The 72,089-nt window shown below is 40.2% G+C and overlaps 1 protein-coding gene across 1 annotated transcript; it reads right to left on the bottom strand.

Annotated features, from left to right (window-relative positions):
* Positions 1 to 48,005: 48,005 nt before the first annotated feature.
* LOC308381837 (E3 SUMO-protein ligase ZBED1-like) lies at positions 48,006 to 52,392 on the bottom strand (the record flags this gene model as incomplete). The annotated part of the gene is made up of 4 exons (XM_080859454.1): positions 48,006 to 48,067; positions 50,154 to 50,496; positions 50,690 to 50,849; positions 51,284 to 52,392. 4 exons carry the CDS (start codon positions 52,390 to 52,392, stop codon positions 48,006 to 48,008), a joined length of 1,674 nt encoding a protein of 557 aa, XP_080715580.1.
* Between the last annotated feature and the right edge of the window lie 19,697 nt (positions 52,393 to 72,089).

Below are 72,089 nucleotides of genomic sequence, written 5' to 3'. Positions count from 1 at the left end.
CAAGTGACTAAGCTCCTAAACGCAATATCTCTACACCACCATCTTTAAATTTTCATCAGAATAACATTCTTACAATCTTGCTGCAACTATTCAACTATCAGCATAAGCCAATTCCACCAACGATTATACCCAATAAAATATATCACGCTATATTCCACAAGCGAACAGTTCCCCAGCCTCAGAATGAAAACAATCCCACGTGTGCTACTCACAGATTACCACCAGCTATGCGCTTTCGCCTAGATGTATTAAATGCTACCCAATATTTATATAAGTGTGCTTCATTCAAACTTCCAAATATCTTATTTATATAATAACTACTTTACCTTTCTAGCAAAGAGCATGCATCTTACCTTATTCGTGCTTGGAGCGTCTTTTCCATACTCACCTCCGTTAATCACGTGGTTTGCCCCTCAGGTAAGCCAGGTCACAAAGGAACCTCACTCGTCTCATGAATGAACTCACCTCTGTTTTAACAAAAACATGCACTACAAACCACTTGTTAATACTTTAAAAACTTTCCCTGTGAAGCAAAACGTATTAAAAATCTTTTGCATGTCCCATCATTTAGTGAATCGTCTCGTCCTCTTTTCTCGCCATCCAGCAAGCCATCACGATATCTGCTCAACAAAACCTGTAACACATTTACTAAACAAAGATACCCAACAACACAAACAACAAATACAAATCCAAACATACACAATACACGGTGAAAGTAATGATTCACTTCCACGCAACACAACACAAACACAAAGACAACAGCAAGCGCGCGGCCATCTTCCTAGTTCGTGACCAATAAATCAACCACCCGGTTGTCCTTAACTCCCCGCAAATTAAATTATAACCCCTAAACAGTTTTTTCCACTGGTCTGCAAACAGGAATTAGCCCACCGTCTTATTTAAACTAAACAGTTTTTTTCCAACAGTCTCTGCAAAACTGGAACCAACCCGATACACCAAAAACAGTTTTGTCCATAGTTTCTGCAAACTAGTATTTACCCGTTAAACCAAAAACAGTTTTGTCCATAGTTTCTGCAAACTAGTATTTCCACAGCTCAGCACGCTGGAACCCTTACCATGCTTTTCATACCTTTAACCTTAAACATGAACTGGTTGCAATCCAATTCAATTAAACTATTCCATTTGAACAACGCGTCTGAAGCTGTATCTGCGGTTTGTTAAAGGAGGATACTTACCGGACCGTTCCACGCGGACGCAAACCAACTCGCATCCATCCATAAGCATGAACCCACACCTTCAACAGGACACGAGTCGATCAAGGCCACGTTTAAACAATCCGTCCATAATCCTATATCCCATCACGTCGGGGTCACCAAAATATGTTGGAGCCAAATATTAAGTATTATAAACTAATTCACAATCAGAAGTCAGACAAAGGACGCATTGTTCAAAATGGATTTACTGTAAGTAAGTTAGGCCTACAGTAGAGATGCACATCGGAAATACATCTGCCCTTAAACGTCCCGCCAAGGCATTTAAACCAAGGCATTGAACACCACCCATCTTTGCTTCATTGGCTGACCTAGCCAGCCAATTAAAACATGACCTCATCTGACTCCAACCAAATCTAAAGGTGTCCCTGGCACCTTATACCACACCCATTTCCTAGGTATAACCCCCTCAACATCATATTGTGTGTGTGTGTGACTAACCCCTGAATTAATTATCTTACATTACTTCTTAATCATTAAATAATTCCTACACGTTCTACAAGATGGGGAACTATCTAGGCCATTACATACTGTCAAAGAAAACTATCAAGAGACGTGTGAAATTTGAACTTTCTACATTGCTATGTAATACAATAATGCATGATTCAAGACATGTTACCAAAAACTTCATAGGGTCTAAACGACGATTCATTTCACTCAAAAAGCAAATGGGGTTGGCCAGGTCAATGTCTGCAGAGTGGTCTGATATTTTGCAAAAGGGTACTAATTTAGCCAAACCGTGGCATATTACATTACGTTTAATTCTAGAGCACGCAGTGCCATATGAACAGGGTTGTTTTAAGGTGGGGCATCTTATTGTTTTATGTACATATATGTCTGATATATGTACCATGAATCTCGGTGGAAATAAAACTGTGGATGTACAGTATGTGTGGTAATAGATACATTGGTAGATATGTTAGTTGAGAGGAGGCTTGATACATGTGTCCAATTGTTAAACTATCTGGATGGTTAGACCGTCATAACTTTTGGATGTCAATAAAAAGTGGTGATATTATATGAAAATGATTCATTATTTGTAAGACGTTCAGCATGGCAGATCTTCTAAAAGCTGTATACTATGATCCCTCCAACCAGGGGTCTTTTGGTGGTAAAACCCGCTTAAAAGAGGCTGTATTGAAAGACAAGGGGGTAAGACTGACAGATAGCCAAGTGTCAGAATGGCTGGCTGGCGAAGAACCATATACATTGCACAAACCAGCACGTATGAATTACAAGAGAAACAGGGTCGTGGTATACGGCGTGGACAAACAATTTCAAGCAGATCTGGTGGACATGTCCATTTACTCAAAGGAGAATGATAACATCAAATTTATGCTAATGTGCATCGATGTTTTTAGCAAATACGCGTGGATACGTGTATTAAAAACTAAAACAGGACCTGAGGTGGCCAGAGCATTTGAGTCCATTTTAAAAGAGGGGCGGGTGCCTCGGAAAATCCAAACAGACCGCGGCACAGAGTTCTTCAATAAACACTTTCAGAAGGTGTTGAGTAAACATGACATTCATCACTTCGCCACAGGGAGCGAATTAAAAGCTAGTGTGGTTGAGCGTTTCAACAGAACTTTTAAAAGCAGAATGTGGAGATATTTAACGGCTGTCAATTCTAAACGCTATGTTGATACCATACAAGCATTGCTTACATCGTATAACAATAGCTATCATCGGAGCATTAAGATGACGCCTACAGAGGTGACCAGAGAGAACGAAAATACAGTGTTTAAAACATTGTATGGTCTAAAGGACGGAAATTACAAAACTGTGTTCAAATTCAAAACAGGGGATGTTGTCAGAGTCTCAAAGGTCAGAGGAGTGTTCACCAAGGGGTATGAACAAACATTTACCCAGGAATTTTTCACCATAGCAGAATGTGTACCTCGAGCACCCCCGGTATACAAATTAAAAGACTATGATGGCGATACATTAGATGGGGCTTTTTATGAATCAGAATTGCAAAAAATACAAATTGATAGCGATAAACCATTTAAAATGGAGAAGGTTTTAGAAAGAAAAAAAGTGGGCGGAAGACGCATGGTCTTAGTCAAATGGCTTGGTTGGCCTTCCAAATTTAACAGCTGGGTCGCTGAGAAAGACGTGATCAGCATTTAACCTTTTTTAAAGACGATGCCCTGGACATTTTAACTCATTGAGACAGCTACAACATGGACGACGCCGGCTTTTACGTGACTCTACCCTGTAACGTATCGCGTAGTGTTTACAGCAAGAATGAGATATCCAGCTATCGAACTAAACTTGCTAAACCATTAATGTTGAGAGGAGCTTGGCAAGTGGCGCTATGTGAGATTATATATCCTCATACTTGGGAGGCATTCAGCTATGAGCATGCGACCATCATACTTACTGACAAAAGTACCAATGAGTCAACTGGTATCAAACTGCGGGTGGGCTATTACACAAAACTCACGGATATACTCGAGGAGATCAACAAACATACGACTGGATACGGTGTCACACTTGGCTACGACGATATCATAAACAAAACCTATATTGATGCAAAAGAGAACATGACTCTAACATGCTACGGGAAACTTGCTCGAATTTTGGGGTTCGATAGGGGGATAGCTTTTGATCCAAACATACCTAACAAGGGAAGGAAATTTGCTAGATATGTGGCTGATTTACATGGTGGCGAATACACACTATTTATATATACAGATATAGTAGATTATCAAGTCGTGGGGGATCATTTTGTACCACTACTGCGATGTGTACAAATAAACGGTAAGAACAAAGAGATCATTACAATCAAGTACGACAAGCCACACTACGTACGTGTCTCTAAAAGCGATATCAGTGATATAGAGATCGAGGTCAAGACGGATCAGAATTATAACGTACTTTTCAAGTACGGTAAAGTCATTGTGAAACTTCATTTCAGACCGTTGAAAGAAACACATAGTTTTTAGAATAATGTTACCTTTCAACCCTGCCGCGGATCCTCATAGATATGTCAACTATTACAAGAACCAGGCGGGAGGGTCTTTGCCTGGCTATGCAGGGTTGCCATCTATGTATGGCGCAGGTCTCGGAGGATTATTCAGAGGTCTTTTCCGAATGGCTATGCCGCTATTGAGAAGGGGGATCGGTATTGCAAAACCTCATTTAAAAGCGGCCGCTAAAAATATTGTCGGTGATGTTATCACCAATGTCATGAGCCATCGTAAGGACAATCAAAGGGACAGTACACAGAGCGGCTCGGGCATGCTGGTAATGAGCCGTAACAGTATGCAAAGACCCCCAGGAGTGAGACGTGTCCTGTCAACAAATAAAAATAAGGGCCAAACTAAGAAGCAATCAGTGAGGAAAAGGAAGTCAGCGAGTAAACACCGTAAAAGTGGGGGCTCCAAAAAGAGGTGTAAAAGCATATTCTGATTATGGCGCTAATACATGGCCTGTCAGAAGAATGCCTTAAATCAGAGCTTGACCTTTTTACCGTCCCAATGACGCAAACAGTTATTGAGAAAAGTACATATGTGGAAATAGCCCCTATCTCAGCCTTAACGGATACAACACCTTTGGAGTTTTTTATCTCAGGGAATGGAGAGGACTATATCGATTTGAATAACACACTATTATTCACCAAGATCCGATGGTACTGATATAGCCGATGGAGCTACAGTGGGGTTGGTGAACTACCCTGGGGCTACAATTTTCTCACAGGTGGACGTCTCACTGGGGGACCGTTTGATTTCACAGGGGTCAAACACCTATCCATATCGATGTATCATAGAATGTATAATGAATTACGACCGCCAGACTCCCGAGACACTTTTCTCTGCAGGGTTATTTTACAAAGATACCGCCGGCCATATGGACGTGGGAGATCCAGCTGGGGCTAACCGTGGGCTCACCAAGAGAGGCTCATTCTCAAATGCCAGTAATGTTGTGGAATTGTTGGCACCCCTCCATAGTGACCTATTTTTCCAAGAAAAACTGATGTTAAATAATATGGACATCAGAATCAGACTGACAAGGGCCAAGGATGAATTTTGCCTAATGCGCAGCAATGCAGATAATCTTGCATATAAAATCTCTTTGCTTTCGGCATCCCTGTTTGTTAAAAAATCTGCCGTATCCCCTGCTGTGAGACTGGGTCATGCACAAGCATTACCATCTGCGACGGCCAAATACCCCATTGACAGGGTGTGTCTTAAAAACATCTCAATACCTACCGGCACGCGGGTGGCCAATCAAGAAAATCTGTTTCTAGGAACACTACCTAAATCTATCGTTATAGGTATGGTGGATAATGATGCGTTTACAGGGACCTATGATAAGAATCCATTCGCCTTCAAACATTACGATTTAGAGTTTTTGGCTCTTTATATGGACGGTCAGCAATTCCCTTCAAAACCCCTTCAACCACAATATTTACAGGGGTGTGCTGTGCGCGAGTTTTATCAACTAGCCTTAGCCTCAGGCAGGCATCTAAAAAATAGAGCCATGCTGGTCGACCGTGAAGATTTTTTAAATGGTTATACGCTATACGCCTTCAATCTCGCACCTGATGAGGAGTGTAGTTATGGAATCAGATCAATGCCATAAATATTTTGTAATCTGTAATATAGATTTTGTATCTGTAATATAGATGTTGTATCTGTGAAACCATCTACACTTTCAAAACCTATCTACAGATACGGATTTCAAATACGAAATGTATAGATACATTTCTACACTTTCAAAAACTATCTTCACTTTCAAAATCCATTTACAGTTACGGATTTCAAAATACAAAATGTATCTACACTTTCAAAAACTATCTTCACTTTCAAAATCTATCTGCAGATACGGATTTCAGTTACGGATTCCAGTTACGTATTATGGATACGGATTTCAAATACGAGTTACGGATTTCAGTTACGAATTACAAAATCTTTTTGGCAGTGTTTTAACCAGCTTTCTAAAGAGCCAATCAGCGCTTATGGCAGATTTTCTAACGCGCCAATCAACACATTGTATCCTGTACTGACTAGCCAATCAGCGCTAGCTTGCTGCAACTGCTGGGAGAGTTGAGTGAAACGGTTATGCAGGCAGCAGCAGTTCACTGGAAACAGACACCAAGACACCGAGAGATGGCACAGGTAAGAAGGCCTATATTTCAAGTTGTTAATAAAGTAATTGTAAAACGCACAATCATAGTCAATGGTTTTCACTCCACACTTCGTTCCACCTGTTACTCAGATCCTTGTCGTTGTATGGAAGATAGTATGAACTGCTTTGGTAGCTAACGAAAGCTAACGTTAGCATGCTTGTGACCGATTCACATTTAATTAAGATAACCATGAACAGTATTCATATGACCCATTATCACGATGAGAACATTTAGCAAACAAACTGCTATTGTCTTGTTCTCCAGACACATGCAGAGGTGGTGGTGGGGGTATAACGTTAGGTGCATCCTCAACTGGATAATGACCAGCCTGATTTCAAAACCACCTTGCAATGACATGTCATTTTCGTTTCTTTTCATGACACTTTGGGGTAGCCTTCTTGTAACCATTTTCTGAAGTCCTTGAAAACGCTTTATTGTGTATTTTTTGTGGAAGCGAGTTTTACGCAAATACACTAGTTAGATCCATGGAAGTTGATGGAACAGTTGATCTAGGCCAGGGGTGGCCAAACTAATTGTTTGAAAATTGATGCACTTAACATTAACTTTCTGCATGGACCATAAGCAAAAAAACACAATAACCTAGAGTCTAGTCACTTAAGCATAACACGTACAGACTCATAGACAGCAGCATAAAAAGGTCATAATGGAACTGGGGTAGGACCTCTCTGCAAGGGTCAGATCAGATCCCTAAAAAACAAACTTCTTCAGTGAAGTCAAGTGTTGGATCTGGAATTGTTCCCTTCCGTCCATCCAACACCATGTTAATTAATCAACTTGTTGTGTATCTCGATCTCCCACTTTACATTTATTTTGCATCTTATTTTATTTGGGTTTTTCTGAAACATGTTACATGGTCTCGATAGTTTGCATTTACTTGTCCCTTTTGGAAGGGATTTGATACAGTATAAATAAAACAAATGTTTTGAATGTATATGTTGCGTCTGTCTGTAATTATCTATACATTTGATTAGAAGTTCCTGGTTATAAATTATAAAGTTGAGGTACATTATAAACTATTGCAGTGTGCGATTTCAAATTCCTCTTAAATTATTCTGCTATACTAACTTAACCCAATTAAAGTGAATTCTGTATAAGAACTCATTACAATGTAAAATTATAAATTACTACAATTTACAGGACAGTTAGCTGAAGTGAGGATTAAAAGTTATTACAACGTTAAATAATAAGCTAGCACTGTCCTTGACTGTAAGTGAAAATCAGGTGGATGTGTGTATGCACAAATGGCTACACTATAACTGCGTATGGTTGGAACAGTGATCTAAACATTATTTTCCCTTTGATGTTTGCTTTCAGAAAAGAAAGTTCATCTGGAAGTGTCCCTGTACAAGAGATTTTATCTACTCTTGCTGAAAAGATCAACCAGAACCAAGTCAACCGGTTCAACATAAACCGTGCTGCTGTGCTTGATGGTGCCATTCGGGGCTTTAAAAGAATCTCGTTTGACCCAACACACAGGATAAGTGTGAGATTTTCGGACGACAAAGGAACAAGTGAAGAAGCTGTGGATCTTGGTGGTCCAAGAAGAGAATTTCTTCAACTGCTTACAGAAGCTCTTGCACAGTCTTCAGTGTTTGAGGGAACAGAAGGGAACCTCAACTTGGCTCTTGATTCATCAGGTATATGGCTCCCATACCATTTTGAACCTCATAGTGATTTTAATCCTTTGAAATAATAGACTAACACTGTAAAAAGCCAGTGTGGCTACCCTGGTACCAAAGAGGGTGCTGAACTCAGATTACGAACTGTGATTTTAAGGCATTTCCATGGCAACAGTTAAAAGGTTATGCTAACACTACCTAAATTCTACCTCTCTTTTTTTTCAGCTGTCAGAGAGGACAGATACTTTGTTACAGGAAGGGCTATTGCATTAAGTCTGGTACATGGAGGGCCTTCACCAAATTTCTTCTCTCAAACACTGTTTGACTGCATTGTTCAAGGGCCAGAGAAATCAAGACCAAACCTTGGGGACATCGCCGACTCCGACATCCGTGAGAAAATACAAAAGGTTTGATGCATTTTCATTTCATCATATTCAGCATTCTCTATCTATCTGTCTTATCATTTGTGCCCCCAATTCAGTTAAATGGATCAGCTTATATCCGTTTTACACTGTGGTATTATGCATCTGCCACAAGATATCATTTTGGATGTGACGAAGTGCCCAGGTTGCGTTCATTGGACTGAAGTAGTCTTACCCAATTAAAAGTAAAATCATATCACTGGCACGTCATCAGCCACTAACGTCAAAGTTACGATCACTTCTAGCAAAGCAGTGTTGAAATATGAGAACATTTGAGTTTTGAGCTAAAAGTAGTCACTGGAATAATGTTTAACTGGAATTTGGATGAGAATTTTATCTGATTTTTAAAAAATAAACTGTTAATCATTTTTAGGTTTCAGAATCAACAACTCTGGAGGAACTCACCCAGTCAACTCAACCTCTCCAAGACTATCTTGCCAATGCAGGCTGTCTGAAGCCACTGAAAAGTGTTGACGACAGGGATAGACTTGTGGAAGATGTCTTGATGTTTCAAGTCATTAATCGAGTCCGTGGACCATTTGAAAGGTAGTTTAAATTTAGTTAAATTGAAAATCCTGTTGTTTGATGCCTGACACATGCAAAAAAGTGAACTCTTCATTGAATCACCATTCCTCCCATACTGTCATAGGTTCAGAGATGGCTTAAAAACGCTTGGAGTCCTGGAGCAGATCCAGAATCATCCAGAATCGTTCAGTCCAGTGATGTGCTACAATCCAAGGCCGCTCACCGCTGACCAGGTTGATGGGCTGTTCCACATCCGGTGGTCAGAGGAGGGGAGCAACCAGAAAAGAGAGGAGAGAACAGTAGTTGCTTTCTGGAGGGACTATTTGCAAGATGTTGAAGGTATGTGTGAGAGATAGAGAGAACAACTCAGGAAACTCATATGTGCACTTTTCTAGGAAAAGGGAAACAAGCTTCTGGTGTTAACATGACAAAGTTTATGATTTAAAGTATTTGGTCTGTCTCTCATTCATATTTATCTTCCACCCCAACAAAGTCCTGAAATGTAGTTTGTGTTCTGTGCTTAATTCTATGCTGTCCTGCTTGCTCCACAGAGGAAGATGGATCAAAGAAGTTGGGGGACATCCTAGCATTTGCAACTGGATCTGATGCAGTACCACCAATCGGCTTTTCTCCTCAACCATCTCTTGAATTTCTTCACCCTAGTGGTGAAGCAGCAAAGTTCCCTGTTGCCAACACCTGCATCAGCTGTCTTCGACTGCCGATCTACAGCACGTACGATTGTTTTAAGACCAACATGGACTTTGCAATAAGAAACACAGGGGTTTGGCATGCCATAGATGATGAATTTAAAGTTGAAAAGTATAAAATGTAACAGTATGAAAAAAAAAAAAAAAAATGTCGGTATCCACTCCAAAAATGTTGGAAATTCAAATTACTGAATTCACACTAGACACAAGTTTGCTTGCTTTGTTAACTTCAGTGGATACATTTCCTAGTAAGGGCTTACATTTGTCCTGTTTATTGTCAAGTTTAATTAAAATGTACTTTACTTGTTGAATGAGCTTGGGGGTTCTGTTGCAGAATGTAGATGTGTCCAATCTACTTTTTTTTTTATACAGGTACATTTACATCAATAAATCTTTTATGTAATAATAGCCCAATCTCTTCATTCAAGTTCAAGTTTATTGACATACTAGACATCAACTAGCAACATCAATATCAATGTAGTGAAATTATTAGGCTAAGAGCCAACTCAACTTTGCACACTAGTAAGAGAATCATTCACTTAGTCCTCTGGGATGTCTTGCTTGCAAAAAATTTAAAAGAGACAGAAATAATTGTATTCCATGATTTCCATCATTCATTAATGGGTCAATTCATTCTTGAATTTCTTGCATGGTACTGTTGCTTACATGAACACTGTTTTCAGGAACCTCAATATTATTCCTGCTCTCTACTGTAGGTAGCGGTTCGCCATTATCAGTGCCTAAATGTTGATCAGTCTGAAACACACCACGTATAGCTGTGTTGTTGCTTCCAATATGACTGACAACACCTCTATGCCACAATTGCAATGGGGTTTGGCTTCCTTGGGTAGAGAGTCCATGGTTATTCCATTGACTCCTGAATTCTCGTACTCCCCTTCGAACCCGAGGTAAGTAAATGTAATGCAAACAAAATAAATGAAGATCACAAAGAGAGTCAAGTATGCCTTCATTTTCCATAAACGTAAATAAGTCAGAGAAGTAATAAGAAATGACTCTGTTTAGTTCTGCCCATAGCCTCTCTATTCTTTGGTTGTGTACGCTGCGCCCCATGATCATACTCCCTCTATTCACCCCTCTATTGTTCAGCATGTATCGGGCAACCTCTATGTTTTCCCTTCCATGGTCGCTCCGTACTCTCGAAGGCAGACCAAAGTCAGATACACCTTGCTGAAACAGGTTCAAAACACTTGATGCCCTGTTATTATTGAGGCACTCAAGGTATATGATGGAGCGACTGTACCCATCCACACAGCCATGGAACACCATTCTCCACCTCACCAATTTATGGTTCCCGTCAATATGCCTGTATAAAAGAAAGAAGTGACAGCTGTAACAATCCTGGAAAAACACTCAGAATTATTTAGGGTCACATCATACAAGTTGTCCATCTCTATGGGCCAGAAATATTGTTGCGAGACCTTAATGAACCCTTAGAGTAAAAAAAAGGTTGTATGTTTGTGTTATTTGTCCATTAGTATCAGTTATAATGTAGCTGGCTTCCCCAACTGATAGCCGGGCAAGATCACCATTGAGCAATAAAACAATGAACTCATGGTGAACAGCCAAATATCAACAATATTCAAAATATTTGTTAATCTTGTCAACCATAATGTGGCTAATCTCCCGAGTGTGTGTGATCTGTGATCACGATCACTTTTATGTAAAATATGGTGATCAAAATGATCGTGTTGATCACACACACTCAGGGATACATTGTATTTTTTTTTTTTACTCAATGGAGCTAAACCAGTCCTCGGTTGGGGGAAGTCAGCTAGTTCTAATCTAGGGAAGCCTATGAGCGAAACTTTTGTACAGATAATATAAATACAGGGACAAACAGTAACGTTAGGCAAGCCATAACTTGTAAGAATAGACCTGTCAATGGCCCAAAGCAAAGAAAAAATACAACTTGAACCTACCTCCACTGGGAAATGGATGCTGGCAGATAACAGTTGTATGAGAGACATCTGATTCCTGCAGGTGAACTCCAGATAGTCAAGGTCTTAGGGCTGCCGATCTAAGGCCCCCTCCAACCTAGACCTCAGTCTGTGGAGAACATCATTTCCCACTGCCACCTGACAAAAATGCATACATGAACATCCAATACACAATCAGCACATAACACTCAAAGTAGACATTCATGTTAACATATTACCAAAATTATGATAATGGTTCTTTGTCATGGATATGGATTGGTCATGTGTATGACTGTAAATGTTAAAGTTACAAGAAATTACAAATGTGGGGTTTCTGGTTAAAGCAAAAATCAACAGTTAACAGTTATTTTTCAACATGCTGCTGTCTATGAGTCTGTACGTGTTATGCTTAAGTGACTAGACTCTAGGTTATTGTGTTTTTTTGCTTATGGTCCATGCAGAAAGTTAATGTTAAGTGCATCAATTTTCAAACAATTAGTTTGGCCACCCCTGGCCTAGATCAACTGTTCCATCAACTTCCATGGATCTAACTAGTGTATTTGCGTAAAACTTGCTTCCACAAAAAATACACAATAAAGCGTTTTCAAGGACTTCAGAAAATGGTTACAAGAAGGCTACCCCAAAGTGTCATGAAAAGAAACGAAAATGACATGTCATTGCAAGGTGGTTTTGAGATCAGGCTGGTCATTATCCAGTTGAGGATGCACCTAACGTTATACCCCCACCACCACCTCTGCATGTGTCTGGAGAACAAGACAATAGCAGTTTGTTTGCTAAATGTTCTCATCGTGATAATGGGTCATATGAATACTGTTCATGGTTATCTTAATTAAATGTGAATCGGTCACAAGCATGCTAACGTTAGCTTTCGTTAGCTACCAAAGCAGTTCATACTATCTTCCATACAACGACAAGGATCTGAGTAACAGGTGGAACGAAGTGTGGAGTGAAAACCATTGACTATGATTGTGCGTTTTACAATTACTTTATTAACAACTTGAAATATAGGCCTTCTTACCTGTGCCATCTCTCGGTGTCTTGGTGTCTGTTTCCAGTGAACTGCTGCTGCCTGCATAACCGTTTCACTCAACTCTCCCAGCAGTTGCAGCAAGCTAGCGCTGATTGGCTAGTCAGTACAGGATACAATGTGTTGATTGGCGCGTTAGAAAATCTGCAATAAGCGCTGATTGGCTCTTTAGAAAGCTGGATAAAACACTGCCAAAAAGATTTTGTAATTCGTAACTGAAATCCGTAACTCGTATTTGAAATCCGTATCCATAATACGTAACTGGAATCCGTAACTGAAATCCGTATCTGCAGATAGATTTTGAAAGAGAAGATAGTTTTTGAAAGTGTAGATAGTTTTTGAAAGTGTAGATACATTTTGTATTTCGAAATCCGTAACTGTAAATGGATTTTGAAAGTGAAGATAGTTTTTGAAAGTGTAGAAATGTATCTATACATTTCGTATTTGAAATCCGTATCTGTAGATAGGTTTTGAAAGTGTAGATGGTTTCACAGATACAACATCTATATTACAGATACAAAATCTATATTACAGATTACAAAATATTTATGGCATTGATCTGATTCCATATGTAGTCAGCATTTGTCATTAATTAAGAATGGTAACATAAGGTTAGAAGCCCGTTTCAGACAAGCTTTACCAAACACTATAAATCTAGTAGTTTATGCTATATATGACAGTATTATTGAGGTGTCAAACCGAAGACAGGTGCTAATAGATTATTACTAAGGCTATGAATACAATTCAGCTATCTGCGATTATGGATAAAATTTCCCAAAACACCCATTTCCTAGGTGTGTTAGCCTGTGATCAACTACCCCAGGCGCCTCTGCAAAACACACCAGTGTCTGTAATAATCAACACCCATAGTTCGGACATGGCTGGTGAGCACTGGCTAGCTGTATACATAACACACACACGGACCGGTTGTTTTTTTTTGACAGTTTTGGCAACAGTCCAACTTGTCAGATATTCCCACCAGCTATCTATACATTTTTAAGAACTAGCTGTTCAGGACTACAATTCTCAAAAAGACAAGTACAAGATTACTTGAGTGTCACGTGTGGCGAACATTGTGTTTTCTTTCTCTATCATATGCTGTGTGGTTTAAACTATAAAGATGTAATGTTAAAATACTCTGATGACTTGATTAAAAATGATAAGATGGTTTCATCATTTGTGAAGAAATTACTACCATGTAAATGTAATTCTAAAATGTTACACTGTGTTCAGTATGTACAGTGGGGGACAAAGTTCCTAAATAAATAAAAACAACCAAAGGCAATTACCTGTGTACAAGCGTATTTATTGAAACACTGACATATTATACTGACAGTTTTAAAATACATTTTAACAACCCATGTACATGATATACCAAGATACACATGTTATCACACCATACAGATGATTTACCAAAATACACACTATAACACCCTATACCCATAAATGACCAAAAGAAATTAAAAATAAACCAAAACCCTTTATTATACAAAACCCCAGTAAAATAAACAAATAAAATAAAAACACAATCACAGATGCCTATTTAAAAGTCTTGCCACCCCGAAGTATCCATACCAGGTGTAGAAAACTTGCTTGATTCTGAACCCCTGACCGGGGTAGATGTACTGGGGCTTACAGGTCTTTTCAAAGAATCAACGGCCTGCTGAACTTGTTTATTTGGCGCTGTCGAAAGCGGTATGTTTAATTTTGCTATAGCTCTCAGAAATTCACGCCACCCCTGAGGCCTCCGACGTATCGTCTGTGGGGCTGTGGCACTTTTTACCAAATCAAGTATATGGGTGCCAGGTACCACTGCTCCATTAAAAACAAATTCACCCGTTTCACGCCACGTTGCTGTATCTTGAGACATAAGCATTTTTTCTAATATATGGTGGGCATTCTTTTTACTTCTCTCTGGTATATTTCTTAAAATTTCTTGAACCATGCCGTCACCCCCCACATCAGAGCCTGTAGCTTGAGGTGTAACAATGTCATTAGTTACAGCTTCTTGGGGTATGCTCAAAGTTAAAGTGTTGGTTTCGAGTGCACCCTGTTTAACCAATGCCAAATATCTCTGCAATAAGCCCGTATACAGTTTGGCCTTTTCATGTTGATTCAAATCTGTTCTACTCAAAACATTGTTTATAGAGGTATCCAGTTCGTTTTCAACAACCTGTCTAAGGGGTTTGGATGTTTCATTATTCTTCAAGCTATCCAATTGTCGCTGGGGTACTAAATATAACTTTTCGGCGTATTCCATCACCTTTTTTTTTTTTTTAACTACTTCTTGAAGCGATCAGACTACTTATGAAAGGTATTGCCACGCTCAGTAGTGGTAGAATAAAACCCCCTTGCTGATTAATTGTGCGCCTTTTCTTGAGCTAACCAATTTTCTTATCGGCTATAAACTTGATTGCCGTCTTCTTCTTTTCCAATTTTTTATATTGTGCTTTTGTCAGAGGTATAGTACCTCGGAGAATGTTCAAAGCCACTTCACACAGGGTTAGAATTAACTCATCTGATGCTGTTTGTAAAATGAGGCGTCTCTGTGGCGGTTTAGCCTTAAGTATGCGTTTCAACAGTGTCAAGTGGCTACGGACCCTCACGGACATGCTGTGGATCAATTCTTTTTTCGGGACATAAACAACCGGATGCTCTGAAAGCAGATCTGTTCTGAGACGGAATGAATCTGGTGTTTTGGTTTTATAATCAAGCAGTAGATACCCATGGGGTTTCTCTGTAGCATTTTTATAACTCTCCATGAAATATTTTGTATTACCAGGGTACATTTGTCTAGCCAAGACAGATACCTGTTGATTATCCCTAGCGTTTTTAAAAAGAATGAGATAATTGGTGTTTAGACTTATCGTTCTGCTAGATTTACCCTGAAAAAACAGATTCTGAACCAGGTAAATGGCACTAAGATTACGATGGTGAACATACTGCGTGAAGACCTTTTCAACTTGTGCATTGCTGCTTGCATCATTCATCACATCATCAAAAATAATCAGATTGTTTTTGGTTACAGGTAGTAGAGCATCGTCATCTAAAGCCTTAGGTATTCCTTCTATGAATTTAATGTCTCTTATCTTCAACAGCTCGTCATAAAGAGGCTGCCAGCAGTTATATATATATACAATATTCTCAATCTTGTTACTAATCGCACTATTAGCCTTTGCAATCAACATTTTTACAAAGTATGTTTTTCCAGAGTTTGATGGCCCACTTATCACGCATGAGAATGGATGTTGAAGTCTGAAATCAAAACTATTGACATCTCTTGAACTCTTGTTAAAATTAGCCATTTAAAAATAAATAAAAAATAAATAAAATACCTCCAATCAGTATCCGTAAGGTATCGTTGTGTAGTCAGGGAGTAGCACACGTTTGTTGTATACAACTTTGAAACGCTTAACATCTGATTTGTTTTTCAGAGTGAGCTGGCTTTTATTGCGAACAATGTTGTCGGTGCGTGCTAAAATGTGGTGTGTGCTGTCTCGGTCTACCATGTGATGATCGACTATACCAATCAATGTGTCTAACCTGATTAGTTTTGAATTTTCGGCATTCAGTGTAATACCTTTGGCTTTCATGCATGTCTTCCCTTTGGCTGTCCGGTATCTATATGTTTTAGGCCCCCCTGAACAAAACTCGACAATGTGATCACCACTGTCGCATTCATCTGTGAGATCCCCCAAATAACCCCCTAGTGGTGGTTCCCAGTCACCATCTTTGGAAACAAATATCAGACTGTCTGTATCACTGTATAACACTCGCTCGCCTAATTTATCCATGACATCAAATAATTCTAGACGTGCGTGGGCTGTAGTGAACGCTCCAACAAACACATTTATGTCAGAGGGCTGATCTCCACACCCATCAGCAAACCGCCACTGGACCAAAGCCATGTCGTCTGAGACAAACGAAAAGTGACAAACGTCATATTCATCGCCAAATATGAATCTCGCAAATTGTGCAGGGTCTTTTATCATTTCTGTCTTCGGTAAGTTCTCACGCATAGAAAACTTGCCCCAAAGTGAGTTCAATAATAACTTGTTGATATGTCTGCGAGCATGATTGATTCTTATCTGATCTGATCTTAATCTGATACCTTCCTTGTCAAAATAATCCTCAATGGCAGCCAATTTCTCGGCATCTGAAGTCACATGTGGTGGGTATCCACTGGCCTCCTGTTTGAATTGGAGAAATGTCTTTACATAGTTTGCAAAAAGACAATCTGAAGTTTCTGAAAAATGCCATATCTCGTCAATTGTACCAACTACGTAACCCTTCTCAACCGCTTTTAACAGTTCAATGCTAACCCAGCAACCTGAAAGTGCTCGCTCCACATCGTCATGGGAGCATGGGGCGTTCTGAATCTGTTGTTCAGTGCATGTCCTGCACAATGGAAACATTAATTTACCGCCGGCTCAATATGGCAGTACAGGGTGATACAACCCTCTCGGGGGATAGACAGTGGCCTTGACTAACCCATAGTAACTCTCAAGCGGGCCAAAATCTTTCAATATGATCTGTGGGTGCCCTATGGGGTATGTTTTACGAGCCTGACAGTAGGGGTACAGACTGGTAAAATCCACATATCGGATTTTTTCACCATCTTCAGCCTTGTGGTATAGCTTGTAAGCATTTGTTCTACCACCATAGAGACTGTCACGTGGTTTCAATCGTTCAGGGTGTATGTATGTCTTCATAAACTCAATAACAGCAGCATCATGTTGCTTGGCACGCTTCCAATCACATTCCCACATAACTTCAACTCTGAGCCCATACGTTTTGGTCAGTATGGCCACTTTGTCATCAAAGCGGCTTCTTAGAACGCTATATAGTAGTTTTGACAACGGGTGAACATTATTAGGATTATAGCGGCATGAATGTCCATGGTGTATGCAACCGTTAAACTCGAGCGCCATTCTTACACCATCCTGTTCATAGTAACCGTCCAGATAATATTTACCAATTAGCATTTCACCACCGGATAGTGCATGTAATATGTGTACATTTCTATGACTCTTCACAAATTCCAGCCATTCAATTGATATGTTTGAAAAGGCCTTGTGCTGGTCAATGTAAGCATTGTTGTGTGTTAGCGCAAGTGTGTCTCTGGGCAGATAGTTAGTCTTGTAAACGGCCATACAACAGGACGCTAGCGTAGTCTGCATAAACGGGTCTAGACCTGTACACCCCATGAACTCATGCCGATATCTGAGGCAAGCTGAGCGTAATAAAACAACATCATTACGCCCATATGCATATAGTTGCTCTTGAAAGTTAAACAACCCTGTTGAGTTGTCGCCGTACCAGCTGTCGAAAGCTAGCCGGTCTTTCTCAGACATATTGTCATACCCATAATAAAACTTGTCAGGGTATTGCCCGATGTAGTTGTTATTAGCCCTTGTGTTAAATCTGTGTGGGAAGTAACCCTTTTCACTTGTGGTCAGATTAAAGGCAGCTGTCATGTTGGCCAATCGCATGGGTATAAATGAGTAGCTGTCTATGTAACGCTGTTGGAAACGCTCGTCATACATGAAGGTTAACCGACACCCCTTCATTATTATTTTAGGCATCATCCCTATCTTAACAAAATGCTCCATCAGCAGTAGGTTGTCAAACCTGGAAGCATTGTGAGCCATCCACGTGTATCCAATGTACTTGTAAGATCTAAAATGCTTTAAAAGCCTGTCCACACAGTCGTATCCCTCAGCTGTAAATTCAAAACCCTGACAGGTAATGGCACATGCAAAATTAGCTGTGTGTTTTCCATTTTCAACACGTGTTTCTAGGTCAAAGAAAATGTACTTGTTAGCTGGTGTTTGTTTTTTGAGCGGCTGTATGTAGCATTTATGTATGGCATCGGGTGTCAACTCCTGCTTACAGTGGGTACATTTCATGGGTGTACATATGTGTCGCTTGGGGTTTGTAATACTCACAGTATAACGCCTATTGCAATCTCTGCAATATTTTGTTACATCACATGGTGCTACTAGCTTTCCTGAAATGCACCTGTGGGTTTGCTGTTTGTGCTTTTCAAAACAGCTGTCAGAATGACAATACCTCCTACAATCGACACAATACACATCCGCCCCCTTAATCTTGTAGCAATTCTTGTCGTTACAGACGTTACATACATATTTACAACAGTGGTCACTTCTATTGGTGTAACCTTTGTAACAATACATGCATACGTAGCTCACCCCCATAAAGCCTGGCAGATTTAAAATGCCATGATAGTGGTCGTCATGGAGATACATGTGAACTGTTCTATCGTGGGGAACATCGCTGTTTTGGTAATGTGACAAGTAGCCATCAACTGATCTGTAGAAAACGACAATTTTCACATCCGACGTGTCCTCAAACTTAGCTACATCCCTAAAGCCTATTTTCTGATGCCTTGTATAGCCTGCACGTCTCTGTATATCTAATGCTATTTCATGTAACCTTTTGGTTGTAGCCTGTGGATGCATGTATTTGGCTACACATTGAGCAAAACACAGTTTGTCTGCAGTATTCATAGGTATAAACAGATGCATACGGTTTTTCCTTATGACTTCTGTGTGGGCCAAGTCCCGTAATTTCCGGCGAACACCGCCATTACGGGCTCGTGTTATGGTCACAATTACCTCTAAACTCTGATCTGTTAAAATGATCTCATTGCTTTGTAAAACTCTCTCTATGCAGTCCATAAAGTACTCTAAAGCATAACCATTTTCGGGGGTAAGCATGGCATTAATGACAGTAAGGCTATCGCCTTTCAATGTGATGTTCACGACTCCATTTTCACCGGCAAGAGTTCTAGAGACATCCACTATGCTGTTTAATTTGTCAAATATCTGCGTTATATATACACCTATGTCTGTGCCACTTACACCCCTAAAATTAAGGGATCTACTCAACACTACCCCATTGAAGTGTGGTCTTGCTACCACTCTGTAATCACCCAATACACCACCTTTGCTAATCAAGCGTTCTACAGCCTCTGTATTTAAATTGTATACATTAGGCCCACCATCACTGGTGCTCCCACCCCCAATCTGTGTTAACATACGCGGGTCTATGGTATGGCTGGCCACACCTTCACTGTTGGAGGTTGTGAGGTCATTAACAGTATCATTTGTGTTAGTTAGTGATCTTAACACCCTATTGAAATGTGTTATATCCTCACTCAATGTGTTAACATTATTGGTAATGTTGTAGTCAGTTCTCATGCGTTTGTTGGATATATACATGTCTATGCCGTATTCAGTTTTCACTTATTTATTTAAAGAAAAACAATGCCCATGCCAGTGCTGGCTATGTCATGACAATTTTTAAAAGCATTAAAAGTATTATTCAGAATCATCATGATCAAACAGATTAAACACAAAATAAACATATAAGATTAAAGAAAAAAAATGGAAATAAAAACTATACCAAGCTCATAACTCAAACTATACAAATACACTCCACAGAGATATTATTCAATACCTCGCATAGGCGATTCCAATCAACTTCAGACAAGTCATATCTGGGTGCTTTTCTGATATGTTCGTTTAACAAGACATATTGCTTATAGATTAGTTCTTCAACATTTCTAAGACGATCTAACAGATCTGGCACCAACCTGTCATTTATGCGTACACCATCCAGAACCGGTGTGTCAGTCTCAATTGGTGGAGGTCCAGCGGCCGAGAAGTCAGAGATGGTGCCAAACGAAGCCAAACTACTAGCGGCCGTGTAGTCAGAGATGGATCCAAACGGAGCCAAGCTTCTAGCAGTCGATGGGTCAGGGACGGATCCAAACGGGGCCAAACCTGGCCGTATGATAACTGTCTGGGGTTGCAGGTCTGCAGGCTTGGGTTGTATGACGGCCTGTTTTCGTCCTCTGCGTTTGTCAGGTACAGCGAGCGGTTCAATTTCATTTTTAACCCAGCAGACGTCTTGGGATTCGGTCCATATCTCTTTAGCAGTCTGCTCAGCACTATTGCTATTGTTGTTGGTGATGGTTGAGGTCGGTACAACTGTTGTCATAACTGAGATAAATTAAACAAAACATAATAATGGAAAAATTGAAAAAACTGATTACAAAATAATAATAATTAATTAATAAAAAAAAAAAAAAAGCTTAATCATAAGACTAATCGAACTCATAACTTGAAATTGTTCCTACCAATGTTACCACCACACAGAGTTCTGGTGGATGGAGTCACATCACTGCTACCATTGGTGCTGGGCGTTTCAGCTGGCCTTAGGACTGCATAAAAACAGAATGATATGTAATACCATATAATTTACCCATACATAAATCATTGAACTTATTACTTGTCACATCACACCGCTCGTTACTCCTTTTAAATGACTTGGGATTGGGTGGTAAATCGGGTTTTCGTTTCCGGCTTGTGTTTTTAACTTGCGATGGCTTGGCCTCAGTTGCTTGATACACACGGTTAGGCGCAGCGTCGGATATATCAAGCAGTGATTGTATAAAACGGGCTGTAAATATACATATATTAACGTTAACAACATGTTTGGATGATCGTTTTCTAAATATATAACCAATCGTTTAAATAATAGCGAATAGGTTACCTGATTCTTGATTAGTGGTATCAACAATGGCCTGTAGGTGTCGCACTGCAACCATAAAATAACATTAATGTGCTTGTGTGGCCTCTGGGGGTTATACGGTACGTTACCTCCCCCACATGAGTAAGACAACACAGATGTTAATAAACTGTGTTTGTCAGCCAAACATGACGCTATCTATCGTATGTCATTACAACTATTATGTATGGCTGTTTACTTTATAACTACACACACACACACGGTGACAGTAATAGCGACTAGGGCTTACCTGTTTCTTGATCTGTAAGGTCCAATGTAGATTCTAAGAAAGGCATTGGTTCGTCCACTGTGTATGAAAAAACAAAAGCTTTCCACAGTTAAAATAATGATGGGGTACTGTTGACTAACATACACTATATGTTTTTCAAAAGTTGAATAGTCTTACAATCATGATCGGATCTTGTAACGGACTCTATGTTATCACTTCATTCCCTGCAGGGTAAGAAAACCGCTGATTGATCCGAGTTCAAATATTTTGAATAACGTTTACAATAATTTTGAATCAACTTGATGTGTACCAGTTTCACAATACTTTGTTCAGTGTCCTGTTATGGAAACTCCTAACTCACCTTTGCATATTCAAAAGTCATCTATTAGGCAAATAATATGTATGTATTTAAACGTATGCTACAAACGAGAAAAAACATGAGATGGGGGCTATAGAAGACAGTACAATGGTATATAATCTCTAACATGCTGATGTAAATGATAAAATTTAAACATTCTTACCGGTTGCAGCATTGTTCTGCATCTTGAAAAGGGGGTTGGTTTTCGTTGGAGTTTAGTTTGCCGTGGGTAGAATCTTGCTGGCACGCCAGTTTCGCTTGACTGGTGTTCGTGGTCTAGCTAATGCTGTGTTATTACACATGGTACTACCTCATATTTATACCTGATTACACACATGTTTTTTAACATGTACTGAGAATATCTTACTGTATGATCAGCTGTGTCCGTCTCTAAGTATGGACATATTATCAGCTATGTGTGTGTGTGTGTGTGTGTGTGTGTGTGTGTGTGTGTGTGGGTGTGTGTGTGTGTGTGTGTGTGTGTGTGTGTGTGGGTGTAGCTGTTTTCCACTTACATAACCCCCCCCCGGTCTTTTAATATTAATGCTATGTGTTTAACGTAATACTGTAGGCTACGTCATTTTACACTTTTTGAGTTATGGTTTATAGGCAGATCATTTTGGCACCATCCTCAGTTTAAATTTGATATCATATGTCATGTGAAGGATCTATAAAAACCTGTGTCTTGCCATCTAGTCTTCCAGTATAGATCCCTTTTATAATTATGTATACCTTAGATTAGTAGTATCAGTTTAACTATAAGGTGGTGATTTTGATATGTCTTATAGGTAGCTCATTTTGGTACCACCCTCAGACTAATTTTGATATCATATAGTTATTTTGGTAACTCTTTTACTGGTGTTTCAACATATTTAATTTACCCATGGGGAGAAGGTTCTTCTCCAGGCTAAACATTCTGTGCTCACATATCTTGAAAGAGGCCCACACCACCCCAGCCAACCAAAATGGTAAACGACTTATCAGCCAGAGATAAGAGCAGCTACCATGGCTTCATATACAGTATTACATGAGAGAGACATGGGCTGGTATGAGTGGGTTTAATCCAATGTACACTTATCTGTAATAGTTTCATGACCCATGTTTTTTTTTTTTTTTAAACACTTGCTAGAAGTCTACATTAACCATCCTGTTAACCCTTTTATATAGTCAGGCAGTCCTCTGTGGAGTCAGTCAGGCAGTTGACACTTGTAAGTTTTAAAATATGCAGACGTTTACATCAATGTTTTATGCTTAGAGTTACCTGGCTGTGTGAACATAGCACCTGGCTGCATAATACGTAACCGTTTAACCACGTGTTTTAACAAGCACACTGCCCAAAACTTAGCTATGCCTAGGGACCTGCCTACAATGACACCTTGGTGCCTAATATAAACTTATACTAATACACATCAAATATCATTAGACATCATACAGTTTAGTATAATGACAACTTAATAATTATTGTTATCAATACATGTCTGGGTTCTCAACACACTACACCAGTCATCAGATATCATTAACTATCATACAGTTTAATTTAATGACAACTTTCCCCACAATTATAAAATTCTATCAGGTTATCATTTTCTTTTATTTTATTTTATTTTTTAATTACTTAATTTTTAATTTTTATTTTTTTATATTAATTTATTTGTATTCAATTATTTATTACTTTTTAATTAATCAGGAATTTGTTACCACTATTTTAATCCATCACAATCGATTAAAAGTTGACAGTTAGTGAATAGTAAATACTACTGTTGTCATTCATATGGTGTGATTCGATGATTGTGTTTTCAATTTTGCACTTCTGTGTGCTGTAAATGCTTGGTAGTGTGTACTAAATGAATGTATGTGTGTGTGTTTTGAAAATATGGCTGTGTGTACCAAATGAAAACACCATTTTGTGAACAGTTAAGAGATTTGATAGCAAAGAGTCATCTTGCAAAGGGAGTGTCAGGTTTAGCATTTTGTGTGTGAGGTTTTCAGTTTTCTGTGTGCAGTTTTGAGATAGCCGTTATTGTTTTGAAAAACGGGTTTTAACAATAGTGAAAAACTGTATTTCCAGCCTTTCAGGGAAGTTATTTACCCCTACTAAGTGGACGTAGGTCCCGTTCGCTACATTAAGACATCTGCTGAGATAGGTGCGAATTATACTGTAGCATGATAGGGATTTGTAGCTCAAGTGAGTAGGTTAACGTTGTAGGCTAGAGTTCACTAGCAAAGCTGGCGGAGCTACTGAATAGGGTAGCATACCCACAAGATCAATGAACCGGCATGATAAAATTGCACTGTGAAAGAGTGCTATAACAGATCTCGGGTGTGACATGCAGCTGTCCTCACTCACCAGAACAAAACAAAACATCTCCATGAGTACACTACCAAACTAAATAACAAATGCCAGTATTACTAAAAACATATCTTCTCCCTTTCTCTTTCTCTCTCCCTCCATATCAAATATATATATATATATATTTTTAATATTTCATCTGTGTGTGTGCAGGTTGCAAGTTGCAGGCAGTGTATGTTGCACTGTGAAAGTGTGCTATAACAGATCTCGGGTGTGACATCTGTCCTCACTCACCAGAACTGAAAAAGAAAACTTACGACTGATATCTCCATAAGTACCCTCTCAAACTAAATAACATATGCCAGTATTACTAAACATATCTTCTCACTTTCTCTTTCTCTCTCTCTCTCTCCTTCCATGTCACAAAATAAAATACAAAATATTTCATCTGTGTGTGTGCAGGTTGCAAGTTGCAGGCAGTGTATGTTGCACTGTGAAAGAGTGCTATAACAGATCTCGGGTGTGACATGCAGCTGTCCTCACTCACCAGAACTAAAAAAGAAAAAAGAAAACTTACAACTGATATCTCCATAAGTACACTACCAAACTAAATAACAAATGCCAGTATTACTAAACACATCTTCTCCCTTTCTCTTTCTCTCTCTCTCTCTCCTTCCATACCATATTGCTTATGCCTATAATAACACTGATAAAAAAATAACTGATAAGCCATATTGCCTACTGTTAAATCTACTACCCAAATGTATCTCCCTATCTGTTTCAGAAATTGATGTCTACTGACATAAATGTTCTCTCTCCCTTATAGCATGTTCCAATCGCTGATGGAAATGGAACTATTGCTCCTCACCCGCCCACTCAGCATCTACGCACATGGACAGCTGAACTCTACCCACTCACTTTCTTCCTTTTCTTTCCCTTTTCTCTCACTACTAATCAGGACTATCTCCGCTATGGGACGCTGCTGTAGTCTCTCCACCTGGTCTACCTCGGCCAATCGCACCCACCGCCACTGCATTGCCGTACACCTACTCTACCCAATACCCTATGCTAGCATTTATATACAATATACATTATTGCCACCACTGAAATGTTTCTCTGTCCCTACATCCCTTACCCCTGTAACAGTAACCCTATTGGTACAGTAATCTGGTCTTGCCTGTATCATGTGTTTACCACTGGATGTCTGTATACCTACTATGTCCAGCGACCAAATGCTGGCTGTGTATAACCCCTGTTGCTTCCTTTCCCCTTCTGCCACACAACCCTCCCCCTTCCCAACTTCCTGTCTCCACCCGGCCGACCTCAAGCAGATGGGTCCCCCCTTATGTGCCGTGGTTCTGCCTAAGGTTTCTTCCTGCCTAACAGGGAGATTTTCCTTGCCCCTGTTGCCATTGTGCATGCACTAAGGGGGTTTAGGCTCTGGGCTCTGTTAAGCGCCTAGAGCGATTGTATTGTTATGGCGTTATACAAATAAAATTGAATTGAATTGAATAAAAGAGAGCCACGACATCTACCATTAACTTGTGGTGATTTAACCATTTAGTTTCTTTTACTATTTTAAACTGGTCTGGGAATTCCCCGCCCCTTCACTGCATTTCATTTGCTCTGTTGGTCTGGCGAACTACTCAACAGCGGTCCACTTCAGTCACGTAATTGGACACGCCTTTGGACCAACAATACTATACAACAATCGGTAATAAAGCAAACACGTATTTTTTCTGTATGAATTGTTCCAGGGCAATTTCTGTTCTGTTTTCAAAGAAAACTTGCCTTATCGCAGTTTTGCGGTGCTTCGGCGGCCACAATGTCCAATGTTTAAAAACTCTCCGTGCCGTAGCTTTTGTTACGTGGTTAGTTTAAATCTGCCAATGGCGCGCCAGGTAGCCAATAGCCAGTTTGTGATTGGCTCCAAGGATCCTGTCAGGGACCAGGCAGTAAGGCTTTCGTGACGCAGTTTGTAGGGCTTCAAAAATGGGATTTATTAAATAATGTTCTCTAAATAACCAAGTCCTATCAACCAATATCAAAACAGACAAAGATATACTGCTAGGCCTAGGAGGTCAACTGAACAGAACATAAAGCATACTGTCGACTTATAAGCAAACCAAACACAAAAGACTAACCTCTCGAATGAACAAACAGAGGAGCCTATATACAGACTGGCCAAACCAATAAACACCACAAGGGGTAAAGAAAATCATCATCATCATCTTGAAACAAACAATGACAATTTCAGCCAGTACAACCTAAGAGTAAAGGTAAATAAATCATCTTTCTTAAATAAGAATAAACATCAACAATAACCAACGGATAAACTTAATCTTTGTTAACCAAATTAAATATCCTCCTTTGACCGCTAGAGGATCCAGGAAGCCACGCCATTCTCCCACCACGCCACGGTAACTTAAATAACTCAAACCATTGTAAGTCAACGAAACAAACGCAATATACAGAACTGTAACTTAATACATTCAAATGCCAAATAAAGTTCAGAATGATTAACAAAAACAAACGTGTTGTGTGTCTTTGTACTGCCACGTAGATGGAGGTTATTGTACCCAAACAAAACCGGGTAGTATGGGAAATGGTAGTGGAAATATCCATTAACGTGCATGAACTGAAATAACTTAACGATATACATCCCGTGTGGAGGGAGTAGGCCAGGTGTATCAATGGCTCTACCGTGCTGGCCAGGTCTCAATGTGCGGCAGCGGCGGCGGCCATCACATCTCCCCCCCTTCAGAACTCGGGCTGGGACAGCGCGAAAGGTAGTCGGCCGTCACATTAGCCCGTCCTGGGACGTGGCGTATGGTGAACCGGAAAGGCTGCATTGCCAGGCACCATCGAGTCACTCTGCTATTCGTGTCTCCTTGGTGCTCACCCGGAATGGGGGTGGTGTGATCCTTCAGCGTCCTTTGTAGGCCGCTGAACTGGTCTTGGAGTCCCTTAACGGTTTGCCACTGCTGGTCGGCATCCTTGCTCCTGCGCACCTCCTGTTCCTTCTGCTGTATCATGTAGGCCTGTAGGAGGCCTGCCAGGCCTGAGAGGGTGATTTCTTGATCGCTCACCTCAGCGTCTCTTTCTCCTCCCACAGCTCCCTGTTTCTGTCCTTCAGAGTCATTCGATTCCCATTCGTCATCGAGTTTCACCATCACCCGTCTTTTGTTCCTCTCCCTCTCCCAGTACTCATGGTGAGAGGGATCCAAAAAGAGAGGAGAGAAAAAGGAGAAAAAAAATTGTAGGGAGAAAAAAATATACAAACTGCGCCTCCTACTGGAGATCCCACCACTGCCACCACATGTCAGGGACCAGGCAGTAAGGCTTTCGTGACGCAGTTTGTAGGGCTTCAAAAATGGGATTTATTAAATAATGTTCTCTAAATAACCAAGTCCTATCAACCAATATCAAAACATCAAAACAGACGAAGATATACTGCTAGGCCTAGGAGGTCAACTGAACAGAACATAAAGCATACTGTCAACTTATAAGCAAACCAAACACAAAAGACTAACCTCTCGAATGAACAAACAGAGGAGCCTATATACAGACTGGCCAAACCAATAAACACCACAAGGGGTAAAGAAAATCATCATCATCATCTTGAAACAAACAATGACAATTTCAGCCAGTTCAACCTAAGAATAAAGGTAAATAAATCATCTTTCTTAAATAAGAATAAACATCAACAATAACCAACGGATAAACTTAATCTTTGTTAACCAAATTAAATATCCTCTCCCCCATGATGTGTCTGGACTGGTGGTGACTTCCGGAGGACTCTTATTCTGACAGGTCGCCGACAGGAAACCTTTTGACCGCTAGAGGATCCAGGAAGCCACACCATTCTCACACGCCACGTTAACTTAAATAACTCAAACCATTGTAAGTCAACGAAACAAACGCAATATACAGAACTGTAACTTAATACATTCAAATGCCAAATAAAGTTCAGAATGATTAACAAAAACAAACGTGTTGTGTGTCTTTGTACTGCCACGTAGATGGAGGTTATTGTACCCAAACAAAACCGGGTAGTATGGGAAATGGTAGTGGAAATATCCATTAACCCTCTATACCCCAATAGAATTCTAGAACACTCCAAATCCCACGAAAAACAGAGAATTCCTTCATTTTTTGTTATTCTGTAAACAAACAGTTACAGTTAGAAAACAAAAGAAAAATTACAATTACAAGTTTGTTTTGTTTGAAAGGGCATACATTCTTTGTTAATATGATATCAAATATGTATTAGTGACTTCAACAAATATTAAAATACAAATCATTACATACACCCTAAAGTTCAAATTCATAAGTTTTGAACCGTACAGTGCACCGCTGGATTGGCCATAGGGCACGGCGGGCAAATGCCCGGTGGCCTGAAGCCTTTTAATAATTTTTTTTATTCATGCCATACTCGCGTCTAACGGAGCAGGCCACGTTAACTGCAATGCAGGCCACATTAACGCCAATTTCAATTGAACAGGCAGAATTGCACGCGGGCCCTGGCCTTCAATTACTCCAGCTAAAGTTTTCAGCACTATCTTCCTTAGTATTCGAAGAAGATGTCTTGACAATTATTTATACTCCTATAATACCGTACGTATCTTCGTCATGGTGGGTATTATTTTTGCAATTTTTTATTTCGCAATTTAGAACAACAGCACATGATTAACCTATATACACTGAAGAAACAATAAAGAGAAACGATTCAATGAAACGAATAAGTTATTTTCTTTGGTATTTTGTCATTCAGAATTTCAGATTTGCAGTGGGGATTTCTGGGTAACATGTTTAACACTGTTAATGGACCAGATCATTTAAATATTCGTCTCGCGAGAAAGGTAACAGAGTGACATTAAGGCTGCTAACTGTCAATAGCAAAGGAGCAAGACTGCTATACCCTATTGTGAAGGCTACACGAGTCTATTGAAAATGTCTTATAAACACAAAAGTGGCAGTAAGAAAAGGCAAGAGAGAAACGAGCTGCAGGAGAACGTGGCAAAGTTGCCAAATTAGATTATTTAGATTTTTCAACAAACGTTCGCCAGTCCGTGGAGTCTGCTAGTGCTACGGACGACCCTCCTGCTAGCACGCAAGGCTCGTCGAATTCCATTTAAATAGGTGAGTTAGTACAAGGGTATTTGATGGGCTGCCATGCCCCCTTTAACAAGTCGCAGTGGAGCACCCGTTTCATTATGTGTTTTTCAGATGTGGGTAAAGCAGGTGTGTCGCTTGTCATCCGTGTTTTAAGAACGCTTTAGCACACTTTGACCCTGTGTTTACGTTACCGTGAGTCCGAGCGCGTCCTGTCTACTTTCAAAGAGCAAGAGGACTTTGAGTGTGAGAGGTGTCGGGCCATCCGTGACCGCACCATGGCCAGGAGGATGGAAAACAGAACGTGCGTGTCTGTGTTTAATAATTTAGTTAGTTTCATCGTGTCTGCGTTGCTTGTATACACAATTTAAATATCCTATTGAAACTTCTTCTTGTAAATATTGTTAATACATTGTTTGCTGTTCCTCTTAATAAATTAGTTAATTACGTTATGTTGGACGTCTGTCATTTTTAAGATCAGGGTTATCGTAAATAGTGCTATCTAGGCTACTTTCTGACCATTTCTAACGAGTTAAACAAGATTTCGTTCTTTGTGTACACACCTGTCACAATCATATCGATTACAAACATCTTTGTTTAGCGTAATAGGGAACGCCAAAGTAACTATAGGGCCCGTCAAAATAACGTTACGCCACTGTAGGCCTACAGATGTCATCATTGACAGGGTAGTCGAGAAGAGCGATCTGATGAAAAGGCTGCTTTTGTGATGAGGTAAAATAATACGCTGACTTGAAACACTCATAGTGGATCAGATTAAGTTAATTAATATGTTTTAATATAATTCCTTTACTTAAATTTAAGTAACAAGGTTGAAAGAAATTACATGTCTAAATAGTAATGTGACCTACGGTCAATAGATCATACTTTTGATAAGCCTACGATAACAGTATTTTGGGAGAACTTTTCATAAAGCTTCTCAAAGTGTTAAAATGTTTGTGTCTCCTAGTGCACATTGATCGTTTAAGTCAGTGATTCCCAACAAGGGGTAAGTGGTACATACCACCTGAGGTGCGCAAGCAAACTGCAGGGGGTATGTGGATAAATTAACGAATGTGTGCAGCATAGTCACTGCATGAGTGAAGGGGTACTCATGGTGTGACAAAAAGGCTTAAGGGGTACGCATGTCAAAAGCAGTTGTGGAAAAAACCCACGCTGTCACACAGCGCGCTTACATTTTTCCCCGTCAATACCTGGTGGTGGCCTGCTCTTGGTTAAAAATGCCCGGCCTGAAAAATTTCCCCAGTCCAGCCCTGGTACAGTGGATGTAGTTATTATATTTAATATATTCTTAATGTATTTAATTAGTATTTGTTATATATTTTGTAAATAAATGAATAAATATTAAAATATTAACACTACTTAACCATACAGATTACCAACATTTTTGCTAATTTGGTGGAAAACACCTAACTCTATGCCTCTTCAAAAGCATCCTGGTGCAATACATTTGTGGAGGTGAAGGTGTTTGTGAGGATAAACATCCTCATGGGTATCCATCATATACCCTCTTTTCTAGACTACTGTTCATCTGATCCAGCCTTACAAGTGACCTATGTGGCAGACACCAATGCCATGAAATAAGTATGAGGAGTTATGCAGATACCTACCCTGTTCAAACCCAACGATAGCAGACTCTGGTGACAAGCTTCAGAAAGTGAGACCATTACAGTTTTTTCCAATCATTTTCACACTTGGTTCAATACCATGTACTCTTTCTCAAAACACTTAACACATCCAGCAGTAGACCAACTAAATGGGATACTTTTCCATTGCTTAGATACAAAATGCAGTCAATGACCACTTCCAAAATTCATGGATACCTGTCTCAGTCAATGTTCACCACCAGCAAAATGCTGTGCAACTACGTCCTTAAATTTCTTTGACCATGTAAAAATCTTTCAGTGGGTGAGGCCATGATTAAATTTGACGGCATGTTACTTTGGAAACAGTATATGCCTAAGAAACCTGTCAGATGGGGTATTAAGATTTGGTGTCTCTGTGACTTCCTGAAAGGATACTGTTTAGCATTCAATGTATAAACAGGCATAGAGGGGTGTGTGGCAGTTGATCTTGGTTCGGGATAGAGGGTAGTAATGGATCTAATGTCAGACTACTATAGACTACAGACTGTCTAATGTCAGACCACCTATACAAACACCACCACTTGTAAGCTGACAACTTTCCATCTTCAATTCCGTCAGTGAGAAACCTACTATGTCCTACTGAAGCTTCCTTAGGCTCATCAGGCCTCTCACTGTTCCTCTCCCCCCTTGTCCTCACTTCTCTTTGCTGCCACAGCACCCTCACTCACTTCTCTACCCTCAGATGAGGTGGAACAACTGACATCCTGTCACACATAAAAGAAAAAAAACTATCCTATTATTGTAAGCCATCACAGTGGAAGTCATTATTGTTTCATCCATTTTTATGTCAATTGTTTTATGCCACATCAGCTCAATATCCAAGTGTGTACTACATACGGACAAGCTATATCACATCTACTATACATTTTTGTAATAGTGATGTCCTATACCTGGGTCCTGATTTCATTGTGATTAGCTTTTCTACAGCATAAAAGCTGTACAAGCTTAAAATTTTACATCACAACATATTACTAGTTGGCTGTCGAATAATCTGCTGAATACCATTTCAATATGAGGTTTTCAATATTCAATGATGACCTTGCTATTGATTGTAGTGATGTAGAGAATTGGTAGCCTAATACTTTGTACTAGATCTGAGTTCGATAATCAAAAGAGCCAAGAGCCATCAAGATTGAGGAGAACTGGAGCTGGTTTAATGCACGCAAACAAGACAGCAGACGAACAGGAGTTTGGACCCCGGAATCCAAGATCTAACTAGCCACAGATTTCATGCACATTTTATAGTCAACAAGTACCCTGAAATATACGTGACTGTCTCCTCTCAGATGACATTTTAGAAAGTTACTTCCAAATAAGAGAGAGTCTGTTTAAAATAGGTGGAGACAGTCCGTCTAAAGGGAAGCGGCAGGTGGCGTCCAGCTGAGTGTCATCTTAAGCAAAACCCTCTTTGTCTAGCAGTTAGGCCTAAAATACAGTGAACTCTGACCTCTGCTTTCCCATTTAAGGTACACTGGAGCACCCAAGAGCCACACTTATTAATACAGAAAGAGGAGATGCTTAGATTAACTTAGAACTTGATAATTTCAGGCCTACATCCGCCCCTTTGTGGATTAATCCACACCTTATCCTAGCACATGTTATAACCCAAACATTTATCACTATACTATACAGCAAACAAGCACAGTTTTACTTATACAGCAAAGCCTACAACTAACCTTATGCTAAACATCACATTACTCCAAACATCCAATACAGCTATGTCACCAACTTCCAGTAGTTTACATCACAGAACAATAATGCCTCCCTAGGGTACGCCTAGGAGAGTTTTACACACACACAGACCATGGAACATTCCCATATGGCCTGTCATATGAAAAATAAAAAATACACAAGTATGGAAATATAGCTTCGTCTAAAAAGCTACAAGCACATTTGTCTATTTTACTGAGGCACTCTCTGTTTATCTAAACTATTACACACACAATTTTACTATAGACGTTAACTTCACTATGGATACTCAATTTCTTTTTACCCATTACACTTTACCATTACGCTTACATTCATCTCTAGGAAGTATAGTTCCTTGAGAGGCCTTTCTGTTTTTGATGGAAAATCCTTTAAAGAATAATAATACGCCCCTTTGTTCACATCATATATTATTACATTTTCCCTGAGTTATTACATTATACTCATACGTAAATCAACTACTGCATTATACTTTTAATACATAACACATGACTGCTGGTGTTGTGATTCTTCAACTTCCTTTGAGTCTGCCGTAGAATCAGAGGTTGCGATAGGGGTAAACCACTTATCGCTCTGCCTGGCGAGGGCAGACTAGCACTTGATTTTGGCCTGCTACTTTGTTTGTTTCTTTTTTTCCAGGGCTAATATGGTCTAGTCACCTAGTTCCCATATGCCACCGTTGGAGTCAGGACTGCCTCCCTGACCCATAATGTCTTAGTTGCTCATAACCTGTAACATTTCAAGCGCTTCATCGTTACCATAAGACATCGTTCACCCCACTCGGCTTTCACTTTTATCAACCAACACTGTCATCTGGGTAAATTGAGAAGCTATTGCTCTGACTGCAAGTGACCTGCAACAAGGAATAACACAACATACAATTAGACTGAACACCAATACGATTAGTGCAATGATACCAAGTACTGAAGCAAACCAGGTCCCCCATCCCCCGAAGATGCTCTTGAACCAGTCTGCTAATACAGAACCCATCTCAGGGGGCCTGCATTCTGCTTCAGCTCTGTCCGTAAATTAAACAGTTTGTTCATTGCTATTGTGAAATTCCCACCAGGTGCTGTGTTGTTGGGGATAAAAGTACAACAGTAACTTCCTATTTTAGCACACACTCCACCTTCTTTTGCTAGCATCCAATCCAAAACCATGCGATTCTGCATAGCCATTCTAGAGGTAGCATCAAGCTGCTGACCCAATGCACCTAGTGCATCTGAGGTGTAGTTGATAAATCTTTGCTGATTGTAATAGATGTAATTAATCCATTCTGTGTTTTTGTTTATACTTATCCACGGGAGAATTGACTCAAAGCCAGCACCAACTTCATCCCTAGCTTTAAACTCAGGTGGGATACCCCTGGGTTGCCCAATAGCATTTAAGTATCCCCCGTATGCGAATGGTCTGGTGGCCCCTTCCTCATCCCCAACATCACTCTCCTCTACTTCCCTTTTGTTTCTAAGATGATTCTCCTCAAATCTGCCCCCGTCTATGCTACTGTCCACATTGATAACTTTTGTGCGTTGCATTATGGCTACTCTAGCACATTTCCCTGTCCAATCATGAGGTAGAGTGTTTCTTAATCCATATTCTTTTCCACAAGCCCACCATATATCAGCTAATGGAGCATCCTGCGGAGAATGGGGGAATGATATGCATACATAAATGTTCTTCGACCGTCTAGGAATCTATCCATTTTAGTACAGTTAGTCATGCCTTGTTTACCTCTGATGGGAACAAGTCCTCGTAGCTCCCATGCTTGCCTGTATAACATAGATTTCTTATTTGAAGTGTTAAAAGGACCACTGGTAACCAGTGTCCAAGTTCTATTACAATTTCCTTCAAAAATACCCACATGCTCTTTATTAGTCATGTCAAAACATTTGTAATTGAAATATTCTTCTACAGTGTACTCACGGATTTCCGCTAAATCAGTTTCTGGCCAATTGTGTACATCTAATTTACAATGGTCTCGTAATGTGTATGCAACACCCTTTTCAACATGAAATGTCCTATTTTTATGTGAATGATTTCCCATGTATATCATCCAACAGTTCTTTCCTGCAATGACAAGAAACATTCATTCACTGCAGCATTTCCATGACCTTCACAGCCTCTCGTCCAGGTCGAGCTGCTGCAACAGAATGCTTCCCATTCTAACCCTGATACAATAAATTGTAGTAGTCCCACCACCTTGTGGTCCTGAAATTCCACAAAAAGTTAGTACAATATTAGACACTAGAACCTTGATAGCACCATAGGCTGGAAGCTCTTTTTGTTTAAAAGCTTCACCTATACCCAGTCTCCTGCCTGGATCAGTCCATCTGCATCCACCTGTGTGTATATAATCTCCAAAAATTAGAAATGACAGGTACACATAATTTCCACATGCCCTCTAGACATGCTCTAAAAGTGTAACATGATCGATGATTTGCAGTACTTGTATTCCATGCTTCCCATACATTCTTATTGTTATACTAAAAGCATTGCTGTAATGCTAAAAACTAAAATAATATCACATATTTAAGAAGTATACTTACCCTCTCTTAATTTTGGTCTTGTCCTTAGACATTCCTCAATCAATCATATAAATCACTCCATATCTCCAATACCTTTTCATATCTATGTAGTACGTAACTACCTATACGATTACACCTTTTAGTGTAAAGTATTATGCAAAAGTTTTATCCGCACTCCTTTTCTCTGATTAGAGATGCTACAAACATAGCATTATACAAATTGCAATCCCAAACCTCCCATAATTAGGGTGACCATAACCCCAAATTCAAAATTATTCTCATATACCCCCCCTTACGCACTTAAAATCAAAGTGCGTACAAAACAACAGGGCTAATAACATGTATGAAGTTACCATGTGGCCATCATAGTACATTCATATTTTATCATGCCCGCAGTTAATCCCCTTTTTTATCCAATGGTCTTATTCCATCAAGCTTCATCACATATTTCTCAGTATATTCTCTAGTACTAAGTTTACTGCAAAGTAATTATTGAATCCTATGTGGCAAACAACCAAAGCCCACACGGCTTATCACATATATAATGGCTAACCCCCCTTGGTAACATAATAATAACCAAATGGCTTACATTGATGTTCACAATCTGCATACTACATCAACCCTACTCAATACCAGGATATATCACTAGTAAACTAATACTTCACAGGCATGGCATTCCTACCTCATGCCCCTCACCCACTGAAAGTACAATTACCCGTGGCATACCTTCCCTTGATGCCATTTCTGTTCCTCAACAAAAACCCCTTAGTGTAGATATTACAGCCAAGCCTGTAAGAGACACTTAAACCCCCATATATTCAAATATACCTTCATGTGTTAACATAAAACTAACACAATTCCCCTCTCACATCTTCACTGTTTGGAAGATTCTCATTTTTCCTCACGGACTCACAGACACGCCCCTTCCTATCACTCAGAAGAACAGCAACTTCAATACTGCTGCATGTACTTATTCAGTGTGCGATATCTGAACAAAAAACCACACATACCTATCTTCATCACACAAACACACAAGCATACCCGCAAATCTTTGAATTACACACATCCATACAGTCCCACTCATATTATTAAAACTCCCCATATATACCCTAAACTGTGATTCCTTATTGGAATATGTTTTCTCACCTGACACCCCCTTATCTCAAGCCAACCATTCCAAAACTCCTTCAAACCTCCCTGTCATTTACATAAGACATATACCTCCATACCCCTAATGGCCTAGTTCTAAGTTTCACTGACTCCCGCACATTGTATAAATAAGAATACTGATAAGAGAAACTTAATTTCTCTACTCATCTTTTCTCCATGTCTCTATTTTCTCCGTATTTCTCTCCTGTTTACCATGTCTAATTTTCAAATTCTAAATGCATATCTAGTTAAATCTATCTTAAGTGTGGTGTTGAGAATCATCTTATCTTTTAAACCCCTTATTAACCCTATCTTTCTATGACATATAATGGATATACTCACTATCAATAAGGATCATTCACTCTAAACCTGTGTTTTTGTAGGTGTAACAAAAGTCTGAAGGACCATCATGTTACCTGCAGTGAAGTTCTCTATCAGCTTGGTTTAATTACATTTGAGGCGTAAGAAGTGCATGGAGAACCATTGTGAGGCATGGTGTCTGATTAGTCAAAGAAAGTCCATCCAGGGCACACTCAATTTAAATTCTCATATGGCAAAACACATAATTCTCTAACAAATTAATAGGAGTATGATTTTAAATTAATATGGGCATCCTTACTTCCTTCCCACTCATTTTAATTGATACTGGAATTGTAGAATTCACTAGGCCTTTTATTAATACTACACACCCCAGTACAGGGAAACTAGACCCCTTGGTTTCACCAATTCATGGCTGAGCATACCCTCGTCCCACCATATAGCGCATATACTTGAGAGAAGTCCTTGCTGTGTGGGTGGTCATGTCGGAGGCCTATTCACCTGCCACCTCCCTTCACCCCTTTCTCCCTCTTTCCTCTGAGGGCTGCTGCCACTGTCAAGATGGCTGTGTCCAGTTTGATTGTTCATTGGCTGGTCGTGATGTGCCATGAAACTTTTTTGGGAGGGAATTGCTGTGCAGACGCCAAGCAGATGCCGACACAGGCATGAATTGAAGTCTCAGACCAGATGCAAGGGCCTGAGCTATCTTTGTCCTTCTCACATAGTCCAGTTAGTTTTGCATTCAGATCTTAGGCATAGATCCAAGCAAGATGTTTTCTTTCCATCTCTCTTTCCAGATGAGTTGTATTGGAGCACTTTCTTGCACATATGGGTAGTAGAGGTCAGCCCAGCCACAACCTGATGTCCTCAAAGTCAATAGGTTATATGTGTTGGCCTTTCTTTTTTTCCTTTCTATCTACACTCCCCTCAGAATGTATTTCTACTCAGCTCTGTTATAAAGCATTTTCCTGCTATTTCTGATTCTTAATTACTGCCTTCTCTGTTTTCTACTCTATTCTTGAATTATCTCACACTTTCCCTAATGGACTATGTGCTGTCTCTTTTACTCCTGTTTAAACCTTAATGGGAGCACTAGTGTTAACAAATCTGGCTGTGGAAATTTGTCCTCTTCCACCTCACTACTAAAGTTACCCAGAAGTTATATTTACAGATCCCCATCAATTAGGCTACTGTTTACTTTAAGTTATAATGCTTTTTATCTTGTTCCCTTTTCTGGACTGTCTCCAACACTCAGACATCCCCACACCTCAGCCTGCATTCTCCACAAACTTCTTAATTGCCTTATCATTTTATCAAATAACTTTTTCCTTATCCTATTTTCCTTGGCCTTAAAGCATTAAAAATCAATGTCTCTTCTTTCACAATTTTCTTAATCAAGTGCTCCATGTCTGCCTTTGAGCAATCCTGTTTTATTGTTTCCGTCACAAATCCATTAATGAGAACAATTATTTAATCTATCTTACCCCAAAACTTCTCATAGTATTTGTTAATGACCCCGTTTTCTTTGATATTTCCAGTTGGTCAACGGCCCACTGAAACTCTACGTTGTTTTCTAGTAATCTATGTTAACGGGTGGTTGGGCGTTCAAAGTATTTAACACAGGAGATGAAAAGGAGGTTTCGTAATGGTGGCAAGATTTATTGTATTCCACACAGCATCTATCTCCTTCATCTAACACACACACTCACCGATTCATTCAACGCATCTCTGACATCAGAGCTCCTCAAACTGTACGGGTCACCCCGAGGTACAAACACCCCAGCGCGAACAAAATATAAACACGCCTGCCAGCCTACCTAGAGGCGTAGCACATAAACTACCTTACAGGACAATCAGATTCTGTCCATTTTCCAAATTTATCTCTAATCTTATCTGGTGGTGCGCTGATCTTTTGTCTCAATTTTGTCAAATCTTCCTTTGTAGTATGACTATAATCTTCCCCCGCTATTATTGTGTCATCAGCCAGAGACCAAAATGCAGCGCTAATGCCTAGTTTCTCACTTGCTTCCGACAAATACAATTTGCTTATTTCTTCCCACGCCATCCTTTGAATTCAAATTTTTACCACAGCTCTCTGTATTATAATTATTCCTCTCTCTCTTTTCTGACTATAACCGTATACTTTAAACTATATTACTGTACTTTGAAAAATAATTCTTTGCTTAACACTCTAAGGTCCAAGGCCTTTTAGACTTTTCTAAGTTGTCTGACATGCCTTGATGTTTTTGTACATTTTGCTTAACTTAAAACATTGATGCACAAATGGAATATATGATTCTATTCTAGACGACCTCAGCAATAATATCATGTAAGTAAAAGGAATGTAGTAAAAAAAAAGTTTAATTTAAATCAAATGTAAACATACCCTTGGAAAATCCTTGTTTCAGAGGTGCTCAGACTTTGTACATAAACACATTGTAAAGATTTATTCACAAGACTTTTTATTTCTGAGCCTTGTAAACATAGGTGTTGGCTAAACACATGTTAGTTTAGCATTCAGAAAGTATGTCTTGTTTTACTACCACATGTTTATAATTTCAGAGTGTCCTGTACCATTCCTAAATCTGTGCCCCTACAAATGCATATTGATGAGTTGGTGTGAACAAACCTGTGACACCTCTCGCAAAGACAAAGGCCATATCCTAATGGTCCTAGAATGCCTTTGTGGCCCAAACCCCCCGGAGTGAATCTTGCCACATCATGACCCAATGGAGATCACTGAATCACCATCTCCTTATCATATGAATAGCTGTCATTTGCTAATGGGTGGGTCCTTAGCAGCAGAAACCCCACTCAGATACTAGAAAGTGCAACACATCAGTTCTATTCCCCTGACAAAGTGCTTATTTATTTTAAAATTTTGAACTGTATATATTATAAAAGAAAAGGGTTCAATGTTTCCGTGGTTGTTCTTTTTATGTCTCTAAGACGAAAACTCGCGGAGCTTTACATTTTTTTTGACAAAAAAAAAAAAATATCCCGTACGAGGGATATAGACCTTTGACTGTTAAAGCTTACTCAAGGATTTTCCCTCTTCCTCTGTGTGACAAGGAGCAGTACGGGAGGGGCTAACCCCTCCTTTCTCTGCTTCTCCTACGCGCTGTCCCTCTGTCTCTCTCCCTCTATGACAGAAAATAACTCGTATGGCAGGATGATATGGCCCTTACTTTTTTCCCCTACTCACAATTCTGTCAAATAACATTAATTACAATGTCTTTTCCACATATAATTTTCTCAACAAACAATTTAGTTATCTCGCTTCCCAAATTTAAATTTCTTACGATCACCTAATATTTTTGCCAATTTAAAAATACTCACAATAACCTATAATGTAGCCTACTACTTATCATCATACAAGTCTTCCAATTTAAACCCTAAATTCAATTTCCTAATATATTCTTTTTAGCTTATGTTTCTTCCAAAAACTTAAAAACACCTCTAACACTTATATTTTAAACTTTATAGCAACAACAATCTCAAATTCTCTAGAATTCACTATACTCACAATGCAGTCTCTCATCTGCTTTCTCCACTAGTCACGAAATTACCTTTAAAGGAATATTCAATGACAATCTCATTTCAATGACAATTTCTCATTTATGATTCATTGACAATTCATAACTGAACAACTGCGTGTGGTGTTTATACCGGTATGTCTGTTGCTTAAGGAAATGTGTCAATACTATCTCCCAACACCCTTGTGTTTTATACCTTATGTGTTGGATGTATTTAACTTATTCTCAGTTTAAATGCTTAATACTTCAACTTACAATATTTCACAGAATCGTCATTCTTTGAAACTACACATAACATAAATACCACACTCTTCACCGAAGAGAGCATTACTCATAGCGCTACACTTTCACCAACAACTTAAACAACATAGGCCTACACGTAATACTTTTACAATTTAACACACTTTGTCAACGCAGAGATCCCACAATTACCACCTTTCTTTAACATTAACCACCTTTCTTTAACATTAACCACCTTTCTTTGATCAACACCTTTCTTTAATTACACCTTTCTTTAATTATCACGTTATTCACGAAGAGATCCTCTTCTATCCGTTTTTACTAGGCTATCATTCACTCGTAACTCAGGCCCACACACTTTCTCACAATGCAAGGAGCTCCTGTCCAACCTGCACACTCTTTCTTGCAGAGAGACCTTCTCCAATCTGCACACACACACCCTTTATTCTAAAGAAATATAATTATACCAACGTTTTTCCTACCGTATATGCCTGTAGCGTTTGTACTCCTACTGCGCATGCGTAACTCTATTGAGCATGCTGGGAAGTGGAGTCCTACACACTATCAGCGCATAACACCATACCATTTAACCGAAAGCACGGCGAACTCCTCTCACTCGTAAACTTTCACTTTAGACACGATATACACCATACGTACACACCAAGACATTGGTATACAAACATACACTTCAACAAACTTCACCAAGACATTAGTATACAAACATACACGTTCTACAAACATAAGACATATTATTACCAGGTATTCCAATGTTCCTCAACCTTAAGACTCTTTAATTTAGAATTCTTTAACTGAGGACTACGTCAGGATAGCCGTAATCGCTTCTGACTTCACTCAGCTGCATATATTTTAGCAAAAGTATGCCATTCTTACCAATTAATGCGCGCTTGCAGCTGAACGAGAGCCAGGCGGCGAAAACCCCGTCTCCTGACGCTTTCTTTGTCCTTATTCAGTACCTTTCGCGGTCGCCAACTATGATGTGGAGAATTGGTAGCCTAATACTTTGTACTAGATCTGAGTTCGATAATCAAAAGAGCCAAGAGCCATCAAGATTGAGGAGAACTGGAGCTGGTTTAATGCACGCAAACAAGACAGCAGACGAACAGGAGTTTGGACCCCGGAATCCAAGATCTAACTAGCCACAGATTTCATGCACATTTTATAGTCAACAAGTACCCTGAAATATACGTGACTGTCTCCTCTCAGATGACATTTTAGAAAGTTACTTCCAAATAAGAGAGAGTCTGTTTAAAATAGGTGGAGACAGTCCGTCTAAAGGGAAGCGGCAGGTGGCGTCCAGCTGAGTGTCATCTTAAGCAAAACCCTCTTTGTCTAGCAGTTAGGCCTAAAATACAGTGAACTCTGACCTCTGCTTTCCCATTTAAGGTACACTGGAGCACCCAAGAGCCACACTTATTAATACAGAAAGAGGAGATGCTTAGATTAACTTAGAACTTGATAATTTCAGGCCTACAGTAGCTACTGATGTTACCATAAGCTTACAGCTCAAAACAAAGGAGGGATTTGAAATACTAGTAGAGACAAAGTTTTTTTTATTATACATGTTATTTATCTAAATCTGATCAGTTTAGTAAGTGATGAGGCTGAGTCAATAGCTGGCTATCAACCAACTCCAGACGAACTCCTCAGACTAACGTTACCTCAGACAATGTAGATAGCTAGCAAGTTAGCTGGCTAACTGGTCATGGAAATTGAGATGACGATACAAATTGTAAGACATTTCTTCTGAAAACCAGAAAACACAACCGATTACCCACGTCGTTTATTTGTGCAAATAATAGCTCTCACCCACAGATGCGGGTGCTTCCTTCGTAAATTGCGAAAGTCACGAATTGACCGCCATTTCCATAAGTGAGGTAACGTGAAAATGAGCTTTACTGAACGTCCCTCAAAGACCAATTATTAAATGTTACATATCTCAGCTAACAAAAGTGTCATGGGTTTACAATCTATTCAAACATCACTGATCTAACTATGACTTTTGTCTATGTATACGATGAGACTGGTGCTAATTGTAAACCAACACTTCTCAGTTACTGCCATACGAAGACGTTACTGGCGAGTTAGCTAGTCAGAAATAAACAGGAGGATACTTATATTTCTATTTGAATACGGTTTTTTATTTTTTACTTCTTAAACAGGATCGTTACTGTCATACAAACGTGATTAGTCGTCGTCATTGGTGCACAAAAATACGGTATCATCCAGTGAGAACAGATGTAGACGTCTCTGATTTCTTGCCTTTACTCCAAGAGACACTGTAATCTTCAGGGGCCGGTATTTCAAAATGATCCAACAGGATTAATCCTCCTGGATTGGATTAAATCCTGATCAGATCCTAAAAACGGGTATTTCAAAGCAAATCTGATCCTGAAGATTCAGATTCAGATTTGGGAATCCAATCCTGCCTTTGATCTGGATTAAACACTGCTGTTGAGTATTTCAAAATTTAAGTGGGAAATCTGGATCAGTTTGATCCTTAAAATCAGGATCACCCTGATCCCACCTCAGAGGTGGATTTGAGGGAGATTACATGTAAAGGTTTGAACAGTTTAGGTGTAACTGCTCCAAAAGTTATTTGTTTGATACAGTAATTCACTGATGTTTGATCAATGTTTATTTTCGTTGCACTTTCCTTTCTTTTTCAGAAAACACAGCGAAAGTTTGAATATGAATGCCTTATTTAAGTAACAGTTTTTTGTTAAGTTATACCTACTGATAAAAGAATCCACTGAAAATCAGTCAAATTTATTTATTAACATGCATTCAGCACACACACTTAATTTTCATAGCCAAAACTCAAAAGGTTAAATGCCAATTGGAGCAGGTCTGTGTTAATGTCTTCTCTTCCCACAGACATCTGAAAAGAACAACTAATATTAAGGTTTTAGGGATGTCACTTTTGTTGACAACTGTTTCATAAAAAGATATGTACAACACATTTAAAATCAAATAAAATCTGGTCTGTGGACCGCGACATACAGACGCTAGCCTATTTACTAGCTTGTTAGCTCCTTAACACAGGAGTCAATGGAGCAGCGTTAGCTCGCATTAGCGCGAACTCTGCTTAATTAGAGATCGCCGAGCTCTTCTTTCAACTTTGTGATGATTTACGTAATTGGTTAACTCAATATAATGATTGCCCTTCATCTAGTCTAAGGACGCATCAATACTGACCAAGATTATACTTTAATTTAGAGACAATAGTTGTGTTAGCTTCTCCTGTTTCTGCTCAAATCTTCGCTCCATTTCCTGTTTCCTGTCTGTGATCCAGGGGGCGGGACGGATTTGGACATCCCAATCTGCTGGTATCAGGATCACTCTGATCCAATCTGGCAAAGTTTTGAAATACCGGGATAGATCAGGTTGATCCGTGGATGAGAACAGGGGGATTTGGTTATCCGGATCATTCTGATCTGGATTACACGTTTTGAAATACCGGCCCCAGGCGATCTGTCAGTACTAGCGACTAGCGAGGTTAAATAAGCAAATACTTCAAAAAAGCCAATGACAGCATATCCAGTTTCCGGTTTCAAAATAAAAGTAAGATGATAATCTATCCATTAGCGGGGTATTTTGTCATATATTAATGTTGTAGTATTAACACTGTGTCTTTAAAAGTTACGGCCGTCGACGGCCGCTATGGGAGAATACAAGACGGCCGTTGACGGCCGCTATGGGATCTAGAGGGTTAACGTGCATGAACTGAAATAACTTAACGATAAACATCCCGTGTGGAGGGAGTAGGCCAGGTGTACCAATGGCTCTACCGTGCTGGCCAGGTCTCAATGTGCGGCAGCGGCGGCGGCCGTCACAGATCCTAACAATGCTGAAATTAACTTCTATAGCAAGTTTGCCAGACCCACTTCTGAGGCAAAATCAAATTGGCCGGAAGAAGAGGGGCGGGACTTCCCAGACAAATTTTAAACTTCATGTGCTATACCTTTATATCCAGCAGCTGATTAAGGCAGCTTTTACCAGCTTGGGTCGGACAATTGCTCCAAGTCTGTTTACTAAACGTTATCACTGTCTGTCTGCACGCTCGCAAGGCTCACTCACTCAAGACCAAACAGAGCCGTGCGCTTGCCACAACAGTCTCATATTGGGAGTGCTGTGCAACTCGAGACTATTTTATTTCTAACTCTTAAAATAAAAAAAAATAAGTTCACTCAATCGGTTGCAAGGTGTGAATTTGACGATCTCAAAATAAAGCCCCCCCCCCCCCCCCCCCAAATAGGGATAGATACGCCCCTGTCTAGAAACATAGTTATGCTATGTCATGCTAAACACGTAGTGAGAACAGTAGGCTACATAGGCTTTACGTATCTACAACGAAGTGCACCTGTTGGTTTTTACAAAAGGACCACCAGTAAGACTGAATAAAACGTTATGAATATCTCAGCCTTCACATATAACGGGGGAAAAACAGCCTGTGTCACTGGGATCTGACGTCCTGCCTGCCTTTCTGCCGTTCTCATTATATGCTTATCAATCGGTTTTGCTATCCTTCTTGATTTATTTTATCTGTGTAGGTTTTAATGTTGTTCAATTTCTTATACTAATTTAAAGTCGTCCAATTTCAAGTTACCAATTCTTCAACACTATCTGCTACCTTATCTTCAAACAGAAAGTAACGTTAAATCTCCATTGCAACATCTTTCGAGGGTTTGGGAAATAGTCGCTGCTGATTTGATTATTTCTTAGTTACACGTTTGGTGGAGGCAATCTAGAATCCTGTGCTTATGAAAGCAGGAGTTACAAACACAACCAAAATCAAAAATCATTTTTCTTACTCCTTTAATGATCAATTTCAATGGATAACCTCAAAATCATCATTCTGAGCTTTATCACATGGATTATTGGAACAGAGGTCATTATTGAACATCACTCCATATCATCATGACAATCATTTTAAATGTCATCCTTTTTCTCATCACCTATTTGAATACGTTGCATTTGTAGGCCAACATAGTAAGCGTCGACTGTGTGTATCATTAGCTCGCCTGGGCTACAGATAACATTCAAACAAGGCCTTTGCTGTGTCCTTGAAGGCCCCGTTCCCCATCAGGCATTCTGCAGATCACATCGGTTGTTGAATATTACTGGGCAGGAAAACGTAAACAGTCTCTTTGTGGAAAGTGTGTTTGGGCAGACTGGTTCCCCCATCACGGATGATCTTTAGGTAGGCCTCATCGCGGACATTTGACCAAGGCCGGTGCCTGTGTGATCAAAATGTTACAGTTTTTCAAAACAATAACGGCTTTCTCAAAACTGCACACAGAAAACTGAAAACCTCACACACAAAATGCTAAACCTGACACTCCCTTTGCAAGATGACTCTTTGCTATCAAATCTCTTAACTGTTCACAAAATGAAACTCGTGTTTTGGTACACACAACCATATTTTCAAAACACACACACATACATTAATTTAGTACACTACAACTAAGCATTTGCTGCACACTACCAAGCATTTACAGCACACAGAAGTACAAAATTGAAAACACAATCATCGAATCACACCATATGAATGACAATGACTCATTGAGCCATTTCTCCTTTTGTAAAATGTATCAGTGTAGGCCTACATTTTTCATTGTCAAACATAAAACAGCAATACCTGTTAAGATCCCAGCGATCTAAGACATTTTTTATTGCGATCGCTGCTTGTGTTCTGTTTTGCTACTGTTTTGCTACATGCTTTCCTATGTTTGTTTTGTTCCTGTGATCAGGCCATGTGCGTTTATTATTGGTTGCTGACTCCGCCCTTTGCCTTTCCCTGACCTTTCAGTTAACTCACCGGTTTCCCAATTTACTCGTGATTTGTTGGCCAAATTGTTTCTCCTTTGCCTTGTTAATTCCCCTTATTGTTTTCACCCGTGTATTGCTCTGTTCCCATTCATTTCGCTGACAGTTTGTGCTTGAATTCGTTTCACCTGTGTTCATTTTCCTTGCCCCAATTTATCGTTTATTGCCTTACCTGAAATGTTTCACCTGTGTAATTCTGTTCCCCCTGCTATAAATTGTTCTGTCCCTCTTTAGTTCACTGTCGGATTGTAATTCTTTTCAATGCGGATCTATGCCCGAATTCTGTCTTTTCCCTAGTGGTATCGTATACGATTTTCTGTTTTGCGATCTTCTGTGTTTTGCCCTTGGAATTCAGTTTTTGCCTTTTTGGATATATTGCTTGTGTTCTGTTTTTGGAAGAAAATAAATCCTGAGTTTTTTGCAATCTGGTTTGCGATTGGGTCCTTGCCGTGAGAAAGCCTAACAAATACCGTTGTTCTTACAAACCATATTTACAATTTCAGTCTCCTGTCCCACCAAACACTAGATTGTATTGACATAATATTGTATACAAAATGCTTACAGTTTTTCTCAATTGCTTCCACACATTTTTTGAAAGCATGCCTCGTTTTCTCAAAACTCTAAACACAAATCCAAAAACAACTAACAAAAAATATCTCCTGGAAAATGCTACTTTGCTTTAAAAAAATATTGAAAGTGTGTTTTCTTCCTCCACAGTGTGGTTCTCTTTCAGTCCTGCAAAATACAAATACTGTGAACACTCTATATGCTATTGATATGCAGTATTACAGTACACAAGGCAAACAGTACTTGTTCTCCATCCTGAAGGTTCTAATGAAAAACCATAAAAAACTCATTAGAGATGACTATTCTCCTTCTTCTTTCTCCTCCTCCTCCTCCTTCTTCACCTTGTCCTCATTCTCTTCCTCCTCTTCCTTATCTCTGTCCTCCTACTCCTCCTTCTTGTCCTCCTCTTCCTCCTCCTCTCACTCTTACCCCTCTCCTTCTCTGGTTGTCGATCTTTCAAAGTTTTCAATCGTTTACCAAACAAAACAGAGGCTCAAGACACTTTTATGGTGCAGTCCTCACTGCAAATTGGTTAAAAGACCTGAAAATTTAGAGATTTGACTATTTGTGTCTTGCAGGTTGATGCTTTGAGATTTTACTTGAGAAATGTGTGCAACAACAGAACTTTGTGTACAGTGTTTTGACAACAACGTGACGTGTAATTGACATCAGTGTGTTCACAAGGAAAATCAGAGTCTAATGCAGATAAGGGAGTCTTAAGTGTTTCCCACTTGGGGCGAGCGATTGATACATGACGTGAAGGTTGTGCAGATTGTGCCGAATTTTCGCTTTTTACTTCTTAGCAATAGTGAAAAACTGTAACAGTACCAAAATGTAGAGCAGTACAGTTATTATCAAAAGTTCCCCACATTGTTTCATTTTTCCCCTTGTAATTCTCCATAAATTCACAGAGATAGGACCGCTTCTCCCTCCCAGTCTCCACTAGGCTCTTTTGCACCACTGGACAGTGTTGTTTTCTTCAACAGGTTTGAGACAAAATTTTGCCCAGGCAAAATAACCCCTGTGTAGCTGGACTTCCGTCACAGAGGCCCGGCCTGGTAGAGGAAGACAGCTCCTTTCCTCTGTCTCTTTCTAAGGAATTTCTTGTTTAAAATGTGTTAGATGTATCCAGGTAGCTCTCTCCAGTATCTGACTGTGGTAGATGTCGACGGTAGCACTTTGTATGGTCTGTCCCACTTGGGCAAGTGGAAGTGTTTTCTTTAGAGACTTTTGATTAGGACCCAATCTCCTGGTCCAACCTTGAATTCAGCCTCACATCGTCCTGTGTAGGGGAGAGAAATCTGAGAGCATTTAGTTTCAACATCATCTTTGCCATGTACTCTGAAAGTGTGTATCAATCTCTTTGTCTGTTTTTGCAAATGGCTTAATGCTTAGGCAGTGCAGATTCTTCCATACATCATTTCAAACAGTGATCTCAACATGCATGCTTAAAGGTGCATTAAGGATTAATAGCTATTCGCTAAAGGTATGCTAGCAGCTAAAACTAACAAAATCTCTTGAAATGTGCTGACTTTGACATTATGACAAACTAATTACTCAACGACTGTCCTTACACAGTCAAACATCAATCATGTGCAACACAAGACTAAGCAAGACGGCAAATAAGCTACTTACTAGATCGGCAGAAGGTAATCAAAGTCAGGTCGGCGGGCATCGGCAGGCAAAACTACAGAAGGCAGTTATATGCCTATCGACCCTGCTATGCCATTGGCACGGACGCAATTCTCCATATTAAAAGTCATTGTAGCGCCCCAATTTTTTTTAAGCTGTTATTTTAAGGTTAAACTGCTTATCCTAACCCTAATCCTGAAGCATAATTGTTGCATATTGTGCCTTTAATATCACTACTTTCACTCTCGGAATTGGCTTTCAATAAATCGGTCTTTTCTTTTCTACCAGTCCGGCTGACTGGAGGTTGTATGGGCAGTGATTGTCTATGGCTAGACAATATTTCTTTCTTTCGTTGGGATTTAACTCAATAAAATCTATAACTGAATGTTTAAACATCTTTCAAACAAAATAATTGAATAAGAAGTAAAACAATATAAAATCAATGAGAAATGATTAATCTTCTTTCTCATAAAATAAAAACAAGAACTAAAAATATATGCTTACTGTCCCCTCTTATTGAGGCATGTTTTCACCATGGCTCAATATTGCAGCATATCTTTTAGTATTGTGTGATCTAATTCTTCAAATGTGTATGTGTCTCAGATGGTTGTTGCAGTTCAGAGTGTTTTACATCAAATTTAGCAAGAGTAAAACATAGAGTTAAATAATGGTCAACATCGTTCCAGAACCTGTTGTTCCAATAGGCTTTTTCGATTACTTAAATCATAATAAAAGAAATAAAAGTAATAAAACTTTCTGCTTGGTAAGTGGCCTTGTCTGCTTTGTGGTTTCCCAATGAAACCGAGTCTTTGCACGTGTGTGAGCAATCAGTGCAATAAGTTCCGCTTCCTGTGCGGAATAGTGGGAAGGTAGTGGCTCTGCCTTCAAAGTTTTCTCTGCTGTGACTACAGCGTAACCCGTTGCATTACTGCCATCAAGGTTCTTTTTGCTTGACCCATCAACAAACATAGTTAAATCAGCTTCTGGGAAAGGCATATCTCGTAGGTCAGCTCTGGCTGCCATAGTTTTTATCTGTCCTCTGCTGTAAGTAACAGTGTAGTTGGCTTAAATGTCACGCTGTGCTCAATAGTGATATGAGGCTGTGAGAGCAAAAAAAATAAGCATGTGGAACTTCAGTGCCAAGGCTGCAGCCACTACTGCTTGTAAACATTCAGACATTGCTTGGGCTACTGGATCTAGCCGTGTGGAATAGATGCCACTGGTATCAACCTAAAGTCCCCACTTATGCATTAACACAGATGTCATATATATATTAGGGCCGGGACTCGATTAAAAAATGTAATCAAATTAATTAGAGGCTTTGTAATTAATTAATCGAAATGAATCGCATTTTAATCGCATATAAATATTTTACCTGAGAACAGTGAGAAGTAATTTTTTTAACATAGATTTTTAGTATACCATTGAATAATGACTGAATACATAAGCTTAAGCAACAAAAATTTTTTTTTTTTTTTTTTCAAGTCCAACAGACCAGTGCAATTTTTGCAAAGTGTAGCAATACCATACCAACAGCTGGTTTAAAACAACCTGAAGTGCCAGTTGCACCAACAACATAACAACATAAAACATAGTTCAACATAAAGTGCATAAAGTGGCCTCAGGATACCTCTATGACTACTTCTTCTACTTCTCTTTCAGCCAGTTGCTGAGACAAACTAGCCTATTCACATTTTCAGAGCTCAAAGCTGCCCTTTTCTTTTGAACTATGTTACCTGCCAGTGAGAAAAGTCTTTCGCAAGGGACAGAAGTAGCAGGGCTGCCCAGATACTTGCGGGCCAGGGCAGAAAGCTGTGGATGGGCTCCCTCATGAGTGGACCACCACTGCAGTGGGCAGTCTGTCTCACTGATGGTGGGCTCTGCCCTGTAGCGGGCCAGAGCCCCTTTGGGCCCCTCTTCATCCTCTGATTCAGAGTCTGAATTAAACAGCAGGAGGCTCCTCTTCCTTGCTGGCTCCTCTGTGGGTTCTGGAGTGGCTCTGTCTGGTTCTTTTTGCAGCATTGCCTCAATGCTGGTCCACACCCCTTCTCGCTCTCCTCTTGATAGACACTTTAGGTCCTTAGAATCAGAATCAGGTTTATTGTCACATCACAGATTTACAGAGTAAAAAGATGGGCGAAATTCATTTTCACACATGGTTCCCATAGAAAGAAAGAGGGAGGAGGGGGGAGGGAAGGGGGGGGGGGTGTAGGGGCAGGGTAAAGGTCAAAGTCAAAAAGCAAGAGAAAAGAAAAACAATGAAGACCATTACACATGTTTCCTTAAAGCGTGGATCGAGTGCTGTAGCCACCCTGAGCCATCCATGGTTGAGTGTATCTTGCCGTTGAGACAGGTCCGTTTTAAAGGCACCCTTGAACCTCACCACATAGGCTGGGTCGTCATCTGAGACCTTCATGGTGTGGATCAGGTGGCTGAGAGCAGGTAACACAACAGAGCAAGAGACATAAGTCTCACCCCCAAGGAGCTCAGTCACATATCTGCAGAGGATAGTTTAGGAAAGTGATTGATTACTGTGCCAATTAATAGTAGAATAAAAACAGTAGCAACTTTATACTATAGTCATAATGATTTAAGCAATAAGCCCCAAGAGGCCGTGGTTTGCGCTGATTTTAGAACAGGTAAGGGGAGTTGTTAGGCACAACGCGAAGCGGAGTGCCATTAAACCCCCTTACCTGTTCTCAAATCAGCGCAAACCACGGACTCGCAGGGCTTATTGCTTAAATCATTATGACTATAGTATAAAGTTGCTACTGTTTTTAGCTAATCACAATCAAGGATTTGAACAATCAGTTTTAGAAATTGATATTCAGTACAATACATTTAAAAACAGTTGGTGGGTGTTTACCTGCATGGTTTAAGGAGGGTCTCGAGCCTCTGCAGTCTGTCCCACTCTGCTGTAGTTAACATGGTGAGCTTGTGCTTCTGTTTGGCTAGAGTAACCTTCACAGCCTCTTGGTTCTTTAGCAGACGAGAGATCATGAACAGTGTGGAATTCCACCTTGTGGAAACATCCTGCATCAGTGGCTCTTTGTCTTGTTCTAGACGTGCTTGCTCCGTGTGCAGTTCCTCTGTGTTTGAGGGGCTATGTTTAAAATGCCCCACTATTTTACGACATCTTGCCAATGTGGCTGTGAACCCGCTGTCAGCAAGGCAAACTGTGATGGTCCTCTGCAATACGTGAGCAACACACGGCATGTGCTGGAATGTGAGCTGTCTCATTGCAGCGATCATGGTTCGGGCACTGTCTGTTCCGATTGTGGTGACTTTTGGTGTGATTTCCCAGCCCTCTGCCACAGACTCAAAATCTTCTGCCACGTTTTCAGCAAAGTGCCTAGCGGTGGTCTTCTGGATGGTTAAGGCAAATGAGTGAAGACGCCACTTCATGTCAATAAAGTGTGCTGTCACACCGAGATAATTTGAATTGCTTACCGAGGTCCAATGATCCCCAGTCAGGGCAACATACTCTGCTTTCTTCAACAATAAATTCTCCTTTTCTTCCTTTTCATTGTCATAAAGTTGCTGGACACTTTTTGTCACTGTCTTTCTGCATGGCAGCTCGTATGTTGTGTCAGATGACGCAATCTGCAGTACCTTTTGCAGGCCCTTATCTTCTACCACTCCAAGTGGTCTACAGTCGAGTGCAACCCAGTGAGCCAGGGCGTTGGTAATCTTTTCAGACGTGGACTTAGTTACCCTCGTCCTCAAACCAGTCAACTGGTGGAGTGTGGGTTGTATGTGGGTTGTAGCCGGATTCAGACTAACGTCCACGCTAGCTGATATATGTTTGGCATTTAGGTGATATTTAAGGGACGATATGCTGCGATGATATGCAAATTCCTTTTTACATATCTTGCACACAACCGTGTTCTTGTCTACGCTTCCATCTTCTCTTTTTTTGTAGTAAAATGTCCCATCCACGGGGCCAACCAACGCGGTCTCATCGGCTTGGTTCATGTTCACTGTGCCAGTGCCACTGTGGTTTGTTGTTTAAACCGAAATAATTCAAATAATGCGCGTTAGTTGGTGCGCCAGTATAATCGGTCCGTCTGAAACTCCTCCAGTGAGAAACGTTCCGCGGTGCAAAAATAGATACGATTAAAATGCGTCAATTTTTTTAACGCGTTAATTTTTGTGAAATTAATTAATCGTAATTAACGCGTTAAAGTCCCGGCCCTAATATATATATATACAGTACTGTGCAAAAGTTTTAGGCAGGTGTGAAAAAATGCTATGAACAAAGAATGCTTTGAAAAATGTAAACAATAAATATTTATTTTTTATCCATTTACATGGTAAGACTGAGCACAGCAACAAGACACAACGTAGTTATACTGCATCAGCAGGGTCTCTCCCAGACAAAGATTTCAAAGCAGACAGGGGTTTCAAAATGTGCAGTTCAAGCTCTTTTGAAGAAGACGTTGAGGATCGTAGACGCAGTGGTCAGCCAAGGAAACTTAATGCAGCTGATGAAAAACACATCAAGCTTATTTACCTTTGAAATCGGAAGATTTCAAGCAGTGGCATCAGCTCAGAACTGGCAGAAACCAGTGGTACCCAGGTACAGACATTTACTGTCCGGGGAAGTCTGGCCAGAAGTGGTCTTCATGGAAGAGTTGCAGCCAAAAAGGTCTACCCCGACAAGGAAACAAGGCCAAGTGACTGAACTAAGCACGAAAACATAGAAACTGGGGTGCAGAAACATGGCAGAAGGTGCTCTGGACTGATAAGTCAAAATTAGAAATATTTGGCTGTAGAAGAAGGCAGTTTGTTCGCCGAAGGGCTGGAGAGAGGTACAATAATGAGTGTCTGCAGGCAACAGGGAAGCATGGAAGAGGTTCCTTTCCAGTTTGGGGCTGCATTTCTGCAAGTGGAGTTGGAGATTTGGTCAGGATGAATGGTGTCCTCAATGCTGAGAAATACAGGCAGATACTAATCCATCATGCAATACCATCAGGGAGGCGTATGATTGGCTACAAATGTATTCTGCAGCAGGAACCTAACCCCAAACATACAGCCAATGTCAATAACAACTATCTTCAGCTTAAAGAAGAACAGAAAGTCCTGCAAGTGATGGTATGACCCCCACAGAGCCCTGATATCTACATCATCGAGTCTGTCTGGGTTTACATGAAGAGACAGAAGAATTTTAGGAAGCCTACATCCACAGAAGATCTGTGGTTAGTTCTCCAAGATGTTTGGAACAATTTACCAGCCGAGTTCCTTCAAAAACTGCGCAAGTGTATCTGGAAGAATTTATGCTATTTTGAAGGCAAAGGGTGGTCACACCAAATATTGATTTCATTTAGAATTTTCTTCTGTTCCTTCACTGCATTTTGTTAATTTAGGAAGAATTGATGAAAATAAACTGTTAACACTTCCATTTTTGAAAGCATTCTTAGTTTACAGCGTTTTTTCACACCTGCCTAAAACATTTGCACAGTACTGTATATATATATTTTTTTTTACAGTCTACAGCTTGTACGAATAGCTTTGTCATGTCATGGATGTGCTAAGACAGTAGGACTAACCAATAGCAAGCAAGATTATCGGGCCCGTAAACGCTGTGATACATCCGTGAATGATGAGCATTCCTGGTTGATATCGGACATTCCCCCGAAATATCCGTCTTCCGCAAATTACCGGAATTTCCCGCATACAGACCAAGAGGGGAGAGGGGGGCGATGTGTTACTTCTCACCTCCCGCTGACAGAGGTGTGAAATGCTCTTATTAGCATATTGACTGTCAGCAGTCTAGCCACACACACCCTGCTGCAGCCATTGGTTGAAAACGACAAGGAATTGAATTAAAACGTCTTGTGATGAGACGGAATGAGATTCTGTCTATTGGTCAGCTTTCAACTGACAAAACGTATCCCCTCGCATTTACAGCTATTGCCTCATAAAAACGAAATTAAAATGTATGGGTTTTGCTCCGGGGTTATCACATTTCTTGATTTGCCTTCCGTTTTCAGAGTTCTGTCTTTAGGGTTTTGATTTCGGGGTTATCACGATTCTTGCTTTGCCTTTCATTTTCAGAGTTCGAGGGTTGCAATTTCACGTTCCAGGCTGTTCCACTCATATTCCGGAGCTTCCTCTCTGTAATGTTCTTGAGAGCATGTAATCATACAGAATCGGGCTTACTCTGATATTGAGATAGTCATTTCACAACTTGGGACATGTTTGCCACTCGTGAATATCTAACCTGTGTCTTTTCAGGTAGATTTTGAAATCTTACGCGAGCATGCGAGCTTCGAACCTGCGCTCTTCAGGTTAATGGTACTGTGTGTCTAACCGCTTAGCCACGTTGCTGGTGAGAAATTACCTCGTCGGTGCGAGCAAGTCACTGGTTTATCATTCCTCCCTCCTCTGGGGTAGGCCTATTTCTCTTCTGTTACTGGAGCGTGGGAATTTGGAATTGTTTAGTGGACTTATGTGAAGTTTTAATTAGCCTATGTTCACTTAAAGGCGCCCGAGGCAACATTAGAAACTTTAGACTCGAATAATAAACGTTCAATTTCTAGTAATTTTTTACACGTAGTAAGTTTCAATAACACCATACTATTACATATCGACATTCAAGGAGCAAAGATGAGACGTCGAAATCGCCTGCCTTCTGTTTTCCACGGTAGATCGCAGGTTATGCTATAAATGGCTTAGCATGGGTGGGATGGGGAAAGATAACACCTTTCCATCCAGACGGAAATTTACCTAATCGGAATCTGTAATTAGTTTCCATATATATATATAGTTGATCTGTCTTATTTGACGAAGCAGTGAGCTAGCTGTCTTTCAATATCTCTTGTCGAATTATCTCACATGTTTATGGTGGTATGTGTTTAAACGTTTTAACTTAGGCTATGTGTAATGTTCCTAACTTATATATTATTATTTCACCTTAATGTTCTTGAGATTCGTTTCTGGCATGTAATTATACAGAGTCAGGCTTACTCTGATAATAGTCATTAAGAGTCGTTAACTTGGGCCATGGTTGCCACTAGTGGGGATCAAACCTGTGACTTTCAGGTTTTTTAAATCAGTGAAGCAGTGACGGGGTGCCTCCCCTGGCGGGGGGGGGGGGAGTTGTTTTCAATCCAGGTACAATGTGGGCTTCTACGGCAATACACAGGGTAAAAAACTGTCGTAAATCCCACATTTCATGCAGTGTTTCTTAATAATGCTTGCCTTACCGCTTCAGGCTTTTTAATAATAAATCCAGCTGACATGGGCTGAGAATAAAGTATACTCTGCAACATTTGTGTTTTTAACGCATGGTTAGGAATCCATTATCTACAGAAGTTAGTCATTCCCCGAAAATACATAATTTATTTCTTTGTGTCTGGCAAAGGTGCTTTTTAAAGATTTACTTCAGTGAACCACAGCTGCTAATTTTGTGGCCTTGTTTCTGCTACTCTTAACAACCCAGGGTATGTTGTCTACTGTAACAACCGGCTCAGGATTGTCACAAGAAACGGGACAACCACAGCTCAAAGTCACGCGTATTTATTTAATGAAGTTTAAACACACGCTAAACAAAGTATGCTGCTTGTCCGTTCTCCCGGTGTGCGGAAGCGCAGGCCTTTTTGTAGCACGCGGACACGCCTCCACGCAGGTGGAACCTGGGCTAATCAGCACCTGGGACGAGACACAGCCATACAGACAAACATACCAACACTCGCACAACACAGGACACCAAGGAAAGCGGACGAACATAATGGTTCGTCACACCCTCCCCCTTACAAAAGTTGACCGTAACAGGTCAACGTACAACAACAATAATAAACACAGAATGCATAGAATAACACACAGAATGCAGAGAATAACACACAGAATGCATAGAATAACACACAGAATGCATAGAATAACACACAGAATGCAGAGAATAACACACATAATGCATTGAATAACACACAGAATGCATAGAATTACACACAGAATTACATTAAATATTATACATTTTATACTTATCTTTAACCCCCTCAACCCTGGTCCCTTCTGCAACAACAGCCCAACCCGGGCCCTGGGAGGCTAAAGGCAGAAGACACAAAAAGTTATAAAGGTATACAGACAAGACATTAAACTGGAAAAAGCGGGCAATCAGGTTTCCAGTGCCCACTACCCAGACAGTAATGACACCTCTTGCTTGAATCTAACCGGGCAGTGGGCTCTCGTCTGCTGAAAGGCCGCCCAGGAGGTGGGTAAACAGTATGTGGGAATGGCACAGGACCACCCGCACCCCTCTGATGCCAGTCAGACCTACCCTGAGGAAATGCCCGAGCCTTATTTGTGAACTCATAGTCGTCTGCCAGAACAGCCACTTCTGAAACAGTGGTCATTCAATTCAATTCAATTCAATTTGATTTGTATAGCGCCATAACAATACAATTGCCTCTAGGCGCTTAACAGAGCCCAGAGCCTAAACCCCCTTAGTGCATGCACAATGGCAACAGGGGCAAGGAAAAACTCCCTGTTAGGCAGGAAGAAACCTTAAGCAGAACCACGGGGGGACCCATCTGCTTGAGGTCGGCCGGGTGGAGACAGGAAGGTGGGACGGGGGGAAAGGGGGAAGGGGAAGGGTTGTGTGGCAGAAGGGGAAAGGAAGCAACAGGGGTTATACACAGTAATACACTGGGCCTTACCCTTAAAAACACACTGCAGCATAAGAGTGCGCTCAGTATTCGGCCAGGCCTGTGCATCAGCCACTCTCTCAAACAGGGCAAAGAAAGAATCCAAATCTCGCTCATTAAAAGGTGGAACCAACTTTAGATTAGAGGCCATATGAAATTTAGGGGCTTCATGCGACACAGTTTGCGGGACAAGATTCCCCTCATCAATTAATTGCAAACGTTTCGCCTCAATCTCCAATTTAGCCAACTCAAGGTCAGTTTCAAGCTTTTTGGACTCTAACTGCAGGCTGAGTAACTCATGCTGCTGCTCATAAGTAAAAGTACTAGAGGTAGCAGCAGTTACTGAAGGTTTCTGTACCTCTGATTCTAATTCAGATAAGATACCAATCTCAACCAAGGATGCTCTTAAAGATGCCTTAATAGTGCCTTTCCATTTTCTGTCAGCAGCAGAAATATCAATTTTATAAGACTCCGCAAGCTTAAGCAACTGCACCTTTGAAAGACTATCAAAAATCTCATCTGACGGGCTATCAACAAATTTCTCCCAACTAGAGGCCATGTTAGCAACACACACCAATAGGACAATGATAATTTATCCAACAATGAATCAAGACTCACAGAAAACGTATTCCTGATATTAAACTTGCACCAGGAAGACAAAACTTGCGAGAATCAGAAATGTTCGCTGAGAGAGAGAGAGCGCGCACACACACGGACGAGAGAGAGAGAGCGCAACCGAAACAGAGAGCGGGCACACCAGCGCCAAACAGGAGGAAGTGAAATGTTACAGACACAGCAGGATATAGCCGAAATGAATCACAAACAATTACGCCTCCACGCAGGTGGAACCTGGGCTAATCAGCACCTGGGACGAGACACAGCCATACCCTCCTGACTACCAGCCATTGAAATTTGTCCTCTCTAGAGGACCTTTCTAAATCTGAATATCTTCCACCCCCTGCATGCTCCTGAACTAACTCCTTTTGGTATCTAGAGAGGACATTTAGGGCTTTTATTTGATACCTCATTTGTAGGGGTGGGATTTTGGGAAATTCCTGTTCCTGTTGGAGGAAAATGGCGTCACAGGGGCATTTTATGGCAAGAGGAAAAATAGATATCTTAGGCTAGCTTTACACGACAACGATCTGAACACAAACCGCAAAAGTGGCGTTGCGTTCCCACTTTTTATTTCGCGTTTAGACGAGCGACTTTGGGTGGAAATCTGCATGCACACGGGGACGCAAAAATGTGTGAAACTTGATGTAGTATGCATGCCAGGTGGCTAGGTGGTACTGTGAAGCACTGTCATACAACAACACCAAGAGCGCGCGCATGCGTTGAAACGTCCTTCTACTTCTCTTCTTAGCGCGAAATCGAAATTCGGAAAACCAAAGCATGGCAGCAATCCGACATGTTAATTTCCTGTATGTGTGGCCATTAAAATAATGTTGAATCTGACGTTTGTTGGTGTTTGGATGTACTGCACATGGGTATGACGTCAACGCGTAGGCAAGGATAGCCAGCGTGAGCAGCTCAGAGCACACTTTTGCGTTTTCAACCCTTTAGACGGGAACGTGACGGTGGAGCGTTTTTAAGATTTCCACTCTGGAAGGTGGGTTCATTTCTTTGCGTTTTCAAGCCCCAAAAACGCTGTCGCCGTCTAAACGAAAGGCACATCTGATAAAATATTTTGTCGTTTTCACCCGGGAGTGTTGTCGTGTAAAGCCACCCTTAGATAAAGGCTAGATGGATTATGGCGGACTCTTGAATGTCCGCACAGGAGGCCATTTTGAGGACAGTATAGCTTCCGGGGATCAGTGGTACGTTAGGTAACGTCAGTGATCTTCACAATCGTTTACACTCTTATCTCGCGGAAATTTTGACGGATTTACAAATGACTTGATTTACAATCGTCATTACCTTGGTAATAATTCTGGATGCTTGAACATGTTGAGATGTGCAGCTTAATTGTGTATCACGGCTATTGCATCAGTCATTTTACATCAATTGGCGAGTAATTGTTCTTTCTTTTCAATATAACTTAAGTTGCACATAATAAAACTGAAGTTGCACATGATTTCCAATCGGGTTGGTTTGTTAAACATCTTACATTATGATTTCGACAGGAAATTGCTGACTTTATTGCCAATGAAGATGCCAGAATTTCGTGCAATCTGCTCTATTGAACTCTCCCTTGAAACGAGACCTGTCAATGTTATTTTCATATGAAACCCCATGTTTATAATTCTTCATAAGTATGTAGTGCCATAAGAAATATCTTACGTTTATAACAAACCAACCCGTTTGAAAATCGGTTGAAAATTGAGCAAGTTCTGGTTATTTAAAAAGTACCACTAAAAAGTACCACTACCAACACACAGTCATTTGTAAATCCGTCAAAATTTCCGCGAGATAAGAGAGTGAACTATACTGTCCTCAAAATGGCCGAAATGTGCGGACATTCGACTCCGTCGGCCAGAAACGCAGGCAGGATATCTAGCCTTTATTATAGATATCTATGAGAGGAAAGGTAAGGGCATAATAATTGATTTTGAGCTAATTTTTACTTGAAATGTTGTTGTTATATTGTACATGAATCTCTTAGGAACACATTAAACCAATTTATACATGAATGTTACAAAAGTTTACCACAGTATTTAAATGTTTAATAAATGTCCTCTGTAGTGGACATTTGTAGTTACTTCTTCCATTTTGTTCTGTATTTTTTTAAACGAGAAGAAAGGGATTCATTGTCAGAGGCAGAGAGATTGCTACTGAGAATTGTTAAAGGAAACTCAGATATTGAGTTGTCTGATGAGGAAGACCAAGATGCAGTGTTGGTAGAAGCAGAGGCAGAGGGTTCAGACAGCTCTGAGGATGAAATTCAGGCAGGGCAAGCAGAGGCAGAGGAGTCAGGAGAGGAAGCCGAACAGTCCACATCTACGTCTAGTCGCCGTCCACAGTGAAGCAAGACTACAACGTACACCTTAACTTTGTATTCTCAAGAACATACATTATACTTTAGATTTGCTTATATTAGTAATTGCTGTACTTATTTACAATATTTATGTCACAAATCATTATCACTGGCATCATGTACAGTTATGTGCAAAATAATAGCAGTCTCACATCACTAATGTGTTTAAGTACTGATTTTGGCAGAAATTATGATACAACATGGGAACTAATTCATGACTAGGTGCAGCAGAGCAATGGCCAAACAACAGACTTAACAGACATGACATGCATGCTGCTGATTCGGGGTAATTGACTAATTTAATGAAAGTGTTCAAATGGGTGTGTTGAAATTAATAGCAGTGTGGAGTTCAATTAGGGAGGTCAATCAGTCGGTGAAGAAATGGTGTCAATAATGGCCCTTATTTAAGGAAGGAAGGCAGCAGGGGTTGTACCTGCTGCTTTTAGCCCTTGTCCAGTGGTCAAATGGGTCGGTCTAGACATTGCACAGAAGAGAAGTTGATTGGAGAGGGGAAAACGTATAAAGAAGTGGAGAAAATAATTGGCTGCTCAGCTAAAATGATCTCCAATGCTTTAAAATGGCAAAGAAAACCAGAAAAACGTGGGAGAAAAAGGAATACCACCATCCGCGTAGATCTTAAAATAACAAGAATGGCAAAGAAACAACCAATGATCAGCTCCAGAGAGATCAAAGAATATCTTCATTTGCCTGTGAGTACTTCAACGATCAGAAGACGCCTATGTGAAGCCAAACTATTTGCAAGAAACCCTCGTAAAGTACCACTACTGAAAAAAAGACATGTATTGAAAAGGTTACAGTTTGCCAAAGAACACATTGACTGGCCAAAAGAGAAGTGGCGCAATGCTCTATGGACAGATGAGAGCAAGATTGTTCTTATTGGGTCTAAAGGCCGCAGACTGTTTGTGAGACGACCCCCAAACACTGAATACAAGCCACAGTACACTGTGAAGACTGTAAAACATGGAGGTGCGAGCATAATGGTTTGGGGATGTTTCTCATACTTTGGAGTCGGGCCCATTTATCGCATAACAGGCACCATGGACCAGTTTCAGTACGTTCAAATACTGGAAGAGGTCATGTTGCCTTATGCTGAGGAAGAAATGCCCTTAAAATGGGTGTTTCAGCAGGACAACGACCCCAAACAACATCCTGGTTCCAAACCAAAAAATTGATGTGATGAAGTGGCCAGCCCAATCCCCGGACCTCAATCCGATTGAGAATTTGTGGAGTGACCTGAAGAATGCAGTTTTTGATGCAAAACCCAAGAATGCAGAAGATCTGTGGAGTGTAGTCCAGTCAGCTTGGGCTGCAATTTCTGTTAGCAGGTGTCAAATGTTAGTTGACTCTATGCCAAACAGATGTAAAGTAGTGATAAAAAAATAATGGTTACACAACTAAATATTAGTTCAGTTCTTAAAGTAGGGGCTAAATCTTCATTGAATTTTAAAGGTTATACTGTAAATATTCCAGTTCGTAAATGAAAATGCAGATACTGCTATTTTTTTGAACAGCCGAATAATCTTTTTCTTTATTTTCAGTTTAAAAAAAAAAAAAAGTTAATTTTTTCATGTGGAATTGAATGTGTGCTGCTCCTAGTGCCTTTGTTTGTATTGAAATAAATGCTATTAGGAACATGGAACTTTTTCTCTGTTGTTTTAAACACACTGCTATTATTTTGCACATAACTGTATGTCTCAAAAAAAGATTCTGAATTCATGGTACAGATTGTGAGTATAAGATATTTTTTCCCCTCAAATGATTATGAACCTAATTTCCCTTTTTTATTTGTTTATTTCTTTCTTAAGGTTCAATCCTTCACTGGTAGATCCTGCTATTATTCAGGGGGATGACGTCACAACACGTCAAAACTGGACTCGGATGAATTACTTTGAACAGTACATCGATGACTCAGTGTTTGAAAAAATGGCTATGTGCACAAATCAGCGTGAAGTCCTTTTGTCTGGAGCAACACTAAATGTCACTCCTGAAGAGTTAAAGACATTCTTTGGAATTTCTATCTACATGGGCTGTCTAGGCTATCCAAACATACAGATGTATTGGGCCTCCCAAACCAGAGTTCAAATTGTGGCAGAGTCTATGACTAGAAATCGCTTCTACAAGTTAAGAAGTTCCATTAAGATTGTCAATGACCTTGATGTTTCAGATGATGAGAAAAAAGGAGATCTCTTGTGGAGAATCAGGCCCCTCCTGACCAAAGTACAGCAATGATGTCTGAGCCTGCCTAGAAAGGGAAAATTGTGCATTGATGAGCAAATGGTTCCATTTACTGGCCGCTGCCCAGTGCGTCAGTATGTACCAAGAAAGCCATACCCAACTGGATTAAAGGTGTTTGTCTTGGCTGCACCAGCTGGTCTGGTTCTAGACTTTGTTGTCTACCAAGGCAAGACCACCTCCAGTGTCACAGAAGGGAAGGAGAACAAGCTGTCCTTCATCTGGCAAAGTCCGTTCCAGGAGGAACCCACCTGTTCTTTGACTAGGTTCTTTACATCTGTCAACCTCCTGGAAACCCTGCTAGCAAAAGGCCTGACAGGAACAGGAACCCTTATGAAGAACAGAGTTCCAACGGAGTGTGGAATCATCGAGGATAAACCCTTCAAGAAGAAAGGAAGAGGCTCATCACAGATGGTGGTCAGGCGAAACCCTCCCGAACTCGCGATCCTGAAGTGGCTGGACAACAAGCCAGCGGCCATGGCATCCTCAGCCTATGGTATTGAGCCAGAGGACACCCACCGAAGGTGGTCAAAGAAAGAAAAAAGGTTTTTCCAGGTGCCAAGACCACTGGCAATAGCAGAATACAACACAAACATGGGTGGTGTCGACTTGGTGGACCGAAGGCTTTCCTTCTACAGAATGGCCACTCGCACTCGTAAATGGACAGTACGTGCCATTTTCCATTTGTTCGACCTGGCCATCACAAATGCCTGGCTTCAGAAGAAGGCTGACTGCCAGCTTCTAGGAAAGAAACAAATCAAATTGCTTGACTTCAAACTGCTTCTAGGGGAGCAGATGATCACTAGGGCCCAAGCAGGATTTGCAAGTGATGACGATGACTACACTCCCCCACGTCAGAAGTATATGCCACAGCCAGATTTTCCAAAAAGGGAAATTGCTTCATGAAATATCACAGCCCATAAACACACACACACACACAAATCACATAGTTCCAGCAGTAATGATGTTCAGAGGTTGACTCATGGTGCTTTTTCATGTTTTTATACACTGCAACATAGTGATACAAGTTCAAGTTTTTATCATTCTTATTATGAATTCATGGTTTTAAAATATGGTTCAATTTGACATGTACGGAGTTCCGATGTCCACTGTAATGGACACATTTTATTGTCCATTATCTATGAAATAAAACTTTTTTTTTTTTTTTTTTTTTACAGTATTCTCATTACCTCTCAAACAATTGGGGAAGTTAAAAAAAAAAGTGATTGTAAAACATTTTTTTTCCTGGTAGTCAGGAGGATATAGACAAACATACCAACACTCGCACAACACAGGACACCAAGGAAAGCGGACGAACATAATGGTTCGTCACACTACAGCAGCCGGTTGTACCAGCAGAACTTAAGTTACATCTTTGCCTAGGCACTACGTTCGAGTTTACAAACTAATTGTTAAACTGTTGCACCACACCATTTACGTTCAACGTAGGCTTAAGTTATATCTTAAAACTTACACCCAGTATTGGGTAAATGTAACCTCCGCCGTAAATACAAAAAAAATGGTTAACCATTCTGGGACAGGGACCCACCGGTGGGATATTTTTTTCACATTGTCAAAACTCTGCAAGTTTTTGTCCTACAGACATATAAAGACAACCCACATGAACCTTGGACCCTCTTCTTTTAAAATATATAAAGTTCGAAAATGAAATATAAATAAGTACTTTGTAAGAAGAATATAGCTGAGCTGATGCACTTCAGTCTGTCAGTGAGTTTTCTGCTCCTAAGGACCCACCCATTAGCAAATGACAGCCATTCATATGATAAGTAATGGTGATTCAGTAATCTCCATTGGGCCAAGGTGTGGCGTGAAAACCTTTGGGGGAAGTGAGCCAAAAAGACATTCCAGGGCCATTGTCTTTGTCTGAGGTCTGCCAGGTAACTCATCAATATGCATTTGTAGGGAGACACATTTGTGAGAGAAACAGGTTACTCTGCTATTATAAATATGTAGTAGTAAAACCACACAGTTTCTGAATGCTAAACTCACATATGTATAGCCAACACCTATGTTTACAAGTTTCAGAGTTCAAAGGTCTTAGCTCGAAATCTTTACAATGTTTTTTTTTGTTCAAATTCTGAGCACCTCTGAATAAAGGTATTTGTAAGGGTGATTTAACATTTGATTTAAATACAATTTGATTGTACTACATTCCTTTTACTCTAATGTTGTTATTGCTGATGTCCTCTATAACATAATCATATAAGCCACTTGTGCATCAATACTTATAGCTAGGGGAAATATACAAAAACATCAAGGCATGTTAGACTTCCTAAAAAAGTCAAACAGGCCTCTGTCCCTGAAGGGTTAAGATGGCTTTTCGCTTCGGGCGTATAGAAAACCTTCTGCAAAATGAAGAAAATTGGAGTATGGCTTGCCAAGACGGCGCATTCTCCGTGACAGGTTAAATCCACTGGAACTGTACGACGATGTCGATTTATATATGAGGTTTAGATTTCGGCGCAACGAAATAATTAAAATTACGGACCTTATAGCTAATGACTTGAGGCATAACACGGCTAGGAATGGGGCCCTTTCGCCATCCTTGCAAGTTTGTTTAGCGCTACGATATTTTGCCACGGGGTCATTTCAAAATCTAGTTGGGGACTCGATTCAAGTTCACAAGTCCACCGCGTAGGGCAATTCGGTCTGTTGCATTGTCATTGTGCAGACATATCAACACCTTCGTAAGTTTCCCATCTCAGCCTGTGCAACAAAACATCACCCGTCAGGCGTTCTTCCAGATTGCTGGCTTTCCTGATGTGCTCGGATGCGTGGATGGGACTCACATAAGGATAAAAACCCCATCAGAGCACGAAAATGCCTTCGTCAACATGAAAGAGTATCATTCTATCAACGCCCAGATCGTGTGTGATGCTGATCTTAATATCACTAACTGCGTGATAAAGTGGCCTGGGTCTAAGCACGACAGCTATGTGCTCAGGCAGTCTAATCTTTGGATTGAGTTAGAGGCAGGGACTTATCCAGGAAGACTGTTGGGAGACTCTGGCTATCCCCTCAGGCCTTGGCTGATGACACCTTACCTCAATCCAGCCAATAACAACGAGGAACGCTACAACTCAGCCCACATAAAGACGAGAAATGTTGTGGAGCGGTGCATAGGAGTTCTTAAAAAGCGCTGGGCACGTCTTCATAGAGGTGATTACAGCTCAACAGTAGCGCCATCTACAGACTCAAAATATTGGATCAAAGCTAGGAAGTTCTAGTAGGCCTGCAGATGGGTCAATTAGTGAAAGGCTACATGAAATGATAAGACAATTTAATGTGATGATGAAAAAAACCTTTTCAGTACAAAAACTGCGTATACTAAATAATACTTTATAATCTAAAGAGTGTGGCTATTGCATCTATTTGGTCACTTACAGGCATAGTAATGGAGCCAGAAAGAGATGCGGCTGTAGCTGGTGCCTGTGTGGTGCTACATAACATGGCAATGGCCTGGAACGTACCACTGGTGGAGGAAGAGGACCATGATGATGGGGATGATCTTGATATTCCTCAGGGGATGGAGAATGACCCACATGCTGAGGCAGCGACAGTGCGAGCATACCTCTCAGCAACACATTTTAGGCAATAAGAGACAATCAATATCTTGCCCCAATTTTGTTTTATTTAGTTGAATAAAGTGATTAAGATACATATATATTTATTTATTAATTACATAAACTAAAGTTCATTAAAAGTGTAATTGTGTGCTCGTAACTCCTCCTGTAATTTTAAAACTTCTAAATTCAGTTTGTATTTCTCCACATCTAGTTTTTCCTTTTCAGCTTTTAATTTTTTTTTAAAAAAATTTTTAAATTTGTTTATTGGAACACATCATATGAAATAGCATAGATACATTACAATTAGCTGTGTGATCCATCTTTTTTTTTTTTTTTTTTTAATAGACAAGACATGTAAAAAATAAAATTGAAAATAAAAATAAAAATAAAGAGATACAAGAAAGAAAAATATACACAACTTAAAAACCCACCCACGCTCCCATCCCATGTTGGTCCACCTTTCTCTATCAATGTATCGAATCAGTCAAAGTGTCTGTATGTAACAGTTAAACTGGTACTGATAATTTAGTTCTAAGTAGTAGGAGAAGTAGCTACTTTATCAAAATATGAGAGGAGAGGCTGCCATGTAGTGTAGAAATTCCCAATTGACCCTCTAAGTGAGAATTTAATCTTCTCCAGCTTAAGGAATGACATGAGATCATTCTCCCAAGACTTATCTGCTGGGGGTTTGGGTGACTTCCAGTGTAGAAGGATACATCTGCGGGCAATCAGAGAGGCAAATGCTAAAACATTTAATTTCGGTTTACTAAATTGAAAGTGGTTCAGGGGTACTCCAAATATGGCAATAAGTGGACAGGGAGTGATATCTGCATCTAGAGCCTCAGAAATAATCTTGAAAAGTTCTTCCAGAATCCTGTTAGTTTTGCAACGACCAGAAGGTATGGGCTAAGTCAGAGGGGACAAAGGCACATCTATTACGCCCGACTCACATTGCTGCGTTGGAAGGCGTTGATGCGTCATGGTTAACGCATCCCCATTCACTTTGCATGGGGTGACATCATCCTTTGCCGAACTGAATTGTGGCTCCGTTTGGTTCGCGTGCGTTGCGTTTCATGCTTTGCTCGCGACAAGAGTTGAAGAAGGTTCAACTTTTCAACAGGCAATGCATGCGTCAGCCAATCATATTGCCTTTCATGCATAACTGACAGCACAGGCACTAGCCAATCATATCCCGTATATGCTCACGTCTACAGAGCGGCAAACTCAAAAAAAAAAACATGGCTGCCAAACTCCGTAGATGGTCGTATTTGTACATACAAGTTGGTTGTTTGACTTTTTTTTGGTTAGATTTTTTAAAAGTTACCGAGAAATAGACACTGTACAATGTAAAACCCCCTTTATTGTAACTGAGAAATACGTATCATAGGATTTGCGAGGTGTCTGAGCACACTGTCTAATGATGGGTTAGGGTTAGCATGCTACACAGGGTAAAAGCCTACTAGTGACGTGATTGGTTTGTTGACCTGTCAATCTCACTATAACGTCTCCGTTATCAACAGAACCGCATGCGCCAGACTCCTCCTCCACCATCCGTTGCATCAACGCCTTCCAACGCAACAATGTGAGTCGGGTGTTACAGGCATCACTCGTGCCAGGGAAAACTTTGCCAATTTGGATTTGCTGAAGTGCATTCTGTGCAGTACTTTGTACTGTATTAAATTAAGGCGGGCGCAGGATGAAGAATAATTTACTTGTAATTTGGCCCTGTCCCACCAGAGGTCTTGAAATTGGACTCCTAGCTCATTTTCCCATTGCTGTTTAGCTCTGGCCAGCGGCGAGGGGTTGAATTGAAGAATATCTGTGTATAACAGACACCATCCTTATCAGGCTTTCAGGTCTGTCAAGAATTGTCGGTAAGTCTGCTGGCAGAGATGGGAATGTGCTGCAATTATCTTTGACAAAACTGTGAACCTGGAGGTAGCGGAAGAAGTTGCCATGGTGTAAGTCATGCTCTTGGGCCAAACTTTTAAAGTCGATAAATATCCCATTTAAAAACAGATCTCGGAATGATGTGATACCTTTCTCCTTCCAAAGAGTAAATGTAGAGTCAAGTTTAGAAGGTAAAAAGTTATGATTATTGCATAATGGACCAATGAGGATGAAATTGTTTAGTTTGAAGTGTTTGCGAAACTGTGTCCATACTTTCAAGGTTGACAAGATTACAGGGTTTGAAGTATAGTTTGTGGCTGAGAATGGTAAAGGGGAGCATGTCAGAGCTACAAGTGAGGAGGTGGGGCAGGAGAGGGACTCCATTTTACACCAGTGCAACTCACTCTCATACCACCAGCTGAGTATTTTCTGTATGTTTGCTGCCCAGTAATAGAACATGAAATTTGGTAAGCCTAGGCCACCCTCTTGTCTTGCTGCCTGCAGAGCGCATTTATTAATTCTGGCAGCTTTGCCTGCCCACAAGAATGAAAGGATAATTTGATCAAGCTTCTTGAAAAATTATTTTGTCATAAAGAGAGGTAGACATTGAAAAAGGAACAAAAATCTCGGCAAAACATTCATTTTTATAGTTTGTACTCTGCCTGCTAATGACATCGGCAACTTGGACCATTTCTGAAGGTCGGTTTTCACTTTATTCATTCAGCTTTTAATTTTAATGTCTCTTGCTTTACTTTGTCGATTTCTGCTCTCAATAACTCGCATTTCAGGGTGTCGATTTCTTCCGGCTTCCCGCTGAGTTTACTGGGTCCCCTCAGGCGTTTCGATGGAGGTGGTAGGTCAGCTGGTGTTGGGTCTGGATGGCTGACAGACGGTGTTGGGTCTCGATGGCTGACAGAAGGTGTTGGGTCTTATTGGAGAGAATTAAACTATACTTGTTACTTAATCTTCGAATCAGGAATCAAGAGTCAAGGCTTGAAGAACACTGGAAAGCTGGGTTTATTATTGCCAAGGCAACAAGAGAAGGATACCGGTCATCGTTCTAACAAATACAGACTACGAGTTGTTCTTATACCCTCCAGGCATCCTAGAATAGTATGTAATTGTACCCTCACATATGAATTGTCTCTAACACTATCCCAAGTAGGGAAACAACCCCTTTTAGCCAGAGTCTGAGTGTCTGCCTAGGTAGGCTACAGCTGCCATTCTGCTAAATTTACACTTAAGTTACAGTAAGTAAAAAACTCTCTCTCTAGCCGTTAGGCCTAAAATACAGTGAACTCTGACCTCTGCTTTACCATTTAAGGTACACTGGAGCACCCAAGAGCCACACTTATTACTAAAGAAAGAGGAGCTGCTTGGGTTCACTTAAACTTGATAATTTCAGGCCTACAGTCTGTATGGCTGACAGACGGTGTTGGGTCTGCATGGCGGACAGACGGTGTTGGGTCTGGATGGCTGACAGACAGTGTTGGGTCTGGATGGCTGACAGACGGTGTTGGGTCTGGATGGCGAGCCACACCACTCTCAACTCCACCTCCTGCAACCCCAATCAATGAGGGAGAATCTTCCCCAATGATATCTAGGACCAGAGAGGAATATGGCCCTATATCTTCCTTTGGTCCACCTCCTGTTGGAACGGTCTTCGGGAAGTCCTCCGCCGCCTGCATTTTTAGATCGCTCCATTTCTTCCTTACATCCTTCATCTCTCTGACAGCAATACCTTTAGCATTAACAGCCTCTGTTATGGCCTCCCATGTCTGCTGCTTGTTTTTGTTGGTGTTGAACGTGTTGAATTTTGACTCCAATATCGTTTTGTTCTCCCAGTATTTTGAGATTAGAATTATTATTTCATCGTGTGTAAAGTTTTTCTTCCTGCCTCTGCGAGGGCCAGTCATGGTCAGGCCTGAAATACATGACGACAACAACTTTAGGCTACGTTAAGTTATAGTTCGTCATTACGTTAGTTTTGGTTACTGCTAAAACTTGCTTAAATCATGACACCTAAACTAAATCACAAAGATCATAGGTTATATTGAAAAGCAAGATTAGGTTACATTTAGTAATATCATCTTAGCATGGCTATAGCAGGGTGAATGTATTTACTAAGATTAGCATGAGGCTATCGATGTCAACAGTCTAACATAGCAAACATTTCATTTACGCCACACCTTTAGTAACAATGTAACACATTAATGGTAACGTAAATAGCAATGTTGTCTAAACCGTTTGTAACTTAATTACTGTGATGTGTCAGAGGTGTAAACAACGTACCTTTATACAGTATAACTTCCTTCGTGTAGCAAAGTCGGCTCTTTTGCTGTTAATGGTAAGTCCGAAGTGAACGCTCGGAAAAAAATAACGTTAATTTTTTTTAATTGGTCGCTAGACAACCAAACTCACCACCTCGAGAGAAAACATACTCATGTGAAAACACACTGTATCCTACAAAACCATGAGAAAAAGCTTAGATAGCCCAGACAATAAAATAGCTTTAACAAAACAAATTCATGTTAAGTAACACTTTATTGTGAAATATACATCGAGTATTTTAAGGCACAAACCTACAACGAACTAGGGTGATCAGGCAGCTAACATTGAAGATTAATAACGCTAAAACAGTTTTTTTATTACTCTGGAGTGATGCTGGAAGTTCATTCAGCTACTGTCACACTTCCTGTTTACATGATAAGCTTCTAATGATTGGCTTGATGTGATTGAAACGTCATTAAATGCGACACTTATTTGACCCTGGGTAATTTACGCACTACTAGTTAAGTTCCGTCTTAAGTTATGGTGGTGCAACTGAAATTTAGAACAGCGCTAGTTTTAAACTAGCTACTCCGAACGTAAGGTTAAGACGAAGTTTACACTGGGACTTACGATCGACCTTACGTTCTGCTGGTGCAACCGGCTGCAGGTCTTCTTATCTGGAGAACAGCAGATTCTTTTGAGCCAGGGCTATGCCCCCACCCAGCCTGTGTTAGTCCAATGCATTCATCTAGGTTAATGTAGTTAGTGTGGCAGGCTTACATTCTCTTTAAATCTTTTTTAGTGGCTAAACAGTGTATTTTCCATACATAATAATATTTTGGGACACCATTGTTTAATTTATTCTAAAACCCATGTATTGTTGGAACAATTTTAATGCCCAACCCACATCATATTTCTTCCTAATAAGTTTGTAGAGCATGTTTTTGAAACATAATAAATATCTGTTCCGTTTTAGACTCTTCAAAAGTAATGGGTTATGTGTATGACTGTTTTTAGGTGTCTCTTTCTTCTTCTGTTCTGTGCATGCCATTCTCTAATTACTGCGTGGCTGTTATCTGAGTCATATGAAACAAAACAAAAAAATCATTGGCTTTCTTGCCAAAACAAAACTAAACAATATTATTAGCGCAACCAATAATGTAAAAACATTTTCAAATCTGTGTTTACAATTTTCTTCTTGTTGTATTCATTTTAAATCACCTCTTATTGCCATTATCATGTACGTCTTCTGATTTTGACGCAATTTTTCCCATTTCTAAGTCATTTTATGCATTTCTCTTAATACCTTTAACTCTTATTGAAACCTTTTAAATTACCTTTAGTTTATTCTTCACACTAGGGTTAGTTATGTTTCTATTTTCAGACTGTCATAGTTCGTTCTGGAGATCGCAATGCTGAGTCAACCCGAGCCCGACCAGAGGTCCTCCATCTCACTCGTTTTGTGAGGAGGTTGAGGCCAGGGAATTTCCCTGGGGTGATCAGTCCCCTACTGGTTCCGGGTCAAGGCATCTCAGTAATGCGAAATCTTTAATTACATAAATTATTACTATAGTTATCTGTGTTTAACCCATTTTAAAAAGTTTGTCTCAACCCCACAGAAAAATAACACACAAGTATTAGTATATTAGAGTATCTCTGACTCTTTTTCTTTATCTCTTAAGGAGACTCCTTAAAATCCGAAATCTTGTTTCCACATGTCTGTGCATTACACAGTCAGCATTTCCTTGTATTGCCATATGTTTCATGTTCCCTTCTAACTGGGATATTATGTCATCCATTTTAGATCCCTTGTTTCCCATTTTCTCTTATTGTTAAAATCCGGCTAGACAGGTATGTCTCTATACGTTTCAGACTATATCCTCCTTTATAGCCCTTTTTCTTTTTTAACAATGCACCAAAAGGCCTACCAGAAGGCCCAACAGAAAAACAGAAAGTGAAAAGTGTGTTCCCTTCATCCAAGGCGAACAGGAATGTATACAGAAATATGAGAAAATAGGCCTAGAAAGTTTTCAAGGTCAGATAAAGCGC

The sequence above is a fragment of the Sprattus sprattus genome (genome assembly GCF_963457725.1).
Source record: "Sprattus sprattus genome assembly, chromosome: 2".
NCBI lineage: Eukaryota > Metazoa > Chordata > Actinopteri > Clupeiformes > Clupeidae > Sprattus > Sprattus sprattus.
This window is presented reverse-complemented; position numbering and strand designations above follow the sequence as displayed.